Raw genomic sequence first — 71690 nt, forward strand, 5'->3', positions numbered from 1 at the left:
GGAGGTCACTTGATCTCTTTGTCTCCAACACCTTCAGCTGGCACCTTTGCAGGGGAGGGGCCCAGGACATCAGTTGCTAAGAGACAGAGTGTCAGGCATTTAGGTTGTGACGAACTGGGAATGTTCTTAATGTTTGCTCTGAATACTGTGTTGGTGTCTCAGTGTCCCCATGGCAGTTCTTAAGTATCTGGCAGAGCAAAGGGCCAGTGCACCTAAATGCCTGGCACTCTGTCTCCTAGCAACTGATGTCCTGGGCCCCTCCCCTGCAAAGGTGCCAGCTGAAGGTGTTGGAGACAAAGGGATCAGGTGACCTCCTGGCCCTGGAAAGGGGCTGAGCAGAGAGGAGGGGCTGGGAGGGGTGGTTAGTCTGGAGCTGGCTGAGGGCAGACGTGGGGGTCAGGCTCACTGACCCCCAGAATGAACCCGGCCGAGGGGTCCGGTTCGCTGTATCTACAAGCTCTGTTTTAGACCCTGTTCCTGCCATCGAATAAACCTCTGTTTTACTGGCTGGCTGAGAGTCACGTCTGACTGTGAAGTGGGGGTGCAGGACCCGGTGGCTTCCCCAGGACCCCGCTGGGGTGGACTCGCTGTGGGAAGCGCACGGAGGGGCAGAGGATGCTGAATGCTCCAAGGAGAGACCCAGGAGGTGAAGCTGTGTGAGCTTCTTGCCCTGAACAAGTCTGCTCCAAGGGAGAGGAGGCTCCCCAAAGTCCTGCCTGGCTTGGTGGGGAGCAGTTCCAGAGCATCGCCCGGTGACTCTGTGACAACTGGTGGCAGCGGTGGAATGTACGGCACCCCGTGAATGGTGCTGCTTGCAGTAAGTGACTGGGGAGCAGTAAAACAAAGGGGGGATAATGAGGACCAGGCGTGCTGAAGGCTCAGAGAGGGACAGTTTCAGGGGGCGGTTAACCTCTGGGAGTGTGTGACCAGCGAGAAGGACTGTTGGAGTAACGGGGTCCCCCTGAGGACTGCAGCGAGCAGTCTCAGGGGCGGAGGAGCTTGCCGCTGGACCCTGGGAGAGAGAAGGATTTTTGCAGTAGCAGGGTTCCCCTGGGGATTGCAGGAGCAGTCCCAAGGGCGGAGGAGTCTGCAGCTCGACCCTGGCAAAGAGGTGGTGATCACGAGAAGGGCTGGCACACCAGGGGTTCTTCCTGGAAACCATGGGAGAGCCAAGAGCACACAGGCCTGTGAGTCCAGAGCCACTTGGGAACGGTGAAGTGATGGCCTATCACCATCTCCTTGAGAAGGACGTTGTGATCCTGTGCACAAAGAGAGGGTTACGCATGGGGACGTTCACCAAGGCACAGTTAATCGTGCAGTTGGAGGAGGAGGACCACTCTGAGGAGCAGATTCCTGACCCCGATGGGGCTACAAGTGAATCTGGGAGCAGCTGGAGCAGCAGCCAGGCATTCCCAAGAATCTGGTCCCCAATCAGACGAGGGTCTTCACGATTGGGTTCCCCATCAGGAGATTGGAGACGGATGGGATGGGAGCAGAGCCTGAGAGAGTGAGAGGACCGTGAGAGAGAGCAAGAGCCCGAGGAAAAGCTGCAGGAGAAGCAGCAGCAGCGTGGACTGGTGATGGTGGAGCAGAGACATAGGGGGCTGCCCAGGGGTCAGTGGGGAAACACGCCTGCAGGGGCGAGACCCTGGGACAGAGAGAACTGTGATGGTGCAGCCCCAGATGCTGAGGGACTGTGGGACCTGGGTGAAGTTCCCTGGGGTGAAGCCCCTTGCCCTGCCTATGGCCCAGATCCCTGTGCAGACCCAGGAGGGGTCGGGCTGGCTGGTCTTTGGGGTTCTCCAGGATATCGGCTGGGAGGCCCTTTTGGGGGGTGACTGTCTCCCCATGGGACAGGATCCAGGCCCCGCTCCTGTAACGGCCGAGGGTTTGAATTCAAATCCAGGGAACCAATTGGCTAGGATGGAAATGGTCAGTGAAAATGCAAATGACCTGGCTGGCAGGGGGGAAGGCTGCAGGGCTCAGGATACCTGCCTACCTGTAACCAGCCCCCTGGGCCTGAGTGGGAGGGAGAGATGCTCCCCGCCCCCCTGCACACCGGAGAGGGGGCTCACACTGGCTCTGATGCTGTGATCAGAGCAGAGAGCTCGCTGCCTGTCCCCACTGGGACAGCAAGGGCAGCGCTGAGCACGGTGGGAGCTCAGACCCCAGCTGAGTGGGGGGACACCCAGGCAGGGCAGGTCAGCTGCCAAACAGGTTTGCCTGGTCCAGACGTGCTGCTGGGAAGTGATTACACAGCAGGGAGGGAGCTACCAGGGACGGGGCTCAGGGGGGCTGTGACCCCAGGCCCAGCCAACGATAGGGAGCAGGTTCCACTCCCTGCCCCAGCTGCTGAATCCCAGACCGAGCTGCAGAGGGATCCCTCCTTGGAGAAGCTGAGGGAACTTGCTGGCCACAGCGCTGCAAACCTCCTTGGGGAAGGCTGCAGGGACAGAGTCCTGCAGGAGAAGGGATTCCTGTACTGGGAATGGGCTCCCCAAGGGTAAGTAGAACTGGGGGGAATCGGGAGGCAGCTGGTGGTGCTCCAGGAATCCACAGGACTCTTCCCATTTGAGCTGCTGGATGGGAGGAGAGTGAGGGGACCCCTGGACCCGGAAAGGAAGGATTGGGAGAAGGGGGAAGACCCCCTGGGGGATCTCTTCCCTGAGGTGGGAGCCAATCTCCCCATCAGGTGTTCCCCATTCAGAGTCATTGGGAAAGCAACCCAGATCCTGGAGAGAGAGGTCAGGAACATGCTTGCTTTAGATGGGATCCAGCCGTTTTACAGCCCATGGGCCTCACCCATGGGGCTGATCCCCAAGGGAGACAGGATGATCTGGTTTTATGGGGGCTATCAGAAGCTTAAAGCCATCACAAGTGTCTGGTGCCGACCCCATGCCTAGGTCTGGGGAGATTCTAGACAAGCAGAGGGTGATGGAGAACTTGGCCCTGGCAGACACTGATAACATGTGCACCTTTAGCCAGACCTGGGAGGAACAGGTGTCCCAGGTGAAGAGGGGGCTGGGCTGCCTCAAGAAGGTGGGACTGACATTAAAAGCTGGAAAGTGCAAGGGGGGACGGCAGAGGTGTTGTGTCTGGGCTACAAAGTGGGAAGCGGCTGCCCAAGCCCAGAGCTGGCAAAGGCCAAGATGGGGGCTCTTAACCAAGAGAGCCCGAATCACAGACCGGAGGGCTGGGGAAAGACCCAATCCCAGCTTGAACCCCAGGGTTATTGGGGTGGCAAAGGGTGTGGGCTGCATAAACCTTCCCACCTGCGGCCTGCAAGTGCCATCAAGCACACCCGACCTAAGGGAGGGCGTGAGACTGGACCGTCCTTGTGTAACTCACACCAAGGAATGGGAGAGATGCTGGGGCATCCATGGGAACCTTGGTGGGTTCGAACTTCCCCAGGTCACTGGCTGGAGTGACCTCGCTCTGTTCGGTCTCGAAGGGGGGAGAGATGTGACGAACTGGGAAAGTTCTTAATGTTTTCTCTGAGTACTGTGTTGGTGCCTCAGTGTCCCCATGGCAGTTCTTAAGTATCTGGCAGAGCAAAGTGCCAGTGCACCTAAATGCCTGACACTCTGTCTCCTAGCAACTGATGGCCTGGGCCCCTCCTCTGCAAAGTTGCCAGCTGAAGGTGTTGGAGACAAAGGGATCAGGTGACCTCCTGGCCCGGGAAAGGAGCTGAGCAGAGAGGAGGGGCTGGGAGGGGTTGTTAGTCTAGAGCTGGCTGGGGTCAAGGGTGGAGGGCAGACCTGAGGGTCTGGCTCACTGCCCCCCAGAATGGACCCAGCCGAGGGGTCCGGTTCGCTCTATCTACAAGCTCTGTTTTAGACCCTGTTCCTGTCATCGAATAAACCTCTGTTTTACTGGCTGGCTAAGAGTCACGTCTGACTGCAAAGTGGGGGTGCAGGACCCGGTGGCTTCCCCAGGACCCCGCTGGGGTGGACTCGCTGTGGGAAGCGCACGGAGGGGCAGAGGATGCTGAATGCTCCAAGGAGAGACCCAGGAGGTGAAGACGTGTGAGCTTCTTGCCCTGAACAAGTCTGCTCCAAGGGAGAGGAGGCTCCCCAAAGTCCTGTCTGGCTTGGTGGGGAGCAGTTCCAGAGCATCGCCCGGGGACTCTGTGACAACAGGGAAGAAACCTGGTAGGACTTATTGGGATCATGCAGAGAGAAGCAGCAGCCCCCACAGGGGAGGTTTCAGGGATCTTTAGGGTCAGAGAGTGCAGGGCTGGTGGTCTTGACTGGTGGCTGCTTGTTTGGGATCCTCATTCCCCTTTCGATACATCTCCTCTCGTGCTGATGCGCCCCAGCCCTGGCACGCAAGAACGGAGCACTGAGCACACAGCAAAACTCTGAAACCCGTTTTTTTCAAAAACGCAGAAAGGGATGTCTGGGGGGGTGAGGAGCTGAGGGTTCTCACCTTTCTCTTCTGAGAACTGGACACTAATACACTCCTGTCAGGTATCGGTTCTTGCCTGTCCCTGGAAATGTGGGAGGTGAGAGCGCAGAAAGCCTGGCAGAGCGGGGCTTCTTCCAGGCCCCGCGGGCAAACCCCAGCAGCGAGTAAAGAAACTTCCCTGAGTGCGAAGAGGAGAGTCATGTCCGCTCAGGGATGTCAGGGTTGGGCCTGTAGACAGAGCATACACCATTCAGCTGCTGGGGCAACACCAAAGGGTGAGAGTCTGTTAAACCCTTGAGGAATTAAAAGCTTTTCCACTCTTTTCTTTTCTAGGAAAGAGTCTTGGGTCCCCAGACCAAGATGTGAGAACAAAAGAACAGAAGAAGCACCAGACTGGATCAGACCAAAGGTCCATCTAGCCCAGTGTCCTCTCTTCCCACCCTGGCCAGTGCCAGGTGCCCCAGAGGGAATGACCAGACCAGGGCACTCATCCAGTGAGTGACTGGGAAGGAGTTTTATCTGTTATAAGGAGGGGGATATGCAAATAAGGGTGAGAGTTTCCTGTTTAAATCTCTCTCTGCCGAGTCTGCACCATGAGACAATCTGCAGCCCACTGGGTCTGTGCAGTTACCAACCGACCCACCGGAGACCTCCCCTCCCACACCAGGGAAAATGCCTCTTTTGCTCCATTTCGTGTTCGTTGCAGCAGCTTTGGGAGGTATTTTCTCCCCTTGTATGGGTAGGGGAGTCAGCGGAATGTTGTGTTGTTGGCAATTCACACGGACATGATTTTAACACGGGTTTATTCCAGGTGTCCGGTCACAAGTCCAGCTGCTGGAGTCCGGCGGGGATGTGAAAAAGCCTGGAGACTCCCTCAGACTGACCTGTACCACCTCAGGGTTCAACATAGACAGCTACTGGATGAGCTGGGTCCGCCAGGCTTCTGGGCAGGGGCTGGAGTGGGTATCAGCAATTAGTGGAGCAACTACGCATTATGGAGATTCCGTGAAAGGGCGATTCACCACCTCTACAGACAGCTCCAAGAAGCTGATCTACCTGCAAATGACCGGCCTGAAGCCCGAGGACACCGCCCGGTATCGCTGTGCGAGAGACACAGTGAGGCGAAGCCGGGCTGAGCTCAGACACAAACCTCCCGTTGCGGTCAGCAGGGGAAGTCCCAGCTGGTTTGACACTGACAGTCCGGGCGCTGGGCGCTCACAGGAGACAACAGTGTGTTCCCTTCCTTGAAACGGTTAAAATGTTCTCGGCTCTGCAGCCAAATCTAGTGCCACACACGGCAGAGATCCAGAGGCCGGTACCTCGTGATTGCGATGGGGAGACTGACACGCTGGGTCCCATAAACTGTTCTACGCCTCACAATACAGTCTATACAGCCCAGAAAATACCAAACACTCCCCATGTGACCCTCATGTTCTGTGTGCTGGGAAAACCGGGATAAGGAAAAACACGGACCAGGACAACTATCACCGAGCAGAGGATACTCCCCCCAAACACTCCTAACCAGCCATAGAGCTGTGCGATGTTCGCTTAGAAGGCTATTAAATAGCTTCTGTACTTATCTGACTCCCTGCCTGATTTGCTGTCTCATCTCCCCTGGCCTCAGGCTGCACCTGTGCCAAAGCGCAGGGGCTGGAGTGAATGACCTCTCCCTTCCAGCCCTGCAGTTCTGTGATTCTATGATCGATCGATCCATCATCCATGGATACTACACCCCTCCCCTCCCTCAGCCTTTGCTCACAGAGCTGGGATCACACACTGCGGATAGAGTCTCTTATGTTTACAGGTGTCCAGGGAAATTAATAACCCAGTGCCCTCTTTAAAATCCTGCCATGCCTCTGTCCCTGCATCTCCCCCGGTTCAGAGCCTCCGGCTTCTCCACGGTTTGCCATTGACTCCCCATCCTTGGACATGCTCATTTCTCCACGTCCAGGAAGGCGAGATTCTGTTTCCACTAACTTGTCGTTTTATCAGTTTCCCAAGGTAAACTTTTGCCTCCTTAAAGGTCACAGGATGTCACCTGTGTTACCACAGCCTCCAAATTATTACTTCTCTGCTTTATTTCCCTCGGGTCTTTTATCAGAAATTCCAGACAACGGTTTGCAGTTTATTCAAAAATAAAACTTCTCTGAAGCGCCTCCGCCCTCCCCTTTCCCACCCATCACACTCTCGTTGCCCCTCGAAGGGTGGTAGAAGAATGACTGAGATATTTAGTTGATTTTTTATCATTTCATTGCATCTTAGGCCAAACCCTTTACATAAACCACCATGAAACTGGGAATGTAGGTAGAAGAGGTGCGAATCTATAGCAGGCTAACCCCACACACGCACACACTATAACAATCCCACGTTATTACAACTCAACTACCCGCTGCATTTGCCATTGAGCAGCCCCAGATCCGAGTGCACCGCTCTGCATTACTGTGCCAGATATGGACACCACGGGGATCCAACCTATGATAAACATACAGGAAGAGATTTCTGCTTGTAACCCTGCCTCAGTGGGTCACAACACAGCCCGGAATTGGTGGTTATTCTTTTATAAGATATACCGAACCAGCCACAAAATTAAACTCCTGTTTCACCCCAGGGGCTAACAAGAAAACATAAAGGCAGTTTCCTCAGGCATCTCAGTTCTGATGTCACCACCAAAAATCCTGGATTGAGAGACAAGTGGTTCTTTACAACCTGTCTCAGCAAATCATAAGTTCTCCTGATCCCAAAGGACCACCCGGGGTGGGGGGGCAGGTTTGTAGAAATTTTGGTGGTGCCCAAAATGCCCAGAGCTTGCCATCCCCAACTCTGCTCCCCACCTGCCTAAGGCCCTGGGAGGCAGTGTGGGTGGGGAGAGGGGGTCTGGGGGCAGGCTCTGGGCTGGGGCAGGGCATTGGGGTGCAGGCTCTGGGATGGAGCTTGGGTGCTGTGTGTAGGCTATGGGCTGGAGCAGGGGATTGGGGTACAGGAGGGCAGGGCCAGTGCAACCATTTAGGTGACCTAGACGGTCCCCTAGAGCACTGGGATTTGGGGGGCACCATTTTCTTCAGCAGCGACTGCGGTGACCAGATCTTCGGCCGCCCCGGTCACCACCGGCATTTAAGCGGAGAGAGCTGGGGCAGGGGAGAGCGGGGAGGGCCGCCTGCAGCAGGTAAGAGGGGGAGTGGCGGCACGCAGAGGAACTCCCCGTCCCAGCTCACCCCTGCCCCGCCTCCTCCCCGAGCACGCTGTGGCTGCTTCACTTCTCCTGCCTTCCAGGCTTGCGGCACCAATCAGCTTAGGAGCCGCAAGCCTGGGAGGCAGGAGAAGGGAAGCAGCCATGGTGTGCTCAATGTGCTCGTGCACAGAGCAGGGGTGAGCTGAGCCGGGGTCGGGGGGGTGCCTCAGAGCAGAGGATGGGGAGCTGCCACAAGGGGGCGCCTCAGGGCGGAGAGTGGGGAGCTGCTGTGGAGTGGGGGGTGCGTAAGGTGGAAGTTTCACCTAGGGTGCAAAACATCCTTGCACTGGCCCTGCAGGAGGGGGCGAGGGGTGCAAGCTCTGGAAGGGAGTCCGGGGGCAGGAGAGGTGTGTGGGAAGGGGCAGAGGTGCAGGCTCTGGAATGGGAGTGGAGGAGTGTAGTTCTTACCTTGGGCTCCTAGGCAGGGCAGCAGGGCCGTCTCTAGCCACTTAGGTGCCCTATGCAGCCTCTTCCCCCCACCCCCGGTGGGGAGGCATTGTCGGGCCCCAGGACTCTGTGGGGGCGGGAGGAAGAACCTGCTCCCCCACCACCACCAGGATCTGGGCTGCACTCAAGGCCTGCGAGGCCCGGGAGGCAGGAGCTGTGAGTGGGTCACTTTGGGGGGCCCCACAGGCAAGGCTGGCTCTACTGTTTTCACTGCCCCAAGCAGCACACCGAATTGCCGCCCTGAACAGCGGAGGCAGTCCATGTGTGCTGTTAGGACAGAACGCGCTTTTCCGCGGTGGCAGCAATTTGGTGACAGCTTCTGTCTTCGGCCAGAAGACAGAAGCTGCGCTGCTGCAGACAGCTGAACATAGAAGCTGCCGCCAAATTGCCGCCACTGGGGAAATGCACGTGCCACGCTAAAGGCACACCAACTGCCCCCACCGACAATCTGGCATGCTGCTTGGGGGCAGAAACACAGGGACTGCTATCCTTTGCAGATTGCCGCCCCAAGCACCTGTTTGGGATGCTGGTGCCTGGAGCCGGCCCTGCCCACAGGCCTACAGTGGCTTGGGGCATTGGCAGGAGGCCAGGAGCAGCCGGCTGTGCTTCTCTCACCCCAGCCCCAGCCCCAGCCGTGTCGCTCAGGAGGAGAGTTTTGGGAGGAGGGGTCCCACTCACTCCATACTCACCAGTGGCGGGAAGCAGAGCGCCATGGCTGGGAGCTGGAGGAGAAGAGAGGGCTGGGTCTGGGCTGCTCCGCTTTCCACTGCTGCCAGTGAGTGCAGGGTCGCTGGGAATAGAGGTGGAATCAGGAGCGGCGCCTGGGTTTTTTGCGCCCTAGGCAGGGGTCCTTCCGCACCCCGGGTCGTTGGTGGCAATTCTGTGGCAGGGGGGTCCTTCCACGCTCCCAGTCTTTGGGGCACTTCAGCGGTGGGTCCCGGAGCGAGTGAAGGACCCCTCGCTGCCGAATTGCTGCTGAGGATGGCAAAATGTCCCCCCCCCCAAATCCTGGTGCCTAGGCAACCACCTAGGTCTCCTAAATGGAAGCGCTGGCCCTGAGTGGAATGAGGTTGAGGCGGGGGGAGCAGGGAAGAAGGCTAAGTGGTGGGGCAGAGGGAGTAGTCTGGGATCCTACACACCCCTAGGGATGGCTTTGGTCCTTGCAGTGAGTGCAGCCCAGGGAGAGGGGGAGGTGGCAGCTGGGGATAGGGCTGGTTGAAGGAGCTGGTGCTGCCACGTACGCAGCATGCAGCTGCCTAGGGCACCATGAAATTTGGGGCAATTTGGCAATAATCTGTCCCTTTCTTAATGATTCCCAACATTCAGTTTGCTTTTCTGACTGCTGCTGCACATTGAGTGGATATTTTCAGAGAACTATCCACAATGACTCCAACATCACTTTCTTGAGTGTTAACAACTAATTTAGACCCCATCATTTTATATATATAGTAGAGATTGTTTTCCAACGTTTATTACTTTGCATTGATTAATGTTGAATTTTGTTGCCCAGTCACTGAGTTTTGCAAGATTCCTTTGTAAGTCATTGCAGTCTGCCTCGAACTTAACTATCTTGAATAGTTTTGTATCATCTGCAAATTTTGCCATCCCACTGTTTACCCATTTTTCCAGATCATTTACGAATATGTTGAACAGTAATGGTCCCAGTACAGACCCCTCAGGGATACCACTATTTATCTCTTTCCTTTTTGAAAACTGACAATATATTCCCACCCTTTGTTTCCCATCTTTTAACTGGATACGGATCCATGACAGGACTGCCCTCTTATCCAGTGATGGCTTACTTTTCAAAAGTCAATTTAAATCAAATAAATTTTAAAAATATATATTTGTTTTAGAAATCTAGCACTGCTATGTGTTTTGGATTAAATTTGCATTATCCTAACAAAGCATTTAATTTATTTATTCTCTTTTACATGTCACAGGTCAAAGTGAAAATGAAAAGATAGAAAACAATGCAACAATTTTTCCACTCAAAGTCCTCAAAAACCAACCAAGGTGAAGAACATACTGAGAACCAAGAATATATCAACATGTCATCTGAAGGTTCAAGTGGTATATCTACATCCAACCAGCCCGAAGCACAAATACAGCTACCTACTGAAGAAACAGTGTCTCCAAAACCTAAAGGCAGTTCCTGATGTTCGTCTGTCAAAGTGTTCCCATTTATTGAAGTTACAAAAGATGGCTACTGTTGCACCTCTTGCAAAAAAAGCGCATCAACATGCAGAAAACCTTATAAGCCCAATTTTAAAGCCAAATTTAGAAATACTTAATAAGGTTGTTAAGAATGTGGGAGACTTTACACAGTTTATATGAACAAACATAGCTGTGGCATCATACTTTCTATTTAAGCAAGACATACCACACTCTAAAACTGGAGGTCAATGTTAAGTGCATTGTCACTTGTTCATCCTGAAGTTGAACACTGGTTCTGAAGAAGACCGGAAAATGCTCACTATCTTTCTGCAACAAACTCAACTGATTGGTTAGAAGCATGCGGTGCAACAGTGAAAGACTCAGCACATTCAAAAAAATTGCATACATGGCTGATGAATGCATCAGTGCAGATGGGCATCAAGTATTAATCACTGTGTATGTTATTTTGATGTTAGGGATAGGTCAGTAGATGCATTTCCAGATGTTCAGATTATAGAAGACACATGGGCTGCATCTGTGACAACCCACGTCTTAGAAGAGTTAAATGCTTGTCAATTGGACCCCAAACACATGGCTGCTTGTGCATTTGATGGAGCTGCAAACTTCTCTGGAAGACATATAGTACAAGCTTTGCTCAGAGAAAGGTGTAACCCTAATCTCTCCTATACACACTGCAGAGGCCATCTACTCCAACTAGCACTAGTACGAGCTGCAGACTTTTCAAAAGAGATTTAAAAAGCTATAAATGTAATGTCTTCATTATATTCTTTTTTCAGAAAGAGTCCAAAAAGACTGAATATTTTGTAAGATATAGAAGATACTCTGGGACTGAAGTTCAAACCAGTCCAACTTGGGAAAACCCACTGGCTTTCTCTTGAACGATCCTTGGCTGTTGTCTTAAAATTCCAAAGCTAGTAATAACAGCTGGAGTAAAGTATCTATTGAGGTGGGATGGATTTAAGTAGTGAGGCTGGTGGTTTACTTTTGCTACTATGTTCAGAAAAGACTATTGCCATTCTCTCTCTTGTAAGTCTGCTGACAAAATCATTTGAGTCATTAAACAATGCCATTCAGATATCTGCTACAACAGTAGTAGATCTTTGTCCAGCAAGAGAAGCTACATTTGGATCAATCACAGAGCTATCCATTGAAAAAGTACTGGAAGAAGCAAAGATATCAGTCCAGAAGTTGACTAACGAAGGCATTTATATTGGATCCTTAAGTAAAGAGGGCAAGAAATGTTTGTTAAGTCTGCTGAAAAAGTACACAGACTTGATTCTTACAAATCTACAACATCTTCTAGATTCTATTCAACCTCTACATAGCTTTTTACAGATCCCTGTCCTATAAAACACTGACAACGGAGTGGAGTAAGACACTACCAGCAAAGGGGCTGCCATATGATCAGAACAGAATAGAGAATTTGAACAGAGAGTGGAATATCATATAACAAATGAATGAAGATTTGACTTCATCTTTTTTTTTATCATTATTAGTGACTTGACCCGACCTTTGTGCTATGTTTCCTGGGATAAAAGAAGTAGGAATTTGTGACTGGTTGGATCTCAGAAACCCCCTTGGGACCAGGTGTGGCAGGTTTGTAGAAATTTTGGTGGTGCCTAGAACTTGTCCCCCCTCCCCGCAAACTCCATCCTCCACCTGCCTAAGGCTCTGGGAGGGAGCTTTTGGGGGAGGTCGGGGGTGCAGGTCCTGCACCGGGGATTAGGGGGCAGGAGGGGTGTGGGCTCTGGGAGTGAGTTTGGGTGCAAATTCCAGGCTCGGGCAGGGGGTGGGTATGCAGGAGAGGGTGAGGGGCACAGGCTTTGTGAGGGAATGTGGAGGGCTGGGGTGCAGGCTCTAGGAGGAAGTTTGGGGGCAGGAGGGGGGTGTGGGAAGTGGTGTGGGGTGCAGGCTCCAGGCTGGGACAGGGGTGGGCGTGCAGGATGGGGTAAAGGGGTGCAGGCTCTGGGAGGGAGTTTGGGGATGGAGGTGCGGAGGGAGGGTGTGAAAGCTCTGGGAGGGAGGTGGGGGTGGGAGAGGGTATGGAAGGAGGGGGTTCAGGGGTGAGGACTGTGGGGTGTGGCTGGGGATGAGGGGTTTGAGAGTGGGTTCAGAGCTAGGGCAAAGGGTTAGTATGAGGGCTGGGGCGTGGGGATAAGGGTTCATGATGCAGGAGGGGACCCAGGGCTGGGGGAGTGGGTTAGGGTGCCAGAGGATGAGGGCTCTGTCTGGGGCCAGGGATGAGGGGTTTGGGGTGTGGGACGGGCTCAGGCAGAGGGTTTGTGTGGCGGGTGTGAGGACTCTGGCTGGGGGTGCAGGCTCTGGGGTGGGGCAGGGCTGGGGATGAGGAGTTTGGGGTGTGGGATGGGCTCAGGGCTGGGGCAGAGGGTTTGTGTGTGGGTGTGAGGTCTCTGGCTGGGGGCTCTGGGGTGGGACAGGGCTGAGGATGAGGAGTTTGGGGTGCAGAGAGGCTGCCCTGGGGCTGGAGTCAGAGAGTAGGACTCCCCCCACCCTCTGCCCGCTGGCAGCAGTGAGCTTTGGGGGAATGACCCCTTTCTCCCCCCCAGCAGCACACTCACTCCACACCACTGTCACTGCATGTGCTCCTAGGGCCCCTCTCACATCCAGGAAGCCCCCTTGTCTCCCCTGCAGTGGGTTCTGGAGCGGTGTGCCATTACATGTGGACCTCCTCCCCAGCTGCTGCGCCTCGCTGTAGCCTCACTGGGTGTGGGACAGTGGAGGCTGACCCTTGTCCAGCGTTGGGCAGTAGCGGTGACTGTGGGAAGGGGGGCCCTGTGCTGGTGGAGAGTCCTGCTAGAAAACAGAAGGGTCTGAGGTGGAAGGGCAGGGTAAGGGCAGCCTGTCCTGCCACTAGTGAGGGGGGCAACTAGGACCCTGTGGTGGCAGTTCATGCTGGGAGCCAGCAGAGCGGAGTCAGGGTGAAGCTGCAGGGGAGAGGCAGGGGCACTCTGCGTCTGGGGGAGATGCACAGGGACAGCAAGTGGGTCTGGGGGACAGTTGAGGGTAGGTGTGTGGGGGCAGTAGGTGGGACCGGGGGAGAGTACCAGCCCCAAACATTGGTGGAGCCCAGGCACCTTGGGCCCATACAACTCGCTGCCCCTGCTTGGGACTGCCACCTGAGCCCATTTTCCCTGCCAGCCTGGGACTTCTGAATCTTGCCTTGTTTGAGCCAGACACACTTGCCTCTCTACAGCTACACTATGGAGTTTTGACAAGTTTCAGAGTAGCAGCCGTGTTAATCTGTATCCACAAAAAGAACAGGAGTACTTGTGGCACCTTAGAGACTATCACATTTATTTGAGCATAAGCTTTCGTGGGCTACAGCCGATTTCTTCGGATGCATAGAATGGAACATATAGTGAGGAGATATATATTCACAGACAGAGAGCAGAACAACAGACTGTCTATGGAACCTAATCAGCTGTGTCTTTAAACACTGGAGAGGGGCAGATCAAATAGTACTTGTCAGGATCTGCTCTAGGCACCAGAAAAACAAGCACGTGCTTGGGACGGCATATTTCCAGGAGCGGCATTCTGGCCAACAGCTTCAAAAATTCCAGCATCAAGCCCCAGCTCTCATCAGGCAACAAAGTGCCACCAACTGCCTGGATGTGTCGGGCAGCGGCCCTCCAAGCTACAGCTACAAAGTCTGCCTGACCCCGGAGTCTGCCAAGAGCCACTTCATGTTCCTACAGCCTGAGACCCCCAAGGAACAGCGAGAGCTGCCTAGAATTCACCAGGGTGGGGCAGGAAGCCCCAAGCGGCCATAACACCGTCAGTGCCACCAGCCAGGTAACCCAGCGCTGCAGTACAGCCGGTGGGGCTCAGGGAGACACACCAGGAGAGAGAGCCATGAAACACCCCTCCAAGGATTAGTCCCACTTTCCCCTTCTTCTCTCCCTCCCCCGCCCCCTTGGAAGTGAATCTGAGCTGGGAGAAATCCTTTCATTCAGCCACAACTTTTTAAAGATAATGACCGGACCCTTTGATGCAGTGGCAGTGTGGGAATTAGCACCCATCGGACAGCGGGCAATTCTCCAGCGTGCTCCTTACCCATGTCAGTTAATGATTTGGGGAACGTCAGGCTCATTTTAAATGTCTTGCCAGAGCTAAAGGCAGTGGAGGCTGGGGAGACCAGGAAGGTGCCTTGCCAAAGCACTTAGACCTGATAATCAGTGATTTCAGCTGTAGTGGTCACTCTGTGGAGCCTAATCAGCTCTGTCTTTAAACACTGGAGAAGGGCAGGTCAAATAGTACTTGTCAGGACCGGGTCTATGCACCAGAAAAACAAACACATGCTTGGGGCAGCACATTTCCAGGAGTGGCATTCCGGCCAACAGCTTCAAAAATTCCAGCATCAACCCCCAACTCTCCTCAGGCAACAAAGTGCCACCAACTGCCTGGAGGTGTCAGGCAGCAGCCCTCCAGCCTACAGCTACAAAGTCTGCCTGACCCCAGAGTTCACCAAGAGCGACTTCATGTTCCTAAAGCTGGAGTCCCCCAAGGAACAGTGAGAAAGCCACCGAGAACTTACCAGGGTCAGGAAGGAAGCCCCGAGCGGCCAGTAACACCGTCAGTGCCACGAGCCAGGTAACCCTGCCCCTTAGAACAGCCGATGGGGCTCAGCGAGGTGCACCGGGACAGAGTGCCATGAAATACTCCCCCCCCCAAGGGTTAACCCGGCTTTCCCCCTTCTTCTCTCCCACCCCTGCCCCTTGGAAATTAATCTGAGCTGGGAGAAATCCTTTCATTCAGGCACAACTTTTTAAAGGTAATGGCCCGACACGTTGATCAAGTGGCAGCAGGATCAGCTCCAGGCACCAGCTCCTCAAGCAGGTGCTTGAGGCGGTCAAGGGGAAGGGGCAGCACATCGGGCTCTTTGGGGGTGGGTCTCTCGGTCCCTCTCAGAGGGAAGGACCTGCCGCAGAATTGCAGCCAAAGTGCCAATCGCAGCTTTTTTTTTCTCCCTCCCCTTGGGGTGGCAAAACCCCCGGAGCTGGCCCTGAGTGGCAGTGTCGGAATTAGCACCCGTCCGACAGCAGGCAATTCTCCAGCGCTCCTTACCCAGGTCAGTTAATGATTTGGGGAACATCGGGCTCATTTTAAATGGGCGAAAGGAGCAGAACGCTCAGAAGCAGCAGCCCAGCTCCTAGTAAGACTGAAATACGGAGCATGCCCAGGAAAGCCAGGGGCTGTCTCAGGAGAGAACTGTCCCCTTTGGAGGGCTGTCGCTCAGCCTCCGATCGCGGCGGCACAAACCTGGAGCCTCCTTTCAAGAGACCCCGGCGTGACGCCCGGGCCGCAAAGCACGCGGTGATTTAAGCCTCTCGAAATGCCACTCTCTGGTCTGTATTTCCCCCCCGCACATATCACAGGGGCACGAGTTACTCGGGTGCTCTGGTGGCCCACGGGGCTTTTCAGCTCCTCTGTCTCAATAAGAAATTCAGGCAGATACACCCGGCTCAGGCAGATTCAGGTACAGTCGTTGCCCAATGCTGCATCAGTACCGCACCCAGTCAAACAAAACACAACAACAACATTGCAAAGTGCAAACGTGTAAAAGCCACACACACAATGAGCTGGGTGAGAGCTGGGCTTTTTTTTCTTGGGGCAGCAAAAAATCTACAGCCGGCCCTGCTCCCAGGGGTCTGAAAATGTCAGGAGGCGCCCAGTTCCCTGTGCCCGGCGCTGCACAGACACACAAGACGGGACAGTCTGACTCCCGCACTCGGAGCCCTGGGGCGAGTCACTCAGATCACGGGCAGCAGGAGTGTGTGTCTCTTATAAAGCAGGGACATGCAAATGAGGGAGACACTTTCCTGTTTAAATCTGTGCATCTCTCTGCACAGGCTGCACCCAGAGACACAATCCGCAGCCCCTGGGTCTGTGCAGTGATCAACCAGGCCGTGAGAAATTTCCTCTCCAGCACCAGGGAAAATGGGATTTTTACTCCTCGTAATTTTCATTGTAACCACTTTGGAAGGTATTTTCCTCCTCTGAATAACTGGCAGAGTTAGAAGAATATTGTGTTACCGCTGTTTTTATACCGATATTTATGACCTGTCTTTATTCTCAGGTGCCCAGTCTCAGGTGCAGCTGGTGGAGTCCGGAGGGGATGTGAAAAAGCCCGGAGACTCTCTCCGCCTCTCCTGCAAAGCCTCCGGTTTCACCTTCAGCAGCTACAGTATGGACTGGGTCCGTCAGGCTCCTGGCAAGGGACTGGAATGGGTCGCTTTTATAAGGCACGATGGGAGTGATATATACTACCTTGATTCAGTGAAAGGCCGATTCACCATCTCCAGGGATGATCCCAAGAGTGAGCTGTATCTGCAAATGACCGGCCTGAAGCCCGAGGACACCGCCCGCTATTACTGTGCGAGAGACACAGTGACACGAAACCGGTTTGTGATCCGACAAAAACCCAGGCTGCGGAACCGCCCTTCTCCCGGCAGCCGCGCGGGGGCAGCAGTGACACACACACCGCTCCGGGCTCACACAGGAGACCCGGCACCCGGGTGAATGTAACACAAACCTCCCGGCAGTTTTAACCCTTCCGTTCCCGGGCAACGTGTCTCCCCTTCCTGCCCAGAGCCCCGCTGGGTGCAGAGATCCCCTCGCTTCACCTGTGAACCCCAATCCGGAGTGAGTCCTGTTCTAAGTCGCTCTCCCCTCGTTGAGCTGGCATGTTGGCTCCCCCAGGGCCCGTCTCTATGTCAGAAATTCAGTGGCATTTTGGCGGAGGCTCAACCGCCACCATGGTCCTTCATCTGGCGCGTGACAGACAAAAAGGTTGGGGACCACTGCTCTAGATCAAGCGGTGTCATCCAGAGGTGTCATCACCAAAATGCCTCTGAATTTCAACAGCATTTCCGTGTGTGCTTGACCACCGTCCAGGACGCAGGCACATTTTGGGGCACCATTTTGAGAACCCCTGCAATAAATCAATCTCTGCTAGATCGATCCCTATCTGGCAATCCAGCAGATAGTGAAGACCTGCCCTGAGAGGGAAAGCCACTGATCTGTCTCAGGAATGTTATGCCATTGTGTACGCTCTGGATAAGTTATGCCCATACATTTGGGGACACAGATTCCATCTGCAGACTGACCATGCTGAGCTAAAATGGCTTCACACAGTCAAAGAGACTAAGGGCACGTCTATATTACCCGCCAGATTGGCAGGTAGTGTTCAATGTATCAGAGATCAATTTATCGCATCTCATCTGGATACAATAAATGGATCTGCTAATTGATGCCAGGGCCACCCAGAGGATTCAGGGGGCCTGGGGAAAAGCAATTTCAGGGTCCTCTTCCATAAAAAAAGTTGCAATACTATAAATACTATATACTCATGGGGGCCCCTGTGGGGCCTGGGGCAAATTGCCCCACTCGCCCCCTCCCAGAAAAATAAAGGTTTAAAAAGGTATCATTGGCTCTCAGCATCAGCTAGTGCTAAAAGGCACCAAAGCTCATTAAAAGGGTTGGACATATATTTTCTATCAAAACCTTTTTTGGATCAAAAACTAGGGTTTTTTTAAAAGCAGAAAAAAATCACAAACAATGTCTGCTTTCCTTCAAAATGTGTTGTGGGATTTTTAATTGAAAAGCTGGAATTAGTCTGCCAAAACCTGAACATGGTTTGGGGTTTCAGAAGTGTGTGGCCAAATGTTTGCTACTTGCTGTGTTTGTTTAAAAAAACAATTAAAAAATTCTGCTTAAAAAGAATCTAAATCTTTTGAACCACCTCAGCTTGTGACCAAATGCCTGAGCCCCTCCAGTCAGAGATTTTCCCAGGTCTCTGATACTCTGCTGGCTTCTTGGACTCATATCTGTCTCCATAACTTTGGGTTCATTTAGGTTAGAACATAAGAACATAAGAACAGCCATACTGGGTCAGACGAAAGGTCCCTCCAGCCCAGTAACCTGTCTGCCAACAGTGGTCAATGCCATGTGCCCCAGAGGGAGTAAACCTAACAGATGATGATCAAGTGATCTTTCTCCTGCTGTTCATCTCCACCCTCTGACAAACAGAGGCTAGGGACACCATTCTTCACCTATCCTGGCTAATAGCCATTAATGGACTTAAACTCCATGAATGTATCTGTTTCCTAGAGACTGTCTCTGTCATAAACAGATAAGAAAAGTTAATAGAACAGAAGTACTTTATATCTCTTTGCCTGGAAAGGGTTAACAAGTTCAGTAAACCTGGCTGTCACTTGACCAGAGGACCAATCAGAGGACAGGAGACTTTCAAATCTTGAGGGAGGGAAGTTTTTGTGCTGTGCTGTTAGTTTTGGTTGTTGTTCACTCTGGGGGCTCAGAGGGATCAGACGTGCAACCAGGTTTCTCTCCAGTCTCTCCAATACAGGTTCTTATAAGTTCAGACTAGTGAGTACTAGGTAGATAAGGCGAGTTAGGCTTATGGTTGTTTTCTTTATTTGCAAATGTGTATTTGGTTGGAAGAAGTTCAAATTGGTATTTTGCTGAAAGGATTTTAATTTGTACTTGTATACTTAGGCTGGGAGGATGTTCCCAGTGTCTATAGCTAAAAAACCCTGTACCTGTTCCATTTTTTTTAATTTACAAAGATAATTTTTATTGTTTTTTCTTTTTTTAATTAAAAGCTTTTCTTGTTTAAGAATCTAATTGTTTTTTTATTGTGTTGAGACCCCAGGGGACGGGGTCTGGATTCACCAGGGAACTGGTGGGGAGAAAGGAGGGAAGGGGGAGAGAGAGGCTGATTTCTCACTGTGTTAGGATTACTTTCTCTCTCAGGAATAATTTGGGAGGGGAAGAGAGAAGGAGGGGGGAAGGTGCATTTTCCTCTCTGTTTAAGATTCAAGGAGTTTGAATCACAGTGATCTTCCAGGGTAACCCAGAGAGGGGAAGCCTGGGAGAGGCAATGGTGAGGGAAAGGGTTTACTTTCCTTGTGTTGAGATCCAGAGAGACTGGGTCTTGGGGGTCCCTGGGCAAGGTTTTGTGGGGACCAGAGTGTACCAGGCACTTAAATTCCTGGTTGGTGGCAGCGCTACAGGTTCTAAGCTGGTAACTGAGGTTAGAGGAATTCATGCTGGTACCCCATCTTTTGGACACTACAGTTCAGAGTGGGGATTATACCATGACAATCTCCATGGGGTACTTCACAAACTGGAGATGGTTACTGTGGGTTTGTTGTAGTAGAACTTATGTACATACTCCACAAACTGAACATTTGAGCTTGTTCCAAAATCTGGGATGAGCCTATGTTATGAAAACTGAAATGCTCAAAATAGCACATGGGTGTGAATGGACACAGGGTGCTAAAATTCAATTAACCCAGGGGTTCTCAAACTGGGGGTCAGGACCCCTCAGGGGGTCACGAGGTTATTACTGAAGGTCCCAAGCTGTCATTCTCACCTCAAACCCCGCTTTGCCTCCAGCATTTATAATAATGTTAAATATATTAAAAAGTGTTTTAATTTATAAAGGGGGTAGAGTCACACTCAGAGGTTTGCTGTGTGAAGGGGGTCACCAGTGCAAAAGTTTGAGAACCACTGAATTAACCCCTCTGGAGCCTCGGGGAATGCAGGGGAGGGGGGTCTCCCTTGGTAGGGTTGGGAAGGAGGTAGGTGGTGTAGGATATTGCTCTTCCCGTGTGATCCCTCCCCCATGGCTCTATCACTGTTAAGCTAAAGTGGCTAATTTTCAATGAAGCTACCCTCCCCTGACATGACTCTCCCTATGGCACTGAAATTAAATGTAGACTATAATTTGACATTTGAGAAGTGAAAGGGATGGGAGCCCTAAGAGAAAAGATAACAGCTTGGTTCTTCGTGTTAAATAGCTGTCTGAAAGCTTCAAATTGCCGAATGAGCTTTAGGGTAGGGAAGGCAGTGCCTCCCCAAACAGCCTGGCCCTGCTCCCTATCTGATCCCCACCCACTTCCTGCCCCCTGACTGCCCCTCTCAGAATCTCTGACCCATCCTGCTCCTTGTCCTCTGACCGCCCCCTGAAGACCCTCCCCAAACGCCCGCCCCAGGACCCCACGCTCCATGTACCGGCCCGGTCCCTGTCCATTGACTGCCCCGATCCCCCGCCCCTGCTGAGTCCGGACAGACCTCCTGAATACCCACAATCCAACCCCCCATTCTCCACCCCCTGACCGCCCCCCTGACCTCTGCTCCCTCCCTGTCCCCTGACTGTCCCCAGGACTCCCTACCCTTTATCTAGGCCCCCCATTTGTGGCCCCCTTACCATGCCATTTACCCCCACTTCCCCGCTCTTCTGGAGCCTCAGCGTGCGGCATCCAGGAGCGACCCTGGACAGCGCTGCAGCGCCGTGGCTCCAGCGGGACCTGAGCTTCGGCAGCAGCTCACAGGCCCACCCCCTTACCACAGACCCCACCCAAGCCTCGCTGCTTTAGCTCTGTCCAGGGCCGCTCCTAGTGTGCTGAGGCATTGGGGAATGGGTGGAAGGGGGGGAGCCTTTGACATTCTCGTGGGGGCCCCTGCAGGGCGTGGGGAAAATTGCCTCACTCCCCTCCACCCCTCCGTGGCCCTGTCACCCTCATCACTTCCTCTTAGATCTCAAAGCACTTTACAGGGAGGTCAGCACCATTATCCAGGTCTCTGGTTGCTCATTGATTCATGGATTCCAAGGCCAGAATGGACTATTTGAACATCTAATCGAACCTCCACAAGCCAGAGAACTTCCCCGAAAATAATCCCTCAGGCAGATCTCCCAGGGAAAAAACGTACAGTCTTGCTTAAAAAATGGTCAGTGATGGAGAACACACCAGGATCATTGGTGAGTTGGTCCAATGGCCAATTATTCTCACTTAGATATTTGCACCCTATTTCCAATCTGAATGTGTCAAGCCTCAGCCTCCAGCCTTTGATTCCTGTTATACCTTTTGTCTGTTAGATTAAAGAGCCCAGGATTAAATATTTGCTCCCCATGTAGGAGCTGATCCGATGTCAATGGCAGTCAAAGCCACGTTCCTTCTCAGTTCAGGGGGGGTTTGGGTCTGAAAGTTACACAAATTCTTCGCCCACCCCTCCGAATCAGAGGATAAGAAATTTGATCATTCAGGGAAGAAGTTTGTGTGTCTTATAAGGAGCAGGATATGCAGATAGGGGTGACACTTCCTGTTTAAATCTCTCTCTCTCTGCCCAGGCTGCACCCAGAGACACAATCCACAGACCCCTGTGTCTGTGCAGTTATCAGCTAATCCCTTCTGAGCCTTTCTCTCCAACTCCAGGGAAAATGAGACTTTGGCTCCATTTACTGTTCCTTGTAGCAGTTCTGGAAGATATCTTCGCCCCTGAAAAACACTGGTGGGGCAAGGGAGCAGTCTATTATCGCTATTAATATTAATATGATTTATAATATCTTTCTATTCCCAGTTGCCCGTTCGCAGATCCAGCCCCTGGACCCCCAAGTTTATGTGAAAAAGCCTGGAGACTCTGTCCGTCTTTTCTGCAAACCCACCCTCAGCAGCTACTGGATGAGCTGAGTCCGCCAGGCCCCTGGGCAGCGACTGGAGTGGATCGGGGAAATACACCCAACTTCAACTACCATCACCTACGCCCAACCCTTCAAGGGACGCTTCACCGTCTCCAGGGACAACCCCAACAACCTGCTGTATCTGCAAATGACCATCCTGAAACCTGAGGACACCGCCCGGTATCACTGTGCTAGGCACACAGTGAGCAGATTAAAGCTATTAAACAAGGAACAAAAACTGAGCTGAAATGCCACTTTACCAACACACTGCAGAGGGCAACAGTGAACTACAATTAAATACTGATTTATTAAATTATTTAAGGCATAAGTATTAAAGAGCAAGTTTGTGCACATATCAGCATGTAAATATTTAGGGATTTCTATGTGTTTTAGTGATATGAGACAAATATTCTTTCTGATCTTGAATAGCTACTGGCATTACCGAGAATTAAGTGTAAAGTTAAATCCAGGGCACCACGAATTGTGCTGAACTGGAAGTGGTGTCCTGCACAGGGATGGGGTTACGCAAATGCTTAAGTGCTTTCCTGAATCATGGCTTAAGAAATTATTCTAGGATCTAGATGAAATCACGAATTAACTTGAATCTTTGAAAATCATCTCCTGACCTACTATCTCCCTTAAACTGTTTGGAATAGCTCAACCCCAGACTGCTGTGGGATTTTACATAATATTTACAAGAGATTGCCCCCACTGAAATGTTGCTGAGCTGTGCCTCTGATCGCACTGTATCTCATCTGAGAAACAACATGCCCTCAACCCATTAGAGAGTTTCCTCCCTATTTTCAAAGGAACCCACCGTTGTGAGGTTTCCAACTCTCATGGGATATGAGAAGTTACATTGCTTATTTAAGACCCTTTAAAAGCTCCCCTGTATCAGAATGCATCAACACAGGGACATGGCTCAGATTCTAAGGTCTATGTATTACTGTTATTTTTTATTATTTTATCCAGCGTTCCCACAGAGACTTTCATTTAGTTTTTTGACTTTTTTATCTGTATCATTCCCTATATACAGTGGGTGTTGAAAATAATATTGACACTAATACTAAGAAGGAGAAAAGTGAAATAACTTCTGTGCAACAGATTTTTTTACAATTAGTCCCACTCAAAGCAACTGGAGTTCTCTGTCACTTACAGGTACAAATACGTGCCCGGTTATAATCCAAGGCTGGAGATTCTTTCAGATACTGACTGTCCATTTTCACTGTATGATTTAGCAGAGTTTAGCTCTTTAGGGCTTCTGGGCTACAACATTCAAAGCGGGCTGGGGGTACCCACACCTAACTCCCATTCATTTTAAGGTGCTAAACTAATAACAATTCTGTCTAGTTGTCCAGCATTGCAAGGAAGAGTTTCAAACATAGGTGGTGGAACTAGGGGTGCTGCTCCAACCCTGGCTTGAAGTGGTTTCCCTCATATTCAGGGTTTCCAGTTGGGTTCAATGTCTCTCAGCACCCGCACTACACAAATTGTTCCAGAACACCTGCTTTCCAATGCCTGCCTCCTCCTTCTCATAGAAGAAGAAAAAAATGTTTTCAGGTAGTAGTAATAGCACTAAACCCTAGCGTTTATATAGCGATTTCCAGCAGGAGATCTCAGAGCACAGTCACAAAGGAGGGCCGGGGTCTCTATCTCCATTTTATAGAGCGAAGAGACATATCTAGAGCAACCCAGCAGACCAAGGAATGAACAGCCAGTGTCCCATGGCCCAGCCTAGCGCTCTGTGCACTGGGACACACAGTGGCAAGGACTCACAGACAAAGAACAGACAGAGCTCAGCGGCAGCTGAACAATCGATGGTGCATTTTGCCTGTCAGGCAGCGAGCAACCCTAGAGATCACTGCAGAAATGAGCCTATCATAGTGACTCTAACTCTCCTTCTCCCCCCCCCCCCAATATCTTCTTCCTCCGAACCCGTCTCCGGGAGGGAGGGCAGAGTTTAATGAGGGCTGCGGTCTGGGGTGTGATTTTTAAAGAGAGGGAGATGCAAATTCAGTGTCTCAGGGACCTGCATAAATCTAGTATCCTCCTGGACGGCAGAGTATGAACGGGAGCAGGCCAAGATCTTGCAGTTACCATCGGAAACCCCTCCAGCGTCAGCAGCATGATATTGTGGCTGAATCTTCTCTTTGCTCTAGCGGCCCTTCCAGGTAATTCTCCCCTCCCTCGCCCCCAATACCGGTGAGAGACTCCAGGGAAGTTTGTACATTCCTGCCCCAACCCAAAGCGCAGTGAAATGAATGGGCAGCTTCCCAACAGCTCCTGTGAGCTTTGGCTCAGGTCGTGTGTTAACGCGATTCTTAAGAGCTTTTTTCCTTCTTCCTCCCCCCGCCCCAATGTCTAGTCCCAGGTTCTTCTAGTGGAGTCCGGAGGTGGAATTCAGAAGCCTGGGGGATCTCTCCGCCTCTCCTGCAAAGCCTCCAGGTTCGCCTTCAGCAGCTACCATGTGAGCTGGGTCCGGCAGGTGCCGGGAAGGGCCTGGAGTGGGTCTCACGGATATATAACGCTGCTAATAGCCACAGCACATTTTACAGTGATGCGGTTAAAGGGCGATTCACCATCTCCAGAGACGACTCCAACAGCTTGGTGTACCTGCAAATGAACAGCCTGAAAGCGGAAGACACCGGCCACTATTACTGTGCGAGAGACACAGCGATCAGAAACCACCAGCAGTGAATACAAAAACCTCCTCCTCCTCCTCGAAACATTCTGAGCGCCAGCAGAGAGCAGCTGGCACTGGCACTGCAGAGCAGCTGAGACACTGGGAAATGGAATAAGAAACAGCCAGTAATGTACCTGGGCTTCAGTCATCTCAAAATGCACATTGGCAGTTAAAGACTCGCTATGTTGAGAGAATAGCGAGGACTTTACTTGGTGGCTAGCAATGGAGAACTTGAATCCGCCTCAGTAGCTGTTGATCATTAGCTTTCTGCCCTTCAACCTGCCTCGTGAACATGAACGAAAAGAAAGAAATGCCAGATACATTATTTTAAGAGTCTATTTGCTAGAAGCTGGGAATGGGCGACAGGGGATGGATCACTGGGTGATTCACTGTTCTGTTCGTTCCCTCTGGGGCACCTGGTATTGGTCACTGTCAGTAGACAGGACACTGGGCTAGATGGACCGTTGATCTGACCCAGTCTGGCCCTTCTTATTTTATAAAAGCTCGTAGTGGAACCTCCCTAGAATTTTGCACACCATAATTTTATCACTACTTGCACAGACCTGCAGAACGCTGAATGGTGCATCTGAAGCGCATTGTCTGTCCTGAACAATTAAAGACTGCACTGCAATGCATAAGCGCAAGAGCTGAGGGACTAGTTAAAGGTTTGTCTTTGCTTCCCCAGTAATTTCATGATTCTTCCTACACACCTGGTGGGTCAGCCTGAATTCAGCTCTTTAGGATACTGCCCAAAGAAAAGACCAAACCACAAGAATATCTGGCATACCCACAAGTCTTTGCGGTGAAGGGGAAAAAGGCGAAATAGCTGAAACAGGGACAGCTGCCTATTAATAGCCTCTGTTCTCCACTTGGTTAATTCTATCTGGGTATTTTAAGGCCTCATCAATGCTGCATTTAGGATTCATTAGTGAATCTTAAAGTAGAGAAATAATTCCCATTATGCAAATCAGGAACAGCTTAAGTGAGCTAGGAACCCAAATCCAACTCTTGATAATGACTTAAATTTAGGAGCCTAAATCCCAGAGAAAATGATTAGGATTTAGGTTCCCAAATCATTTAGTTATTGTGATGAAGTGGGGGGGGTTTTCTTGGGGTTTTCTGTCTTTTCCAGGGTTTGCATGCACAGGGGGTGGGACTCAATGTACCTAGGTGTTACTGGTTTAACAAGGTGAGTGGAGAGGGAGTTTGTTGTTACAGAGGATCAGAGAGGGACTTGGGACCCCAGCCCAGGAGACACAACCGGTTCTGGCCAGTGGGAGGACAATGGGCTGCAGAGAGAGGACCCCGGTGACCTGACCAGCCAGTTCCAGCCAGAGGGGAGCTGCGAGGAGAGGGGACTCAGGCCTTCTTATTTATGACCCTGTTTACCTGGAGAGAAGACAATGGACAGAGGCGGGGCTTGAGGCCGGGGATATCAGAGACCCAGCTGGAAAGCAGGGGGGCTGGGGCTGGCGAGGGGAAGCAGGCAGAGCCCACCTGGATGCAGGGAGACTGGGATGTGCTGTTATTTTGAGAGGCCAGGCCTGAGGGCCCTGAGAGTTTCCTGTGCTGTGTTCAACTCTCAATAAACCCTCCTGTTTTATGCTGGCTGAGAGTCACTCTGGTCTACAGAACAGGGTTGCATCAGCCCCTTCCGGGGGTGAAGAGGCCCAGAGTGCGTGGACTCCCAGTATTTTCTCTCCTTGCACCCACTGACGGGGGGTGGTGGGTGGGTTTCAGCAACTAGGATATGAGCTGGGTCCGGCGGGCTCCCGGGAAGGGGCTGGAGTGGGTTTCACGCATTTACACTGATGGGAGTCAACAGTTTTACGCAGACTCCGTGAAAGGCCGATTCACCATCTCCAGGGACAACCCCAACAACCTGCTGTATCTGCAACTGACCGGCCTGAAGCCCGAGGACACCGCCCGGGATCGCTGTGCGGGACACACAGTGCGGGACGCCGGGCTGAGCTCAGACAGAAACCCGCCCTCGCTGGCTAAGCACAAACTCTCCGCTCGGGGGCGCTGCAGTTCTACAGCTCGCAGCGCAGAGACCGTGAGCGAGAAAACTCCTGTCCGCAGCTGCCCGCCTGTGACCCCCCCCACACACACACACACAGATACAGACACGGACTGACCGCGCTGTTAGCAGAGACCAGCCCCAACTCCCCCTTTCCCCAGGACACTCTGTGCCCCTCACTCCGCTCCTCCCCGCCTTTCCTCCCCTCCCCCCACCCCATTCCTCTTAGAATCCTTCAGGGGCTGCAGAAAACCGCAGCCTCTGGGATTCAGGAGAAACAAGTCCCTGCTCTAATGAGTCTTTAATTATTTATAGCAAGTGCAATAGCCTTGCAATGCCCATGTCCCCTTGGGAGCTTAGCCCTTAATGTGTACATTTCTTCACACGCCCCTAAAAATTCATCTTAAATAACGACATTCACATGACAGAAAACATACACGAGGGAAAAGGAATAGAGAGAGCAGAACACAAGGACAAAAATAAAGCTGAGCTTGCTAATGTCTCTAGCAGTGACCATTCCAGACAGGAGTAGGGAACAGACCGTGACACCCTTATGCTGACTGGCACCTTACACTGTGTATAACCCGCCTGCTGGACACAAATATTAGCGGGTGTTCAGGTATTTCTATATGATTCAGTAACATGGGACAAATTTTCACCCATCCTTATATAGCCCACAGACCCAGTGAGCTACTATCTCCCTGAAGGACCCTTCACTCTCCCAACTCCACCTCTCAAATTTTACAAAGCAGTCTCTGAAAAGCTTCTCCCACCCCCGAAGGAAGCTGAGACTGGCATCTGAGCGCACTGCCTCTCACCTAGGAGATAATATTCACAGCCTGACTGAGCAGGATTCTGCATCACGGAGTCTCTTCACCTAGGACTCTCATAACAACATAGGGGACCCTAACCCCCAAATTGCCACTAATTTAAGGTGCTGGTAGAATAATAATACATATTAATTTTGTCTTCTAGTCCAGCATTGCTAGAAAGAGTTTGATAGATTGTCTTCAGTTCTTCTAGAACAGTGGTTCTCAAACTGGGGCCATTGCTTGTGTAGGGAAAGCCCCTGGCAGGCTGGGCCGGTTTGTTTACCTGCCCCATCCACAGGTCCATCCGATCACAGCTCCCACTGGCTGCGGTTCACTGCTCCAGGCCAATAGGGGCTGCGGACAGTGGCGTGGGCTGAGGGATGTGCTGGCCACTGATTACTGCAGCCCCCATTGGCCTGGAGCAGTGATCCATGGCTAGTGGGAGCTGCGATCGGCCTGACCTGCAGACGGCAGGGCAGACAAGAGAGGGGGGCAAGAGAGGCAATTTGCCCCAGGCCCCCACAAAAGTTTCAGGGCCCCTGGAGCGGGGTCCTTCACTCACTCCAGGGGCCCCGGAAAACTCTTGTGGGGCCCGGGCCCCCGGAGCTCCTTCCGCTCCCGGTCTTTGCAGGCGGGGGATCCTTCTGCTCCAGGGCAGAAGGACCCTGCCGGCAAATTACCGCTGAAGCAGGACCCGTCGCTGAAGTGCAGCCGGGTCTTCGGTGGTAATTCGGTGGCAGGGGTCTTTCCATTCCAGGACTTGACACCGAAGTGCCCCAAAGACCTGCGGAGGGGGCCCACCACCACCGAATTACTACCGAAGACCCGGCTGCACTTCAGTGGCAGGGGGCCCCCACCATGGGTCTTCGGGGCCCTTTGGCGGCGGGTCCTGGAATGGAAAGACCCCCGCCACCAAATTACTTCTGAAATGGGGCACCCTGCCACCGAAGACCCCAGGCCCCCAGAATTCTCTGGGAGGCACTGGAAGACAGGGCAGGTAAACAAACCGGCCCAGCACACCAGGGGCTCTCTCTACACAAGCAGCATCCCCAGTTTGAGAACCACAGACCTAGCTATTCTGTAATGGCTTTTGTCATGGTATAAACCCCCACTCTGAACTTTAGTGTCCAAAAGATGGGGTACCAGCATGAATTCCTCTAAACTCAATTACCAGCTTGGAACCTGTAGTGCTGCCACCAACCAGGAATTCCAGTGCCTGGTACACTCTGGTCCCCACAAAACCTTGCCCGGGGACCCCCAAGACCCAGACCCTCTGGATTTAAACACAAGGAAAGTAAACCCTTTCCCTCACCGTTGCCTCTCCCAGGCTTCCCCTCCCTGGGTTACCCTGGAAGATCACTGTGTGATTCAAACTCCTTGAATCACAAAACAGAGAGGACAATTCACCTTCCTCCCTCCTTCTCTTTCCCCCTCCCAGACTCTTCCTGAGAGAAGGTAATCCAGGCACAGAGAGAAATCAGCCTCTCTCTCCCTCTTCCCTCCTTTCTCCCCACCAATTCCCTGGTGAATCCAGACCCAGTCCCCTGGGGTTTCACCAGAATAAAAGAACAATCAGGTTCTTAAACAAGAAAAGCTTTTAATTAAAGAGAGAAAAAACAGTAAAAATGATCTTGTAAATTTAAGATGGAATAGGTACAGGGTTTTTTAGCTATAGACACTGGGAACACCCTCCCAGCCTAAGTATACAAGTACAAACTAAAATCCTTTCAGCAAAATACCAATTTGAACTTCTTCCAACCAAATACACATTTGCAAATAAAGAAAACAAACATAAGCCTAACTCGCTTTATCTACCTAGTACTCACTAGTCTGAACTTATAAGAACCTGTATTAGAGAGACTGGAGAGAAACCTGGTTGCACGTCTGATCCCTCTGAGCCCCCAGAGTGAACAACAACCAAAACTAACAGCACAGCACAAAAACTTCCCTCCCTCCAGATTTGAAAGTATCCTGTCTCCTGATTGGTCCTCTGGTCAGGTGACAGCCAGGCTTACTGAACCTGTTAACCCTTTCCAGGCAAAGAGATATAAAGTACTTCTGTGCTATTAACTTTTCTTATCTGTTTATGACAGCTTTCCTACATAGATCTCAATGCACTGACAAAGGAGGTTCAATATAATTTCCCCCACTTTTCAAGGACATGCACATTGAGGCACTGGGAGTGTTATTTCTTGCCCAAGATCACCCATCATACTAGTAGCAGAGCCAGGAATAAACTGCTGGATTCTCAAGTACCAGGCTAATGTGCCTCCACAAGATCACACTGCTCCAAGGATCTCACAAGAGCAGAGGGACAAGCAGACAGAACTTAGTGGAAGCTTTAAGCTGTCATGGGGTAAGAGGGAAGATACTCTCCTGGACTGGTAACTGGTTAAAAAATGGGAAACAAAGGGCAGGAATGAATGGACAGTTTTCAGAATGGAGAGAGGTAAATAGTGGTGTCCCCTAGGGTCTGTACTTGGCCCAGTCCTATTCAACATATTCATCAGTGATCTGGGGAAACGGCTAAACAGTGAGCAGGCAAAACTGGTAGATGATACAAAACTGCTCAAGATAGTTAAGTCCCAGGCAGACTAGGAAGAGCTTCAGAAGGATCTCTCAGAACTGGGTGACTGGGCAACAAAATGGCAGATGAAATTCAATATTGATAAAATGCAGGGTAATGCACATTGGAAAACATCATCCCACCTATAGAATGGTGGGGTCTAAGTTAACTGTTACTGCTCAAGAAAGAGATCTTGGAGTCATCATGGACAGTTCTTTGAAAACATCAACTCCGTGTGGAGTGGCAGTGAAAAAACACAAACAGAATGCTGGGAATCATTAAGAAAGGGATAGATGATAAGACAGAAAATACCATATTGCCTCTATGTAAATCCATGGTATGCCGACACCTTCAATACTGTGTGCAGATGTGGTCACCCCTGTAGTAAAAGGAGGCCCTGAGATATAAACCTTGGTATCAGAGGCCCGGTATGAGGCCTAAGACATGAACTAAGGTAATGATCAAGACCTTGCTAACGTAAAGCAAAGTGAAGCTGTGAGCCAGAGGCAGGCCCTGCTCACAGAAGCTGGCAAGGAAAGGGCTGATGCTGCAGAAAGAGACACACCTAAAAGGTGCTGAACACCAGAGATCCAAACATTCACATACTTTTACAGTCCACACAGATAACAAGGAACAGACTGACCCATCCCAATGACAGGGCCAAAAGGGTAATACGATAGATAGAGTTGTTTTGTTCAAACCAAAATGTACAAGGTGAGAGGCAGCACCTTGCTACGTAAAAGCAGCAAAGAATCCTGTGGCACCTTATAGACTAACAGACGTTTTGGAGCATGAGCTTTCGTGGGTGAATACCCACTTCCTCAGATGCATGTCATGCATCTGAGGAAGTGGGTATTCACCCACGAAAGCTCATGCTCCAAAACGTCTGTTAGTCTATAAGGTGCCACAGGATTCTTTGCTGCTTCTACAGATCCAGACTAACACAGCTACCCTCTGATACTTGCTATGTAGAGGGGTTGCACCTCAATACGTCAGGAGTGATGTACAACTTGTGTGACATAGTTCCTCCTCTACCTTGGTGGGTCCTGCACTTCTTGGCAGATTTGCTCACCTCAGTGATCTTCCCCACAGTCTGGGTCAACTCCTCCTGTGTCTGATCAGGAGTTGGGAGGTTTGGGGGGAACCCAGGCCCACCCTCTACTCCAGATTCAAGGCCAGGGCCCTGTGGATTGCAGCTGTCTATAGTACCTCCTGTAACAGCTGCATGACAGCTACACCTCCCTGGGCTACTTCCCCATGGCCTCCTCCAAACACCTTCTTTATCCTCACCACAGGACCTTCCTCCTGGTGTCTGATAACGCTTGTACTCCTTAGTCCTCCAGCAACACAGCATCTCACTCTCAGCTCCTTCTGCCTCTTGCTCCCAGCTCCTCACACACACTTCCTCTCCTCTGACTCCCCCCTGCCTGACTGGAATGAGCTCCTTTTTAAACCCAGGTGCCCTGATTAGCCTGCCTTGATTGGCTGCAGGGGTTCTAATTAAAATAGCTATCTCCATTGCCTTCTAGAAAGATCTTAATTGGCCCCAGGTGCCTTAATTAACCTGGAGCAAGTGTCATTTGGTTACCAGGGTCCTAGGGATTTGTTTAGCCTGGGGCTAACATACCTGTTTCTCAGGACTTTACTGTAACCATCTGGCCTTGCCCCATCACACTTGTTTGTACCTGTGTATAAGAATGTATCCTTGGGGCAGTGTCTTTGTCCAGCCTAGGAGGCAGTGGAAAGTCCCGCCACTGACTGAGCTGAGTCCATTTTCAGGGAGCACATAAGTACTAGCTAGCCACACCTCAGCAGCACCTTTGACTTCTATGCTGAGGAGCTGGAGACTGTGTTTCTCTTCGACAATAATCCTGGCCAACATGCCTTCGTACCTTACTAGAGTTTGTGGTCATTGGGGGTTCTCTCGGGGTCTGCTGTGTCAGCTATCTGTGCAGAGCTGGGATAGCACACAGAGGGATCACACATGCAGCCAATTATATCAACATTGAACCGAGCAGAGCACCACACCAGTAGCATCTGATGACAGCCCCATCTCAGGAAATATATTGGAATTGGAAAAGGTTCAGAAAAGGGCAACAAAAATGATGAGGGATATGAAGCAGCTGGCATATGATGAGAGATTAATAAGACTGGGACTTTTCATCTTGGAAAAGAGACAACCAGGGGGGATATAATAGAGGTCTATAGAATCATGACTGGTTTGGGGAAAGTAAATAAGGAAGTGTTATGTACTCTTTATCATAACACAAGAACTAGGCGTCACAAAATGAAATTAATGGCCTGTAGGTTTAAAAAAAATAAAAGGAAGCATTTTTCACACAATGCACAGTCAACTTGTGGGACTCCTTGCCCAAGGATGTGATGAAGGCCAAAGAACTAGATACATTCATGGAGGATAGGTCCATCAATGGCTATTAGCCAGGATGGGTAGGGATGGTGTCTGTAGCCTCTCTTTGCCAGAAGCTGAGAAGGAGTGACAACAAGGAATAGATCACTTGATGATTCCCTGTTGTGTTCATTCCCTCTGGGGCACCTGGCATTGGCCACTGTCGGCAGTCAGGATACTGGGCTAGATGAACCTTTGATGTGACCCAGTGTGGCCATTTTTATGTTCTTGAGGTGAGCAATGAATAAGGAATTTTGTCTCTAAAAATTGTAGAGAACCCTGCAGAAATTATTCTTTGAGTGAAGTTCTACTCTTCTCCTTTGTTCACGTAACACTTTCCCACCACACCCACCTCCGGGCTCCTGAGTTTGCTGAGGGCTGAGGTCCAAGATATGTGTTGTAAAGAGGAGGAGATGCAAATTCAGTGGTTAATGTGACTCATTTTCCCCCTTTGATTAAAATTCCCTGCTTCAATGTACCGTTGCCTTGTTTTCTCCCTTCTCCCCCAGGGCCCACTCACAGGTGGTTCTGACCCAGTCGGGGCCAGTGCTGAAGAAGGCTGGAGAGACCCATACGCTGCAATGTGCCACCTGCAGGTTCACTCTGAGCAGCACCTGGATGTGTTGGTTCAGACGGGAGCTCGGGAAGGAGCTGGGGTGGCTGGCCAGGTACTATGATCCCTCCATCCACAGTTACGCCTCCTGCATCCAGGGGAGATCTGCAGCCTCCAAAGACAGCACCACTTTCTGCTTGCACATGAACAGCCTGAAAGCCGAGGACACCGCTGTGTAGAGACACTGACACCGTGAGGGGAAGCCAGTCTGGGCTCAGACAAAAACCTTCCTGGCAGCTGCAGCAGAAGCCCAGAATAGTCCCATGTTCACCTCTCAGTTCCCATGTGTGGATAGAAAGCAGGAGAAGTGAAAACACAAATCCTGGCAGCTACGTAAGGGAACAAGGCTATTCCCCAAATCCCTGTTGGTCAATGCCAGAGAGCTGGGTCGTGTCTGTTTATAGATTTATTTAACTCCCTGCCCTGTACATAGTCTCGCCTCTATTAGCCTCATCAGTGAGCTGGTCTTCACCCAATCTGAGAGCCTACGACCATGGCACATTATGGAGCCACTCACCCACCCACCCTCATCGTCTGAGCATCATTCAGTGTAACTGTCTCTGGGACATTCCCTGAGAACATTCTCTCTCTCTCTCTCCAGTGTGTGTGAATGAGTGTTGGGATATGAAAGGGAACATGAGTAGTCATGGGAATGGAGATCTGTGTCTCAGCGTGAATGCTGATACTTGTCTGAAAGTCAGTGGGAATGGAAATATTTCTGGGTTGTTTGTTTGTTTTTTGTTATCCCTCAATATTACATCCCGGGGATGGTTTAGAAACACGTAGCCTTCATGTCACACAACTTCGTTAAACACAACAAGGAGAAAGCTTCTGTCTACACGTCATTGCTTATTAATAATTAATTAACTAAATGATCTTGGTGATGATGGTCAGCAGTGATAGATTTGGTGCAGGTTGTGGTCCTGGTGCCCAGGGTCCCCAGAAGCTGGAAATGGGCGACAGGGGATAGGTCACTCAGTGATTCTCTCTCATGTTCATTCCCTCTGGAGCACCTGGCTCTGGCTACTGGTCAGGAGACAGGGCACTGGGCTAGATGGACCTTTGGTCTGACCCGGTCTGGCCCCTCTTATGCTCTTAATTATAGTTTAGGCTCCCATAGTCCTAGGCACGGTGCAAACACAGAGCATAAAACATCCCTCAGTCCTACCGAGTTTACAACCCAGTGTAAATGGAAAGTGGCGTGTGACTGGGAACAGGAATAGAAACATGAATATAAATATCAGCCGCGCAGAATCATCTTCCTTCTCTGCATCCTGAATCCTCCCTTGACTTCCCTGTAAAGAAAATCTCCCAGACACACCGCTCTCGGCCCACTAATGTCTGGGAGGCTCCACCGCAAAACCTTAACTCTGCCCTCAGACTCTCCCCCGCCAGCTTCTCCCACCCGCACGCACATGCGGGCCCCAGACCCGACCCGAAGCACGAGCCAGGCTTGCTCAGATCACGTCCCTAGTGTCACAGATCATTTCAATGGAGCCGGTCACTGCCGGGAAGGGAAAGGGGCCTCCATCCCTAATCCCTCCCAGAGCCACGGGGAATCTTCCCTCTCCAGCAAGTGGCCCAGCCCAGTGGATCCCTGCGACTCGACCCCTCCCCGGACACTGACCCCCCTGACTCGACGTTGCATGGCCCTTGTGCTCCTGGAACAGGGCTCCAGAGCTGAGTCCCCCCCAGCCCCAATATCACCTCACAATAGCCAGGCCCTCAGTTCCCGGGTGAGGAAACACTGTCACTGCAGGGAGCTGGTCATTCCTCCCAGGGGTCCGAAAGTGTCAGGAGGAGCCCAGCGCCCTGTGCTCGGCGCTGCACAAACACAGGACGGGACACTCTGACTCCTGCACCCAGAGCCCTAGGGCGAGTCACTCAGATCACTGGCAGCAGGAGTGTGTGTCTCTTATAAAGCGGTGACATGCAAATGAGGGAGACACTTCCCTGTTTAAATCTGTGCCTCTCTCTGCCCAAGCTGCACCCGGAGACACAATCCGCACCCCTGGGTCTGAGCAGTGACCAGCCAGTCCCTGAGAACTTTCCCCTCCAGCACCAGGGAAAATGGGATTTTTGCTCCTTGTGATTTTCGCTGTAGCAGCTTTGGAAGGTATTTTCCTCCTCTGAATAAGTGGCAGAGTGAGAAGGATATTGTGTTACCGCTGTTTTTATACCGATATTAATGGTCTGTCTGTATTCCCAGGTGTCCGGTCCCAGGTGCAGCTTGTGGAGTCCGGAGGGGATGTTAAAAAGCCTGGAGACTCTCTCCGCCTCTCCTGCAAAGCCTCCGGGTTCACCTTCAGCAGCTACGGCATGAGCTGGGTCCGCCAGGCTCCAGGGAAGGGGCTGGAGTGGGTCGCCTACATTTACAGCACCAGCATATACTACAGTGACTCGGTAAAAGGGCGATTCACCGTGTCCAGAGATGACCCCAACAGCCTGTTGTACCTGCAAATGACCGGCCTGAAGCCCGAGGACACCGCCCGCTATTACTGTGCGAGAGACACAGTGACACGAAACCGGTTTGTGATCAGACAAAAACCCAGGCTGCGGAACCGCCCTTCTCCCGGCAGCCGCGCGGGGGCAGCAGTGACACACACACGGCTCCGGGCTCACACAGGAGACCCGGCACCCGGGTGAATGTAACACAAACCTCCCGGCAGTTTTAACCCTTCCGTTCCCGGGCAACGTGTCTCCCCTTCCTGCCCAGAGCTCCGCTGGGTGCAGAGATCCCCTCGCTTCACCTGTGAATCCCAATCCGGAGTGAGTCCTGTTTTGAGTCTTTCTCCCCTCGCTGACCTGGCACGTTGGCTCCCCCGGGGCAAGTCTCGGTGTCAGACTCACAGGACAGCGTCTGTCGGTGTAAAGGGGACAAGCGCTTTGCGGTTCGCATCAGACCCAACAGATGGAGCGAATTCCTCCTGGGGCCAAAGCCTCCGCTGGTGTAAAGTCACAGCAGCTGCTTTCACTAGACTCGAGTAACTCCGGATTTACACCAGGGAGGCTCTGGCCCTTTCAGCAAACTGGGATGTTTAGAGGATTAACGCAGCGGAAGGTGATTAGTTCATTATAACCGATGTGAGGTCCCTCACTGTGGCATCTCGGCCCTTCACAAGCGGTTTCGCCTTTCTCCCCACAGCGCCGCCGGGAGGCCGGGAACTATCCCAGCCCCTGGTTCAGAGAGGGGAGACTGAGGCACGGAGAGATGGAGGCTGGATATGGAAATGGGCTATTCAGAGTCCGGGCCGGGCTGTGGGCAGAGATCACCCAGCTCCTGAGCAAACCCCGCTCCGCTGAGCCTGGGAATGTGGCACCGCCGGGACTTTCCCAAGTGGCTCGTGGATTGTTTTCACCCCACTGACATGTGGAAATCACCACCCGGACTCTCCGCGGGTGTCAGGGGGTGGAGCTGAGACATCCTGACCCACAGTAAAGTTCCACAATGTCACAGAGTCACCATGGAGATAACAGACCCCGCCCCTCGAACCGTGATGACATCACTCAGCGCAGTGCTGGCACTGAGGGCATTGGGGACAGTCACGTGACTAAGGGTTGTAGACAGGAACACGCTTGGATTTAATGGGGTAGCTCAGGAAGAGGCGGCTGCTGAGGGAGAAGCAGTGGCCCATTGGAGAGGGGTCAGGGGGACTAGGGTCACAGAACGCAGCTCCCACTGAATGAGAATTTGGCCCAGGACTTCTCAAAGGCTTGTGTGACATTCCCACCCTGCATTAGCTACCAGCCAATTGTCACTGTCAGGTCTCCCAGGTTACAAAAAGTTGAACCTGTTTCTCCTTGTATTCAAAGAGTTTCTGAGGCCTGATCTACACTATGCGTTTAAACCGATTTTAGCAGCGTTAAAACGATTTAACACTGCACCCGTCCACACTACGAGGCCCTTTATATCGATATAAAGAGCTATTTACATTGATTTCTGCAGTCCTCCCCTACGAGAGGAGTAGCGCTAAAAAAGGTATTACCATATCGGATTAGGATTAGTGTGGCCACAAATCGATGGTATTAGCCTCTGGGCGGTATCCCACAGTGCAACATTGTGACCGCTCTGGATAGCAATCTGAACTCGGATGCACTGGCCAGGTGGACAGGAAAAGTCCCGCAAACTTTTGAATTGCATTTCCTGTTTCGCCAGTGTGGAGAGCTGATCAGCACAGGTGACCACGCAGAGCTCATCAGCACAGGTCACAATGCAACCTCCTGAGAATCGAAAAAGAGCTCCAGCATGGACCGCATGGGAGGTACTGGATCTGATTGCTATATGGGGAGAGGATTCAGTGCTAACAGAACTCCATTCCAAAAGACGAAATGAAAAAATATTTGAAAAAATTTCCAAGGCTATGATGGAAAAAGGCCACACCAGGGACTCAGTGCAGTGCAGAGTGAAAGTTAAGGAGCTCAGACAAGCCAACCAGAAAACCAAAGCAGCAAACGGAAGGTCCGGGGCAGGGCTGAAAACATGCCACTTCTACGCTGAGCTGCATGCAATTTTAGGGGGCTGCACCACCACTACCCCACCCCGTCCGTGGACTCCGAGGTGGGGGTTGTAATCTCAACCATGGCTGAGGATTCTGCAGAGGGGGAAGATGAGGAGGAGGAGGAGGAAGAGGAGGACGACCTTGCAGCGAGCACACAGCACTCCTTTAGCCCCAACAGCCAGGATCTTTTTGTGACCCAGACGGAATAACCCTCCCAGCCCTCCCAAGCCACTAGCCCAGACAGAGAAGCCATGGAAGCGACCTCTGGTGAATGTACCTTTTGTAAATATAAAACATGGTTTAAAAGCAAGTGTTTTTTAATGATTGATTTGCCATGAGGGCTTGGGATGCATTTGCGGCCAGTAAAGTTACTGGAAAAGTTTGTTAACATGTCTGGGGATGGAGCGGAAATCCTCCAGGGACATCTCCATGAAGCACTCCTGGAGGTATTCCAAAAGCCTTTGCAGAAGGTTTCTGGGCAAGGCAGTCTTGTTCCGTCCACCATGGCAGGACATTTTACCACGCCATGCATGTAGCAAGTAACCGGGTATCATTGCATGACAAAGCCTAGCTGCATATGGTCCCAGTGATTGCTGGCATTCAAGAAACATCTGTTCTTTATCTCGCTCTGTTATCCTCAGCAGAGTGATATTGTTCACGGTAACCTGGTTGAAAATCAGGAATTTAATTAAGGGGACAGAAATGGCCATTTTCCTACTGGGCTGTTGCTTAAAAGAAATCCTTCCTTGCACATAGCCAAGTGGGAGGAGGGGAGGAAGGATAGCGTTGAGCTTTTTTGCATTTGGCTAGCAGGAATCTTCTCCAGAAACCCAATAGTACCAGCCACGTGGTGGGGGGGGGAAAGGGAGGTGATTAGCAGTGATCTTCCATGATACCAGCCATGCGGTGGGGGGAAGGGTTAAGCAATCATCCTAGAGAATTGGATGGGGGAGTGTTGGCTTCTGCTGCTGCATGTTAACAGGAAAGAAGCATCAGAGGGCACTGTGTATATGAAGGCTGGAGAAGCCGAAAAACAATGGCTTACCATGGCCGCATGCAAGCTGAATTCTGATGCCCGAACCTGCATCCGTGAGATCTGTAACACCTGTCAGGAAAATCTACCCCCTCCCTTTTTATAACAGATCTAATCCGTTATATAAATCATATAAATTAATTATAGGCCTAATGTACTAACACAGAAGAAATAAGTTGCCAACATAATCATTGCGGAACTACCCTCCCAAAAGGCAGTTTCATTATACACAAACCATAATTATGCTGCTAGCATAAAAAAAAAATTCCCCTAAAAACCAGCTCACCACTGCCCTATAGTAACACATAAAAAGGCCTACGTTAGCATAAATAATCTAAGTATCAGCATAGCAACAGCTGGCCAAAATTGGAAACTGAACACTGGATACTAAGTCCCAAGGGGCCTTACAAGGCAGGTCAGCTAGACCGCAAGTAGGGTAACTGCTGTCAGGGTCTTCTGGCAGTCACAAAAACATCCTTAAAAAAGTAAAAAATAAAAGCTTGCAATTTTTCACCTACCATATAAAAAATAATGTTAATTGCTTTACGAAAATGTATGTCATATAATTGCCAAATAAGGTTATGATTTATGTGTAAGCACATATGCTAATTTGTGGTTTTACGCTTTATAAGCTGTGGCAAAATTAAGTTCGGGAGAGCGGCTTAATCCTTACTAGGGGACACGCTGTCTCTCCATGTGTGCACGCATGTATTAATAATTTCTCAATAAAAGGAGCCTCAGGCTGTCTGATCAATTAACAAGGTGGTGGTCTTTTCCCCGACATTCTGGTGCCGTGACTCGGATGCCACAAGGGGGCTTTCCTGGACCAGAAGACCCTCGGGCAGCCCGTCCCAACCCCGGGCCCACCAGGTAAGAGACCTTTTGAAATCTCTGTGGGGTTTGGTGATGGACTGGGCCGTGGGCTCTGGTTTGGGGTAAGTCACAAGCTGGCTCAGAACTGTTAATCATCAGACAGACCTGACATCCTTTCTCAGGTTCCCGTCCCGATTCGCAAGTCCCGACGATACTCTAGAGTCTCCCGTCCCGTCCCAAGAACCGGCTCTGCAAGGAAAGACCCATAGAAGCCAGTAACGGCCAATGAATAACATCACTAACTTTACTAACTCCACTAGTGCATGGGCTGTTCTCAACAGTTATTGGAATTTGGACCAACCCCAGGGTTTGCTCTTGTTCTTGGGAGGGGTAATTTTGTTTGTCCTTTTAATGTTGTGTTGGAAACCGAAGTTCTAAGTGCTGTGTGCTAAAAAAGGCCAGACAGCCGGAGTGAACGATAACTGTGGGAAGACGCCCCGAGCCTCTCGCGAAGTGCAAGCTCATGACCGGGAGTGCCTCAAAAGCAAGCCCCACAGTTAAGTGAAACGGACTAAAAAGTTTCCCCGGCTGACAGGCCTTGATGAGTGGCTCTACAGCCGGGGTGCAAGGTGTGAGAGTGTAAACCCTGTCTCCGTCTCTCTCTCTTTCTTGTTGTGTGTTGTGGAGGGTGGAAGATGGGGGCAGGTCAATCCAAAGGGATTCCTAGCCTGCCAAAAGGTACTCCTGCTGCTTATATGTATGTACACCGTGGCCCGTCAACATGCAAATATTTGCAGAAATGGATTTGGTATACCAGAAACGACCCAAAATTGCAATTCCCCTTGAAGGGAAGTTTTGATCTTGACAGGATCGTGCACCTCTGTGGTGCCCTCCTGGTCAACAAAGTGGGTCAGGGACAATTTGATGCGTATTTTAAGTGGCATAATAAAATGGGAAAGCGCCGTCAGGAATCTCAGGTCAAAGGTCTTAAAGATACCCAAGATAAGTTAAAAACACAGCTTAAAAAGGCACAGGAGAAATTGGCTAATGTTCACAGTACATTGAGCCACTCTTTAGTTCCCCTCTGTCCTTCTAAAGATTGCCCAACCACCCCGAACCCAAAACCAGGGAAGCCAGTCTCTGCCCCCTCCTCAAATAAATTAATTAATCCGTTCGTAAAGAGTCGACAGTGGCCAATTCCTCCTCCATACAACCCAGATAAAGAGGTCCCTTCTACAACATCGGGATCTGGATCCGGGTTCTCTGGAACTAGTTCCGAACATTATCCAACTTCTGGTTCTAGTAAATCAACACCCTTAACCTCCACCTCACCAGCCTCCTCCCTGGCAGATAGATCTATCCCCAGATTAGAACTCAATGCCAAACTAAAGGCAGGATTTGATAACATAGTGTCTAGGGCTGAGAAACTGTTGGCAGAGTGGCAGGCAACAGTGAAAGACAAAAAAGTTGATTGGGCTAGTAAATCCTCCTCACCCCAATCACCACTGCGTGACTTATCACGTAGCATCGCTAAGCTGAAAAATCTCATAACATCACCCAAGTATCAAGCCATCCTAGACGAGGCCAATAACACCGATACCGATCCTGTATCTTCCCGTACCCGTAGGCGTCTTAAAAGTTTATTAGAACTAGCTGAGAAATGCAAGCCAGACAAAAGTGTAAGCACCTTTCCCCTGTGAAAGTAGAATGAATTATATAGTAAAAATAGAAAGGATTAAAGAAATGTTGTCTGTACCTTTAAGCAAAATTGTTGGAATGCTGCAATCCAGGTGTCAGGAATATAGACATTAACATAGAACAATTGCACCGTTTAAGGGCAATTGGTGAAGTATTAGCCTTAGATCGATAACAGTTAGTAAGGAAATAGGATATGCATGCTGTGCCCCAGGTGAATTTTACTGTTTTGATATCTTTGTCCCTTTGTCTAATTCCCGCTCTTTTATCTGTATAAATAAGACTGTTTGGGCCTTGCATGGCCACTCACATATTCTGAATGTTATTGGCGGAGCGCTGCACTAATAAACAGAGTGGTCTGACAAATTGTGAGTCCTGATTCAAACTTTGACACCCCTCAGGCAATTGCCAGGGCCAACGGGGTTAGTAACTGTACACGCCCCTTGGTCACCAGGCGATTTATATAACCTAATAGAAAAATTTCCAAAGATCCGGGAAGATCCTGTTAAATTCCAGGAACAACTAGGCATAATAGTGCGATGCTATAACCCTTCATGGGCGGATATGAACCAACTTCTAACAGCGATAGTGCCCAGGGAAACTCTTATACGCCTCTACCAGGAGGCCCGCTGGCCTGAAGATCCCCGTCAGCGTCCAGAGGACGAATTAGCAGCAAGAAGGGATGCCCTGGTCAGAGCGGTTCTTACCGTCTGCCCCAGGAAAACAGATTGGGCAAAAATAAATGCTTGCAAGCAAAATAAGGGAAAAAAATCCGGCTGATATTATGGAGCGTATTGAAAAAGTGTTTGAAAGGTATTCGGGAATTAAGGACGCAGAGGCTACTGCTAAACAAGCAGTAGTAGCTGCTTTCATGCAGGGACTCTTGCCCAAGGTGGGAGAACCGTTAAGGATCAGTGTAGTAGACTGGGAAGAAAAAAATTTAGAAGAAATCTTGGCTACGGCTCAGCATTTTTATCGACAACTAGAAAGGAAAAAGGACAAGACAGAATCTAAGCTTATGGCTCTGCAAATACAGACTATGCAAGACTCTAGTGCAAAAGAACCTAGGCGAAAGCAACCGCCACCAGTGGCTGGGGTTCAGCCCCCAACTAGCACTAACCCTTCAACCGGCCCTAACCCAACAGCTTGTTTTCTATGCGGTCAGGAGGGGCATTGAAGAGCTAATTGCCTGCAATTAAGCAATGTTTATTGCAAATATTGCAAAAAAGAGGGACATCTAATTAAGGATTGCCCTACGCGCCCCCCGAGACCCAACCCAAGAATGGGGGGAGCCGCAGGACAACCTTATGCCGTTCCATTCTTTCCCGTGCCACCCCCTCCACCCCTCAACTGTTAGGAATGCCAGGAGACTGATAACGTCATCGTTGCCCCGCTCATTTCAGTGGACCAAACTGGTCCGACAGTTTCTTGTTTAATTAATGGTGTTCCCACTCCCTGCCTGATAGATACGGGAGCTTCTAGGTCTACTCTTAGAGCACAGGAATTTCCCGCTGTGCCCCTCTCTTCCGATGTCATTACCGCTATAGGAGTGGGGAACACTCCTATCCCCCACCCTATTTCTTCCCCTCTGTCAATCTCCATTGGCCCCCTCTCCGCTGACCATGCTTTCCTTCTCAGTCCTTGCTCTCCCGTTAATCTCTTAGGGAAGGATTTGTTATGCAAACTAAATTGTACTACCTTTTGCTCCCCTGATGGGGTATTCTTGGAAGTGCTCGATCCGGCCCGCAATGAAGTGCTTGCCCTCTTACAAACAGACCATGCCCTGGACGGGGAGACCCACCCCAGCCCTTCCTCGTTGCAACAGGAACTGCTGGCTGTTTCCCCCACACTGTGGGCGGAACATGCCAACCAAGTAGGGCGCATTAGCTCTGCTCTACCCATTAAAATTCAGCTGAATCCAGAAAAATCCCTTCCCCAAATTCATCAATATCCCCTTTCCCGACAAGCGGAAAAGGGAATTCTTCTGGTGATCTCTGCCTTACTCGACCAAGGAGTTATTATACCGACAGTGAGTGAATGTAATTCGCCGATATTACCTGTGTGAAAACCTGGAAAGAATGCCTGGCGATTCGTACAGGATCTGCGTGCCATTAATGCTGCTGTCCTTCCAACTTTCCCGGTGGTCCCCAATCCCGCTACCATCCTCTCTTGCATACCCCCGACTGCACAGTATTTCTCTGTCATAGATTTATGTTCAGCCTTTTTCTCTATCCCGATCCACGTAGATAGCCAGTTTCTCTTCGCCTTCACTTATCAGGGCACCACGTATACCTGGACCAGATTGCCCCAGGGATATACTGAGTCACCCACTATTTTTTCTCAAATCCTAAAAAAGGATCTGGATGATATCCGGTTCCCTCAGGGGTCTGTTTTAATCCAATATGTCGATGATTTATTGCTAGCATCTGATTCTTTAGAAGCCTCTAAGACCGATACACTTGCGCTGCTTCAGGCTTTGGCTCAGAAAGGTCACAAAGTTTCTAAATCAAAACTGCAGCTCTGTCTCCCAACGGTTCACTATCTCGGTCATGATATTTCCGCTGGAAAGCATGGCCTGTCTTCCTCACGGATCCACGCTATTCAACAGATTCCAAAGCCAATCACTAAGAAGCAACTTAGAGGGTTCCTAGGGATGGCAGGCTATTGCAGGCAATGGATTCCTGGATATGCTTCCCTTGTACGGCCCTTGCAAGATCTAACCCTCAATAAGGTCACTGACCCCATTCCGTGGCCTGAGGAAGCAGAAACAGCATTCCAACAAGTCAAAAGTGCCCTGGCTAAGGCTCCTGCCTTAGGCCTCCCAAATTATAAAAAACCTTTTACCCTGTTCTGCCACGAAAAGGAGGGTTCCGCCCAAGGTGTCCTTACACAATCACACGGGGAGAAAAATAGACCCATTGCTTATTTCAGCTCTTCCTTAGATCCGGTGGCTGCAGCATTACCCCCGTGCCTTCGGTCGGCAGCTGCTGCCGCCAGGTTAGTTGAAGCTTCTGCTTCCCTTGTCTTAGGCAGTCCTTTAGCTGTGGCAGTTCCCCATGCTGTTACAGCCCTTCTTACTAAAAGTAAAACTCAGCACCTTTCTAACTCTCAGCTCACAAATATGAAATGCTTCTTTTAAATGCTGCAAATGTTACTTTGATTAGGTGTCCAGTACTTAATCCTGCTTCCCTTCTCCCTACGGCAACCAATGAAGAACCCCATAATTGCTTATCTGTAACTGCTGAATTGTCTGCTCCTAGACCTGATCTGCAAGATATTCCCCTACAAAACCCAGAGCTGATTTATTTTTTAAATGGTTCCTGTTTAAGGAATGCAGAAGGCCAGCTGGTAGCAGGCTATGCTATGTGCGATCAACAAAGCGTTATAGAAGCTTTTTCCCTTCCCTCAGTGAGGTCAGCCCAAGTTGCTAAACTGTTCGCCCTTACCAGAGCTTGTTGCTTGGCAACCGGTGTGTCTGTCACCATTTATACTGATTCTAGATATGCCTTTGGAGTAGTGCATAATTACAGCCAGCTGTGGAAATGTAGGGGTTTTCTCACCTCTACCGGAGCTCCCATCAGTCATGGCTCCTATGTCAATGCTCTCTTGTCTGCTCTGCAGTTGCCTTCTGCCATTGCTGTGGTTAAGTGTCCTGCTCATCAGAAACCCCAAAACAACGTTACTCGAGAAAATGCCCTGGCGGATGCTGCTGCTAGGCAGGTGGCCCTTTCCGGGTCTCCGGCTCCTACTAAAATAATTACTCTTTGTCTGTCCTAATCTTCTTCTCCTATCGATTCCCTGCAAGTTCTATCGCTTGCACAGGAATCGGCGCCGGAGAAGGAAAAGAACCACTGGAGACAGTCTGGTTGCTCTAAGCATCCGGAAGACGCCTTGTGGCGTGCACCAGACGGCTGCATGGTAGCGCCCCTGGCCTTACTCCCTCACCTTGCCCGTTTAGCCCATGGGCTGGCACAAGTAGAAAAGAAAGAAATGATGGCATCTGTAGCCAAATATTGGTATGCTCCGAATTTTACAAGCATAGCCCAGCAGTGTTGTCGTTCTTGTCCTATTTGTCTAGCATACAACAGTGGACAACCAATTCGTACCACCCAGGCAGCGCATCCGCCGCCATAGGGACCTTTCGTAAATATCCAAGTAAACTTTATAAACTTGCCTAAATGTTGTTCATATTAATACGTGTTAGTATGTGTCTGTATGTACTCAGGGTGGGTAGAAGCATATCCTTGTGCTAAGGCAGATTCAATAACTGTTGCTAAGAAACTACTGAAAGATTTCATACCCCGCTTTGGACTTCCTGCCTCCATAAATAGTGACAAAGGTACCCATTTTACTGGCCAGGTTACAAAACATATCTGTAAAACCCTTCAGATTAAACAACATCTGCACTGTGCACACCACCAACAGAGTGCTGGGGCAGTGAAACGTAAGAATGGGGATCTAAAAAATAAACTGGCAAAATTATGTGCAAAAACGGGCCTCAAATGGCTAGATGCATTACCCTTGGTATTAATGCAAATGAGAAACACCCCTATGCGCAAACATGGATTGTCTCCCCACAAGATTCTCATGGCTAGGCCAATGAGAATGCCTGTGACCCCGCCTATAAACCCTAAGGCAATGGACTTGCAATTATGTGATGAAACAGTATTAGAATATTGCAAGGCACTAATTCGCCATGTTAGATCTGTTCACTCACAGGTTCAAAGTGCCCTACCGGACCCAGCAGAGGCTGCGTGTCATCCCCTGGAGCCTGGAGATTGGGTTTGCTACAAAGCCTTCCAGTGTAAGTCTTCTCTGGAGCCCAGTTGGAAAGGCCCTTACCAGGTTCTGCTGACTACGCATACTGCAGTGAAGTGCCGGGGACTGCCGAATTGGATCCACGCATCCCACTGCAAAAAGGTGACTCTGCCTCTAGATCCGACCATGGCTCCCTTTGTTCCACGAACTCAACCATCATCTGCAGCGTGTACGCCCGGACCCCAGCCTAAGTATCACCTCAGGGGCCGGCAGGTTGTATAGGGTCACAATAAGTGACCCGAGAGCCAAGATCAAAGAAACCACCGTAATACGAAAATGGTTGCTGCCCTCCCTATGGCTAATCTCTGCCTTAGTGTTCTTTTTGTTCCTTTTAAATCTTTATGACTCTTTTATACTCCCAGGAACTCTTTGCAAAACTGGTTCAGCACCTTCCTCACCAATACCAATACCAGAGACTAAGCCCAGATCGAGTCCTTCCCTGTGTGACGTACAAACTGCCGTAGTCACAAAAAGGGAAAGAACCAAGAAGTCCCGAAAAATAGAAACAAAGAAGCCAAAAAAACTCACTGTTAAAAAATGTCAAAAACTGGCCATGGTATAAAAGGCGTAGTATTGTGTGGTGGAAAGGAGCGAGGTGTGGGGAAAGTGGGGAGTATCACTGTGAAATTAATTGAAGTTATATTCTTCCCCTTCCGGCCATTTGCCCAACACCTTATGTTCCCTCTGCATGTTCAACCATTCCCGAATTGCTTAATGTTTATATTACACACCCTCCCCCCATACCCCCTATGCCAACACCCCCTGTTCCTGCACCAACCCCACAATCCCCCACAATTCACCCTCACCAAACTCCCGACCCCATCTCCTTATTACCAACTATCTCCACCATGATACAGTGGCCCAGACCATCCCCCTCAAGCGACCTATTCTCGTATTGTGTGACTAAATTGTTTTTCTGGATGCAAGGTCACGTATACAAACGTACAATCAAATGGAATACGTTCGGAAGGGTCTTCCTTACTTATACAGACATAACTACGGCCGTCAATTACACCGGCCCCCCTTATACAACCATGAAAATCGTAGCCCAGTGGGCAACCACTTTGATCTTACATTAGTTCCTGGTCTGTGCCATGCCCCTGACGCCCAAGGACCAGAGTGCTTTCTAGTTACCCAAGTTACAAAATCTGATATTCTCACAAAAAAAGTATGCCCTGCCCCACTCTTCTTTGCTTGTATAAAAACTGTTCCCATAACCATCAAAAATATAACGTGCACTCTAATTCAACATACCCCCTCCCACTCAGTTAACATCTCAATGGCCAAACAGGGAATCATAGTACATGACCAACAATTATGGTATGAGTCTCCAGAAAAACCTAAACTCTCTGGATTTAAATGAACTGTGTTAAATGCCACTCTAGGCACCATTCAGTTTTCTCTCCCTCTGACCCATTTTCAAATTACAGCCACATATCCAAATTGTTCCAAAGGAGCTGCCATTCGCCTAATGCAGCAGCATTTGTGGATCCAAAAGGGTGGAAAAAGTAGAAAAAAAAAAGATCTAACTGATACCCTAATACTATGGGCCTCGGCCTGGACTATCTATAAAACCCAGCTACATAAGGGTCGACTAGAAAAATTGAAACAGGAGGCAGGTTTCATGTCTGGGGCCCAAATAACTCAGCAAAAGGCAGCAATAGGCGAGTTACATATTATCTCTACCTTGAGTGCTGTTACCCAGGATCTGCTAAAGCAAATGATCCAACACGCCGCTATGGCGGGAAAGGCATTGCAGTGGGACCAGGTATGTTCAGAGATACAGGATTACCTAAACACCATTCTCACCTCCATTCAAAAAGACCTAGAACTGCAAAACTGGCCCACTGCCCTTACTAACACATCAGGCGTCCCACCCGATTTGTGGCCATGGATGCACACGTGGAAATTCTCCAGATGAAAGTGTTGGTGCTCACAATGTTCCTTCCAGGCGTATGGACCTATGAATGAAGAGTGGGCTCCTGCGTACCATATCCTCCCAGGCCCGTGGGGTGGTTGCTTGTGGGATTGGGTAATCCACCGAGATGTATGGAAAATTAAGCCTCCCGGCGGCCCCAACCGGTTTTTGGTCAGTGCCCCAGCCATTACTCCTGACCTTTGAATAGGCCTTGGTAACCTTTGGACCTATTGGCCTTTAGAACCTCCCCAGCTTCAATGCATTCAAATATTAAATCCTGAAGAAGTAGTCACTGTTCACCACCGAGTATGTTGAAAAGGTGTTGAACACCTACAAGATTTGGCCTCCCACACCCTCTTTATAGCCAACAACAGCTGTGTCTATGTTAATTCTTCTGTGTTACACGATGTGGCGTTTAACTTGCATACCAACTCAGGTACCCATGCTATCTATTGGCGCACAGACAAAACTTACCGGATTCCCTTACAGTTCAAAGTGCCTTTTAATTGGACATCAGTAGTACCTAATCGTTTTGACACCCTCTTGTCCCTCTTGCCCAAAGTACAATCTATATCGCAATTGCAAACACAAATCCATTACCTTAAAACCATGTATCAAAATAATTTGCAGGCATTGCAGACCGCCCATTTAGTCACCTCACTGTGAGTAAAAAGTAATGTTCTCTGTCAAGTCACCAAGGTATTACGCCCTTCACAGCACCCTTGGTATGTATGGGCCCTTTTAGAAGTCGGTATACTCATTACCTTATGTCTTTGTTGCTGGTGTTGCTGTTGTTGTTGTTGTGATGCAGTAGGGACTGTCTGTGTGGGGAGTGGGAGAGCAGAGGAGGACTTTAGGGGATGGATGATGCCAGGGCCTGTAACCTGAGCTAGGTAAGGGAGGGGAAAGGTCAACACCTTTGCCCGGGAAGGGGACAAAGGAAGGGAGTGGCAGGAGGGAAGCAGTTGGAGTTTGGGCTTGGGGCTGTGTGGGTGGAATTCAGGGTATCCTAGCTAGGATCCAAGCACCCTGAAAGCCCAGAAGGACTCGGTGGAGGGGTCCTGACTGTGCCTGCAAGCTCTGCTGTAACCTGTGTTCCTGTTGTCCAATAAACCTTCTGTTTTACTGGCTGGCTAAGAGTCACTGTGGGTCCCAGGAAGAGGGGTGCAGGGCCGGACTCCCCCACACTCCGTGACAGTTGTAATAAACGTTGTTGTTGTAAAACACGTTCCAAATGCCTAAGTTCTAGCCCCACATCATATACCCCACCACCAATACCTCTAAACTCGTTAACAAAAACCTCCCCTACCGCTAACCATCACCTGCTCTATGCCACGTTAAACGTATCCTTCAACAAAGGCACTTATAAAAGTATCCCAAATCTGGAAAACCCACCCCCAAAAAACCAATCAAAAGTCCAAAACTATGAACATCCGTAGTAAGGAGGTTGTTTGATGCCTTGTAAGTTAAAGGCATCAAAAAGGAGGGAATGTCAGGAAAATCTACCCACTCCCTTCTTATTACAGATCTAATCCGCTTATATAAATCATATAAATCAATCATAGGCCTAAAGTACTAACACAGAAGAAATAAGTTGCCAACATAATCACTGCGGAACTACCCTCCCAAAAGGCAGTTTCGTTATACACAAACCATAATCATGCTGCTAGCATAAAAAAAAATTCCTCTAAAAACCAGCTCACCACTGCCCTATAGTAACATATAAAAAGGCCTACGTTAGCAAAAATAATCTAAGTATCAGCATAGCAACAGCTGGCCAAAATTGGAAACTGAACACAGGACACTAAGTCCCAAGGGGCCTTACGAGGCAGGTCAGCTAGACCGCAAGTAGAGTAACTGCTGTCAGGGTCTTCTGGCAGTCACAAAAACATCCTTAAAAAAGTAAAAAATAAAAGCTTGCAATTTTTCACCTACCATATAAAAAATAATGTTAATTGCTTTACGAAAATGTATGTCATATAATTGCCAAATAAGGTTATGATTTATGTGTAAGCACATATGCTAATTTGTGGTTTTACGCTTTATAAGCTGTGGCAAAATTAAGTTCGGGAAAGCGGCTTAACCCTTGCTAGGGGACACGCTGTCTCTCCATGTGTGCACGCATGTATTAATAATTTCTCAATAAAAGAAGCCTCAGGGTGTCTGATCAATTAACAAGGTGTTGGTCTTTTCCCTGACACACCAGAGCCACAGGCACTCAATATTAAGATGCAAAATGCCACCTTGTAGTGAAATCACATGTGCTATGTAAGGTGAATAGTGTTGTTCACTGTGAGAGAGTATAACCATTGTTCTGTAAAATGTATCTTTTTAAATACTTCTCTCCCTTTTTTCCCTCCCTCATGCAGCTGCAAATTTTTCAAGCCTCCCTACTCTATCCCGAAGGCTAGCTCAGATAAGGCGGAGGAAAAAGAAGACATTAGATAAAATATTCTTGGAAATCATGGAAGTAACCTGTAATGAAAGAGCTCATCTGAATGAGTTGAAGGATGTGGTAGCAAAGTACAGGAAAGATGCCAATGAACATGAGGACAAGAGGGACCAACGTGAGGATAGGAGAGACGCTCAAGATGAGAGGCGGCGGCAGGAAGATCAGAGGTGTAGGTAGGAAGATCAGCGGTGGCGGGATGCAACGCTGGAGCTGCTGTGTGATCAAACTGACATCCTCCAACGTCTGGTGGATCTTCAGGAAGAGCAGCGGAGTCACAGAGTGCTGCTGCAGCCCTTGTGTAACCACCCTCACCGCTCACCATGTTCCATATCTTCCTCACCCAGACATGTAAGATCGCGTTGGGGAAGGCTTTGTGCACCCACCCACCCCACCCCCATGGACAGTCCAACCAAAAGACTGTCATTACATTGAAATGTGTTTTAGTGGCCTTTTTCTTCCCTCCTATCCTCCTCCCAAACCACACCTGGGATATCTTGTCAGTTCTCTGCCTCTTTCTTTAATGACTTTTTAATAATGAATACATGATTTTTAAATGATAGTGACTTTATTTCCTTAAGCAAGCTGTAATCGAAGGGGGAGGGTGGGTTGCTTACAGGGAAGGAGTCAATAAAGGGGTTGGGTTCATGAAGGGGAAACAAACACAGCAGTCATATCGTACCCTGGCCCGTGATGAAACTTGTTTTCAAAGCTTCTCTGATGCTCACCGCTTCCTGGTGTGCTCTTCTAATCGCCCTGGTGTCTGGCTGCGCGTAATCAGTGGCCAGGTGATTTGCCTCAGCCTCCCCCACCGCCATAAAGGTCTCCCCCTTACTCTCACAGAGATTGTGCAGCACACAGCAAGCAGCAATAACAAAGGGGACATTGGTTTGGCTGAGGTCTGAGAGAGTGAGTAATGTGTGCCAGCGCGCCTTTAAACGGCTAAATGCACATTCCATCACCATCCTGCACTTGCTCAGCCTGTAGTTGAACAGCTCCTGACCACTGTCCAGGCTGCCTGTGTATGGCTTCGTGAGCCATGGCATCAGGGGGTAGGCTGGGTCACCCAGGATAACTACAGGGATTTCAACAACCCCAACTGTTATGTTCTGGTCTGGGAAGTAATTCCCTTGCTGCAGCCGTTTAAACTGAGTAGTGTTCCTGAAGACGCGAGCATCATGAACCCTTCCTGGCCATCCCACGTGGATGTTGGTGAAATGTCCCTTGTGATCCACCAGTGCTTGCAGCACCATTGAAAAGTACCCCTTGCGGTTTATGTACTGGGTGCCCTGGTGCTCCGGTGCCAAGATAGGGATATGGGTTCCATCTATCGCCCCCTCACAGTTAGGGAATCCCATTGAAGCAAAGCCATCCACTATGACCTGCACATTTCCCAGAGTCACAACATTTCGTAGCAGAAGCTTAATGATTGCTTTGGCTACTTGCATCACAGAAGCCTCCACAGTAGATTTTCCCACTCCAAATTGATTCCCGACTGACCGGTAGCTGTCTGGTGTTGCAAGCTTCCAGAGGGCTATTGCCACTCGTGTCTCCACTGTGAGGGCTGCTCTCATCTTGGTATTCTGTTGTTTCAGGGCAGGGGAAAGCAAGTCACAAAGTTCCATGAAAGTGCCCTTACGCATGCAAAAGTTTCGCAGCCATTGCAAATCGTCCCACACCTTCAAAACTATGCGGTCCCACCAGTCTGTGCTTATTTCCCGGGCCCAAAATCGGTGTTCAATGGCTAGAACCTGCCCCATTACCAGCAGGATCTCCAAAGCGCAGGGGCCCGCAGTTTGAGATAATTCTATGTCCATGTCCTCTTCACTCTCGTCGCCGCACTGCCGTAGCCGCCGCCTCTTCCTTGCCTGGCTTTGCAGGTCCCGGTTCAGCACAGACTGCACGAGAATGCGCAAGGTGTTTACAACATCCACTATTGCGGTCTTGATCTGAGCAGGGTCCATGCTTGCTGTGCTATGGCATTTGCACAGTTCACCCAGGAAAAAAGGCGAGAAATGGTTGTCTGCTGCTTTCACGAAGGGAGGGGTGAGGCTGTACCCAGAACCACCCGCGACAATGATTTTTGCCCCATCAGACACTGGGGTCTCAAACCAGAATTCCAAGGGGCAGGGGAGACTGCGGGAACTATGGGATAGCTACGGGATAGCTACCCACAGTGCAATGCTCCAGAAATCGACTCTAGCCTCGGACCATGGATGCACACCACCGAATTAATGTGGTTAGTGTGGCCGCGTGCACTCGACTTTATGCAATCAGTTTTTGCAAAACCGGTTTATGTAAAATAGGAATAATCCCATAGTGTAGACGTACCCTGACATTGCGGATTAACTCTTTGATGTCATGACTACGTCCTCCACCCCAGTGCATAGCAAAGCGTGGCTCGCCTCACACTGGAGTTAACGGGGAATCTCCAGGGAGCGAAGCAGCGAGCAGTTGGCCCCTTCTCCATATGGCTAAACCTGCCAGGGAACATTCCCCTCTGGTCACCACACAGTTCAGTGCAGCCGGTCACTGCTGGGAAGGGGATTCAGTCCCAACTCTCTGCCAACGCCAGGGGTGTCCCAGCCCCACGGGACCCCGTGAGCCGGCCCTTTCCCACTCGCAGTCCCGCTGCTCGTGGGCCGGAGCTGCAGAGCTGAGATTCACCCTATCTCATGAATATTTATATTTCCATATGGTTACCCCATTTGTTCATTTCTCTTACCTAAAACAAGCAAGCAAAACTCGGTTAGGATCTGAGCATCTTCCATCACCAAGTCATGCCAATACAAACAGGCCCTGAAGTCGAGTCTCTGGAATTGTGTTATTTCAGGGAAACTTCTTGTGTTAATTACTATTATTGTTTCCCTTATCCAAAATACACACAGGATCCCACCACACTCAGAACGGCCCAGCACACACCCTCAGTAAGGGACAGTCTGACTCTCTGGCCTAGATTCCTAAGAGAAATAATAAATCACAAGAGAATTTGTGTGTTCTATAATGAGGTGGCTAGGCAAACAGGACCACCACCACTCACTGTTTAGATTTGTGTCTCTCTCTGCCCAGGCTGCACTCGGAGACATAATCCACAGCTCCCTGGATCTGTGCAGTTACCAGCCAATCCCTTGAGAACTTTCCCCTCCAATGCCAGGAGTGAATAAGAGCCTGCCCTCAGTTTGTAACCCTATAATTCAGGGGCTTTGTCACCCATTTCTGTGGCAAGTCCCGGTGGGCCTGTGCTGCAGAGACTGCTCAGTTCCTGAAGAAACCCCGCTCAGCTGATACTAGAAATATGGCACAGGGTTGGGATTTTCAAAGAGGCTTCATGGATTAAGGAACCCATCTCACGTTTGAGAATCACAGTGCAGAATTTCTGCAGCTCTTCGAGGGCGGAGCTAAAGATCCAGCCCGCAATACAGTTCCAGCAATTTAATAGAATAACCACGGAGATAAAAGACTGAACCTGCAGCCCTTAATTACAAGGAACTCCCAAAGGTTGGCGCTGAGGGCAATGGGGTAGTAGGGGCAGCTACTTTCTTTGTTCTCTATGTTCTTTGCCACCCCAAGCACGGCGGTCGGGCCGCCTTCTGCAGCGTTTCTGCGGACGATTTGCAGGTCACAGTCTTTGTCTTCGGGGGGCCGTGGGACTGGCAGATTCTCCCAGGCACGCAGCCGAAGGCAGCCTGACTCTCGCCCTCACAGCGACCGGCAGCCCGCCCCGCGGCTTGCCACCCCAGACACCTGCTTGCTGCGCTGGTGCCTGGATCTGCCCCTGAGTAAGAGTACAGAGAAGAAGCCTGGTAGGACTTATTGGGATCATGCAAAGAGAAGCAGCAGCCCCACAGGGGACGTGTCAGTGATCTTTAGGGTCAGAGAGTACAGGGCTGGTGGCCTTGTCTGATGGCTGTTTGTTTGAGGTCCTCATTTCCCTTTCAATACATCTCCTCTTGTGCTGATGTGCCCCAGCCCTGGCACACAAGAACAGAACACTGAGAAAGCAGCAAAATTCTGAAACCCGGGCTTTTCAAAAACAGTATCAGAAACACAGAAAGGGATGTTTGGGGGTGCGGGGTGTGATGGAGTAGAGGCTGTCTGTGTGGGGAATGGGAGAGCAGGGGAGGACTTTAGGGGATGGACGATACTGGAGCCGTAACCTGAGCTAGGTAAGGGAGGGGAAAGGTCAACACCTTTGCCTGGGAAGGGGACAAAGGAACTGGGTGGCAGAAGGGATGCAGTTTGAGTTTGGGCTTGGGGCTGGGATCCAAGCACCCTGAAAGCCCAGAAGGACTCGATGGAGGGGTCCTGACTGTGCCTGCAAGCTCTGCTGTAACCTGAGTTCCTGTTGTCCAATAAACCTTCTGTTTACTGGCTGGCTAAAAGTCACTGTGGGTCCCAGGAAGAAGGGTGCAGGACCGGACTCCCCCACACTCCATGACACCTGGTGGCAGCAGCGGGAGATACTGCACCCCGTGGACGGCGCTTCCTGTAGTAAGTGACTGGGGAGCAGTAAAACGAAGGGGAGAGTCGTGTCCGCTTCAGGGGTGTCCGGGTTGGGCCTGTAGACCGAACATACGCCACTTAGCTGCTGGGGCAACACCAAAGGGTGAGACTCTGTTAAACCCTTGAGGAGTTCAAAGCTTTTCCCACTCCTTTTTTTTCTCTAGGAAAGAGTCTTGGGTCTCCAGACCAGGATGTGAGCTCATAAGAACAGAAGAACCACCAGACTGGGTCAGATCAAAGGTCCTTCTGGCCCAGTGTACTGTCTGACAGTGGCAATGCCAGGCGGTTCAGAGGGAATGACCAGACCAGGGCAGTCATCCAGTGAGACACTGGGAAGGAGTTTTATCTGTTATAAGGAGGGGGATATGCAAATAAGGGTGAGAGTTTCCTGTTTAAATCTCTCTCTGCCGAGTCTGCACCCTGAGACACTCTGCAGCCCACTGGGTCTGTGCAGTTAGTAACCGACCCACCAGAGACCTTTCCCCTCCCACACTGGGGAAAATGCCTTTTTTGCTCACTTTCGTGTTCGTTGCAGCAGCTTTGGAAGGTATTTTCTCCCTCTGTATGGGTAGGGGAGTCAGCGGAATGTTGTGTTGTTGGCAATTCACACGGACATGATTTTAACACGGGTTTATTCCAGGAGTCCGGTCACAAGTCCAGCTGCTGGAGTCCGGCGGGGATGTGAAAAAGACCGGAGACTTTCCTCAGACTGACCTGTACCACCTCAGGGTTCAACATAAACAGCTACTGGATGAGCTGGGTCCACCAGGCTCCCGGGCAGGGGCTGGAGTGGATAATTAATGGAGCAACTACGCATTATGGAGATTTCGTGAAAGAGCAATTCACCACCTCTGTATGGGGCTGGCTCTACTTTTTTTGCAGCCCTAAGCAAAAAAATTTTGGCTGCCCCCCCGCAGACATGAGCTCCCCCTCCTGCTCACCAATGCCCCCCCAACTCACACCCCTTGCTGCCCCAACACTGGGCTCCCCCTAAACGTGGGATCCGCTACCAGCACATGGCAGCCAAGCCCTGGCCCAGCTGTGTCTCTGGCCCCATGCAGGTGGAGCTGCTCTACGGTGCAGAGTGGGAGTACTTCCAGGTGGCGGCATGGCTGTGGGGTGGGGCAAAGAACACAGCCCCCTTCCTGGGCTTCATGGCACTGCTGGTGGCCATGGTGGATCAGTTGGTGCTCACCACCCTCACCCCGGACATGCTGGCAGCCAAGGACCTGGAGAGCCCCCCGGACTCACTGCTCTTCTGCCTCACGGTGCCCTGGCCCAGCCCCGGTGGGAGGGAAGGCGAGAATCTCCAGCTGCGGGGCTACCAGCTCAGCACCCATGAGCCCAGCCGGCAGCGCACCTCCTCACACACTCCGGGAGCCCCTCTCACCACCACCGCAGCCGGGGCTCGGCTCCAGAGGACCCCGTTTCCCTTCCTCCCTGGTTCCTCACACACTCTGGGCAGGGCCACCCAGAGAATGCAGAAGGCCTGGGGCAAAGCAACTTTGTGTCCCCTTCCATAAAAAAAGTTGCAATACTACAGTAACACATATTTGGAAATGTAAAAAATAACTAGTGAAATACATTCAAAAAATAACTTGTAATAATTTGAAAATACACCAAATACATGATTTTAAAACATTAAATGCTTTACTGGTCTGTCTACATTTGCAATTACATAATGGGCTGTTGCTGAGTGATGGTGAAGGTTGGTGCCAATGGGCTATCACTGCCCGGGGTGGTGCTGCTGTTGCCCAGGGCTGGGTGGGGAGCTGGGCTCTGGGTTGGGAGGTGTGTGGCTCACAGAGACTGGGCTCAGGATTGTGGGTAGATGGGGTCGGGGGTTGTCCAGCTCAGAGGGGCTCGGCTCAGAGCTGGGATTATGGGGTGCGTGGGATGGGGTCCAGGGGTGCCCAGCTCAGAGGGACTGGGCTTGGAGCTAGGGGTCAGGGCTGGGTGAGGAGGATGGGTTTGGGAGGGTGCCCACCTCAGAGGGGCTGGGCTTGGAGCTGGGGGTCAGGGCTGGGGGGATGGGGTAGGGGGATGCCTGGCTCCTGCCTGGCCCCTTACCATTCCGATTACCCCCTCTCCCCGACAGCGCTGCAGCGGCACGGTGTCTCCAGTGGGGCCTGAGTTCCAGCCGCTCAGGCTGCAGCTCGCAGCCCCGCCCCCTCACCAGCTGAGACACCGGGGGATGGGGGAAGACGGAGGTTGGGGGAGCCTCCGACATACCCTGTGGGGCCCGGAGCCTGGGGAAAATTGCCCCACTTGCCCCCCCTGCCCGGTCGGCCCTGACTCTGGGAGCCCCTCTCGCCACCGCAGCCCGGGCTCGGCTGTGTGAGGAGCTCCCGGAGCCTGTGATTAGCCGGGGATGGAGGAGGAGCCAAGCCCAGGCTGTGGCGGAGGTGAGAGGGGCTCCCAGAGCGTGTGAGGAGCCGGGGACAGAGGGAGGAGGGGTCCTGCTGCCGCTGCCACTCCCGGCAGTGCCATGTGTCCGAGTGGGCTCTGCAAGGCGCCACTGGGCGGGGCAGTGGGCGCGGATGCCAGCTGAGGAGAGTGTCTGTGCCAGGGCCGGCTCCCGGCAATGAGGTCCCAAGCAAAAATAAAAAATAAAAAAAGGGGGTCGGAGTGCCACCCCCTAGAAAGTGCCGCCCCAAGCACATGCTTGGAGGGCGGGTGCCTAGAGCCGACCCTGCCTCTGAGCCAGTGTGTTAGTAGTTTACATCTCTGAGGAGAGGAGTCTGTGTCCCTTATGAGCGGGATATGCAAAGTCACCATTTCCCAGGACAGCTCCGTCAACACGGTGTATCTGCAAACGACCGGCCTGAAGTCCGAGGACACTGCCCGATATCACTGTGCCAGACACATAGTGAGGGAAAATGAACTTGTATTCAGGCAAAAACCTATCGCTGCAGACTGAAAACAACATATTCAGCCCTTGGAGGCGGTCGAGGACTATAAACCACAATTACTTGAACAACGACTAACGAGAAACCAGATAAAGGAAGAAATCAATTACACTGATGTTGTTTTCTTTCTGTCCGTTAACTTTGCAGAAAACTGAACAATATTTAGATATTTACATCCAGAGAATGATACATTTTTCAGGGGCGCTCCACCTCTGTTTCGTCTCCCGCAAACAGCCTGCTCTGCGAAAACATTGTGAAAGTAGAATGAATTATATTGTGAAAATAGAAAGGATTAAAGAAATGCTGTCTGTACCTTTAAGCAAAACTGTTGGAATGCTGCAATCCAGGTGACAGGAATACAGACATTCACATAGAGCAATTGCACCATTTAAGGGCAATTGGTGAAGTATTAGCCTCAAATCCATAAGAGTTAGTAAGGAAGTAGGATATGCATGCTGTGCCCCAGGTGAATTTTACAGTTTTGCTTTCTTTGTCCCTTTGTCTAATTCCCGCTCTTTTATCTGTATAAATAAGATAGTTTGTGCCTTGCATGGTACTCGCATATTCTGAATGCTATTGGCAGAGCGCTGTGCTAATAAAACAGAGTGGTCTGACAAATTGTGAGTCCTGATTCTAACTTTGACATTTTGGAGGTTCCACCGAGATGGCAACCGTCTTCACTGGGGCTGTGTGATTCCTGACTGTTTTTGTGGGATGACCGTGGCAGCCGGCACCTGGGCGTTTGTCCCAAGCGGTCCCCCACTAGAGCGGAAAGGAGCACAGCCACAGTGAGGTCTACGCCATCGAACCTGTTGGTTCCCACTCTGTTCTGGTAGGGATCCCGGGATCTGACATCAGGAATCTGGTCAGGTAATTATTTCTGTATTTTGTCCGGACTGAGGACTGTCCTGTCTCTGTGTCTATCTGTCCTCTTGTGGAGTGTTTGAGTCTGGGTGCCGTCTCTGTCTGGGGATCGGCTGACCAAGGGGTTCCTGTCCCCGCGGTCTGAGTGAGTGGAATCTGCACAATTGCAGCTGCACCGCACTTTGGGTAAAACCCCTGGTGTGAAAGCAAGGGCAATTGAGGCAGTAGCCTGTGGGCTCCTTTTGTGTGTTGCAGCAGGCATCGCTCTGATGAACCTGAATTTCCTTCTTGTGTGATTGGTGTGTGAAGTCCTCCTGTACTGGTAACCAGACATCTAAGTCGGGACAGTTCCCTAAATGAATGCCCGCTCATTTTATGTATTTAGGATGGGTCCAGACTCCTGTAAAAAGGGTCCAGACTCCTGTAAATTTCTGGGAAAATGGTCTAGGCTAACTCAGGGGGATCCCAAAACTCAGTGGCCACTGTTAAAATCTTGGAACAAAGACTGAGTGGACGTCTTAAAGGACAAACTCGGCCAACCTAAAACTAAATTTGCTAAAGGAGAGGTTAATTGTTTCATGCAGTGGTGGCAAGATGCAAATCATAGGTGGACAAAATGAAAACTGGCCTCTCTCACTTATTCAAATAATAAGTTAAAAGCTTTATTAAAAGCCTCCTCTCCCACCACTAGACCGAGCGCTCCCCTTTACCCCGTTCTCCAAACCCCGGATCGATCCAAACCCCTTAATACTCCCATCTCATTGTAAAAAGGACAAAAAGTCCCTTGTTCTGTTCCCCTTTGTTATCTGCCTCAGAAACTGATTCTTTATAGTGTCCCACTGCCAATTCAGCAAGGCTGGGGGCGGGGGGAGCTCCTCAACTAGCCCCCACCCTTCCTGGTCCCTTTCCTTGAACATTTCTTTCAAAATTGTGAAATGACCACAATATCATTCACAAATGGTTCAATGAAAAAAAAGCAGGATCGGGCCCAGACAAGCAGGCAAGCAACAGATAAAGAAACTGAAAAACAGGTTGGAAGCCCTAAGGGCATAGTGTCAGAAGTAAAAAAAAAAAAAAAAAAAAAAAAAAAAAAGCAGTAAGTGCAGGCATAAATCCCTGGAACAATACTTAAAATGGTGAAATCTGAGGTGATAAAGGTGTCATTTTGGGACATAAACAAGTGATTTAAGAAAAGAGAGTAAAAGTTAACTCTATAGAGGCTGGAGAGAATTAAGCAGTTAAATTTTGTGGAAAATGTTAAAAAGGACCATGTTAAAGAGAGAGAATTCTTTGTTTCTTTGCAGCCATTCTGAAGGGAAAATGTGCCCTTTTCCAGAAGAGTGCCTGTAAATAATCCATATATATATATACAGCTATGCAAAAACAAAGCAGTGTAAAAAAAATGTTAAGGAAAAGAAAATGTGTATGTATCTATTGTCTGTGAAAATATGTAAAGTTCTAAGAATCTAAACCAACACATCTGGTTTGTAAAACTACTGTTTTGTAGGTGTAAGATAAATTGATTTTGTTTTTGTTTTTAATGCCACTAGTGTAAGATAAATTGATTTTGTTTTTGTTTTTAATGCCACTAAAAATTCATTTGACTCTTTAATTCAAAGTTGCAAAACTGACAGACCTGTTTGCAAGACACAGGTAATTAGTGCTGTTTGGCTTTGGGCTTTAGCATTTAACCCTTAAGGGGTAACTTGATTCTTTACAAAAATTAAAATGTTTTGAAATAAAGACCAAGCCATGGCTGCAATAGGGCAGTCAGAATCAGGAGAATAGGTAGAGATTCTGGAGTCTTTTTGTTTGTTTGGTTTGTTTTTTTTTTTGTAACAATAGCAGATAAGAGCTGTAATGACAGAATAAGAAATTAACAGTGACCCTCTGAAGCAACAGCAGAGGTGAGGTGCACAAAACAAAAAGAAGCAATATTAAAAACACTGAGCCTTAAAATGACTCTGTGTAATCAGACTGTCACTTTAATAAAAGTACATGAAAACTCTGTAAAAACAAAACAAACAGTTATACCTTATGTAAAAATTAATATGGCTACTGTTTTTGAAAAGTTATAGTATAGAAAGAATGTGCATTTTCCCTAGGACATGTGCAGTGTATATTGTAGAAAGGGGTAAAAGAAATGCAAATGAAATGTGCTGCTGAATTAAAATCCTATTAGGGCTCCAAAAAGAGCCGCAGTAGGCTGTGTTTTCTTTTTCAGATCCCTGTGTGTTAAGACAGAGGGCTTGTCTACATCAGAAAGTTGCAGCGCTGGTGAGGGAGTTACAGCGCTGCAACTTAGGAGGTGTACACATCTGCAGGGCACCACCAGCGCTGCAACTCCCTGTTTGCAGCGCTGGCCGTACTCCCGTTTTGTCTCGGGTGTAGAGGATCCAGCGCTGGTGATCCAGCGCTGGTAATCAAGTATAGACACTTACCAGCGCTTTTCTTGACCTCCGTGGAATAAGCAGGTATCTCAGCATACCTGAGGAAGCCTCTGGTAATCAAGCTGGTCTCCTTCCCCGGCTTGCTCTCGCGTTCCCCGAACCCCGAGCAAGCAGGTCTCCTTCCCTGAGGTTTGCAGGGTGGTTCGGGGAACGCGAGAGCAAACCGGGAAAGGAGACCAGCTTCGCCGCGGTTTGCTCTCGCGTTCCCCGAACCCCCGAGCAAGCAGGTCTCCTTCCCTGCGGTTTGCAGGGGGGTTCGGGGAACGCGAGAGCAAACAGCGGGCAAGCTGGTCTCCTTCCCCGGTTTGCTCTCGCGTTCCCCGAACCCCCCTTGAAGCCGCCCAACAGCGCTGCAGTGTGGCCACATCTAACACCACTTGCAGCGCTGGTTGCTGTAAGTGTGGCCACTCTGCAGCGCTGGCCCTATACAGCTGTACTAATACAGCTGTAACAACCAGCGCTGCAAAATTTTAGATGTAGACATGGCCTGAGTCTCTGAGCTCTGCTGATGGCTTTGAATCCAAAAGCCTGGCCTGTGTTGATGCAAATTACCTAACTGATAAAGAAAGGTGAGAACTGCCAGCACAAACGAAGCTGCAAATAAAGAACATACCTGGTCAGCACACAAACTGCCTACATAAAAGGCATGGTATAACAAGATACCTTTTATAAATTTAATGCTAATGTTACTGTTAATATTAAACATTAAAATAACTTTAATGTTAGTAAGTACCCCTGTAACAACTTGTAGTATGTATCATTTTTGAAAAAAATCCTTTAAAGTAATATGGTACTGATGCTTCTCAGCTATTACCTGTAAATAAACTTAAAGCTTAACGCAGCAGGAAAAACATTACAAACTTGGTCTGCTATATAAAAGGCAAAACTTAAGGTACACCACCTCATGAATTTAATAACTAAACAGTGGAATAATTTTTGCATAACCCTTAAAATGTAGAAGCCATTAAAACCTGGCCTGCCTATAGAAAAAAAAAAAAACAGGAAAATATGGGGTAATTCCTCTGTTTTGCCTGCAGTCAGGAAGGGTATTTGTAAAAGAATGGAATCTTTAAGCAATAATCAATGCCACCCCAAAAGGGGTAGAAAAATGTTCTTTTTGTCTTTCAGATAATCCAAAGTACTGTATAATAGACTATGTGTATGTGTTAATTCTTGGGGAAAAGTGTTTAAAAAGTGTTAGCAACCCACCAGAAGACAAATGTAAATGTAATGTAAGTACTGTGTTTACCAATAATCACATTTACTATTTGCCACAACAACAACAACAAAAGAGTCTCAGCTTACTGTAAGCACTGATTTACCTGAGTTCTCTATCAATCTTGGCATTGAATGGCAAACAATTACCAATCATCTGTTAAAAGGTAAAAAGGTGACATGGGTCCTAAATAAATAAATAAATAAATCAATGTGGAAAACTGGGCTATTCATATTATACACGCCAATGGGGACATGTTAAGAATTGCTACTACAGAAAAGCATAACAGCTTACCATTGGTATAACATTTTCTGGATGGTCTTCCACAACTACTGGCATACTAATGTTACTACCCCTAATTGTTTTTGGTTTTACATTGTATGTGTTTAATTGAAATGTTTAAAATGTGCTGGTGGATAAAACAAATGTATGTAAAGCTAAAGCCACAGGCCCAAATCACCTCCCAGTATTTTCTATTACGTGGACTAAATAAGAAGTGACACTGGCGATTAATAATCTTAGTGTCAAAAGGGGGATATGTAGGAGCAGGATTTTATAATGTCCCATAAGAACTAAAGTATAATTGATTTCATCCCGCTAGCCACTTTTTTTTAAATTCAGAAAGAACTGACCCCCTGGGACTACAAGATTCTGTTTTCCCATATGCATTACAAATTGGGCCCCCTCTAACTCTTTGTTTTAAAATTTAAAATAGTATTTAAAATAGTAAGAGACAGGATTCTCTATTGTGTCTGTGTTAAGTAAATTAGAGAAACATTGAAGGCCTGGGTCTCAATGTAAATTGTCTTAGTTATCAATTGTAAAACTTAGCAAGGTTTAATTTGCAATGCCTTTTTTTGTTCTATATAAAATACTACTGTTTGTATTCTCAATCTATTTGTGTGAATGAGGAATGTATGCATCAGGAAAAGACAAGGTGTGAAGGCCATTGTTACAGCCAGAGTCAAGGGACAGCTGTTAAACTGTCTGGCATCTCAGAGTGGATACATGCTTCGTGGTGTAAGAATGCACCACCCCCAGTGAACCAACCACCACCACCTCAGGACCAGGCAGAGTCAATTTTTTTTTACTCCAGAAGAAGACGTAGAGGAACAGCCTGCAATAACTTACAATCTACGCTCTCGTAAGGGTTGCCAGAAGCAGATGACTACATAAAGCAAGGCCCAAGAAGAAGCAGTAGTGAGCTTAGCGCCTGCTGCCTGGTGGACATAAAACTGTAACTGCAGTTCCCTCAGTTGAGGTTGTCAGAACCAGAAGGGCCCTGTCTCCAACATGCGCCTCTGGTGGTGCCTGTTCTTCGGCTGCTGGTATCTTAAGGTCTGGGGAATCCACAATGACAATTCTTTTAGCTAGCAGCAAGTGTGGATAGCTCAGACCCTTATTATTTCTAAATGCTGGGTCTGCAGCCACATCCCAGCCCACTCTCAAACTGGTGTTCCTGTCCTGGCTATCCCACTCAATTCCCCAGACCTCACTGGAGGACCTTGTCCATTTAACACAATATGGAACAGTCATGACACGTGGGAAGAGGCTATTGGCAGTTCCTTTATCCCACTTGGGGGAGCAATACACCAGGCAAAAAAAGGCTCCTAAGTAGTTAAATAATGGCAAATAAAACCAGAGAAAGTTTAAGAGCCCTGAGCAAAGAAACAGGGGCGATCGGACAGGTGGCCCTCCAGAACCGTCAGGCATTGGACATAGTGCTGACGGCCAAAGGAGGGACCTGTGGTCTCACTGGAAAACAATGTTGTGTGTTTATACAATACCAATGAGGTAATAGATCGCTATAGCCACTTAGAACAAATTGCATATCTTCCTAATGAAGAGCTGAGTTCTTCATGGAAGTGGCTAAGTAACCTGTTCAATTTCTCTGGCATAGGAAACTGGTTGTTTCAGGGAGCCCTAACTATCCTGTTTGGAATCTTAGTGATTTTTGTATGCTTTCAGTTAATCTCCTATTGTATCTAGAATTGTGTCACCCAGATGGCTGCCCCAAAACAGAGTGATAATATGATGATTTTGAATATCGCTGATGAACTAAGAGATGAGGAATGGTTAATTTGTGGAACTCAGTAATTGTTGGTCATGGCATGCGCTTGACTCAAAGGACGGATTGTGAAAGTAGAATGAATTATATTGTGAAAATAGAAAGGATTAAAGAAATGCTGTCTGTACCTTTAAGCAAAACTGTTGGAATGCTGCAATCCAGGTGACAGGAATACAGACATTCACATAGAACAATTGCACCATTTAAGGGCAATTGGTGAAGTATTAGCCTCAAATCCATAAGAGTTAGTAAGGAAGTAGGATATGCATGCTGTGTCCCAGGTGAATTTTACAGTTTTGCTTTCTTTGTCCCTTTGTCTAATTCCCGCTCTTTTATCTGTATAAATAAGATAGTTTGTGCCTTGCATGGTGCTCGCATATTCTGAATGCTATTGGCAGAGCGCTGTGCTAATAAAACAGAGTGGTCTGACAAATCGTGAGTCCTGATTCTAACTTTGACAACATCATCCGCAGTAGTCTGGCCCAGGCACTGCCCCCTTTAACGATACCACCATTGGGCACACACTGAAGAGAAGTGACCAGACTTCCGCCGTACTTAACCCTTATTTCAGGGCCTGATGTACAGCTCCATGTTCCGAAAGAAAATCACAAGGAAGTGAGAAATGTGCGTTTCATTTTCATCCAACTAAACTTATTTAAACCAATAGGACCATTATACTTAAGCAAACAGTATTTTACATTAACAGTGTGTGACACTGTTCACTTTGAGATGCTACAAAATATCGCACGGCAGCCCATACACATAGTCTGTAATGGCCGAGCTACCTCATCTTTCTTCGTCTCTCTATTGACCACCTTCTGTCTGCTCCTCCTCCTCCTACTTCTTCTTGTATTATTATTAATTGTTATTATTCGACTCTCATTTGCACAATATCTGAACACCTCACACCCACGAATACATTTTATCCTCACAACACCCTCCTTGAGAGGTAGCGAAGTATCATTATCCACCATGTTGGAGGTGGTGAAACTGAGGCACGGACTGATTAAATGGTTTGCCCAAACAGGCAGCGTGCCAGAGTGAGGGCAGGAATTCTGCTTTCTCCATTTCCAGTTTAGTGGTTAAACCACAGTGTTATTGTTCATCTCTGGCTTTCATGGTATGAGAGGCAGGGCTCCTGCCAGAAACTGTGACCTGGAAAGACAGGTGTGTCACGGAGTCACTGGGCGATGCTCCGGAACTCCTCCCCACCAAGCCAGGCAGGACTATGGGGAGCCTCCTCTCCCTTGGAGCAGACTTGTTCAGGGCAAGAAGCTCACACAGCTTCACCTCCTGGGTCTCTCCTTGGAGCATTCAGCATCCTCTGCCCCTCCGTGTGCTTCCCACAGCGAGCCCACCCCAGCGGGGTCCTGGGGAAGCCACCGGGTCCTGCACCCCCACTTTGCAGTCAGACGTGACTCAGCCAGCCAGTAAAACAGAGGTTTATTCGATGACAGGAACAGGGTCTAAAACAGAGCTTGTAGGTACAGAGAACCGGACCCCTCGGCCGGACCCATTCTGGGGGTCAGTGAGCCAGATCCCCACGTCTGCCCTCAGCCAGCTCCAGACTAACAACCCCCCTCAGCCCCTCCTCTCTCCTCAGCCCCTTTCCCGGGCCAGGAGGTCACCTGATCCCTTTGTCTCCAACACCTTCAGCTGGCACCTTTGCAGAGGAGGGGCCCAGTCCATCAGTTGCTAGGAGACAGAGTGTCAGGCATTTAGGTGCACTGGCCCTTTGCTCTGCCAGATACTTAAGAACTGCCATGGGGACACTGAGGCACCAACACAGTACTCAGAGAAAACATTAAGAACTTTCCCAGTTCGTCACATCTCTCCCTCCTTCGAGACCGAACTGAGTGAGATCACTCCTGACAGTGACCTGGGGAAGTTCGAACCCACCAACGTTCCTACGGATGCCCCAGCATCTCTCCCATTCCTCGGTGTGAGTTACACCAGGACAGTCCAGTCTCACGCCCTCCCTTAGGTCGGGTGTGCTTGATGGCACTTGCAGCCCGCATGTGGGAAGGTTTATGCGGCTTGAACCCTTTTGCTACCCCAATACTCCTGGGGTTCAAACTGGGACGGCATCTTCTCCCAGCACTCTGGACTGCAATTCAGGCTCTCTTGGTTAAGAGCCCCCATCTTGGTCTTGGCCAGGTCTGGGCTTGGGAAGCCGCTTCCCACTTTGTGGCCCAGACACAACACCTCTGCAGTCCCCCATTGCAATTTTCAGCTTTTACCGTCAGCCCCACCTCCTTGAGGCAGCCCAGCTCCCTCTTCACCTGGGACACCTGTTCCTCCCAGGTCTGGCTAAAAATGCACATGTTATCAGTGTCTGCCAGGGCCAAGTTCTCCATTACCCTTTGCTTGCTTAGAATCTCCCCAGGCCTAGGCATGGGGTCGGCATCGGACACTGTGATGGCTTTAAGCTTCCGATAGCCCCCACATACCAGATCATCCTGTCTCCCTTGGGGATCAGCCCCACGGGTGAGGCCCATGGGCTGTAAAACGGCTGGATCCCATCTAAAGCCAGCAGGTCCTTGACCTCTCTCTCCAGGTTCTGGGCTGCTTTCCCAGTGACTCTGAATGGGGAACACCTGATGGGGAGATTGGCTCCCACCTCAGGGAAGAGATCCCCCCGGGAGTCTTCCCCCTTCTCCATCCAATCCTCCCTCTTCAGGTCCAGGGGTCCCCTCACTCTCCTCCCATCCAGCAGCTCGAACGGGAAGAACCCTGTGGATTCCTGGGGCACCACCAGCTGTCTCCCGATTCCCCCCAGTTCTACTTTCCCTTGGGGAGCCCATTCCCGGTACAGGAATCCCTTCTCCCGCAGGACTCTGTCCCTGCAGCCTTCCTCAAGGGGGTTTGCCGTGCTGTGGCCAGCAAGTTCCCTCAGCTTCTCCAAGGAGGGATCCCTCTGCAGCTCAGTCTGGAATTCAGCGGCTGGGGCACGGAGTGGGACCTGCTCCCTCTCGCTGGCTGGACCTGGAGTCACAGCCCCCCTGAGCCCTGTCCCTGGTAGCTCCCTTCCTCCTGTGTTATCAGTTCCCAGCAGCATGTCTGGACCAGGCAAACCTGGTTGGCAGCCGACCCGCCCTGCCTGGGTGTCCCTGCACTCAGCTGGGGTCTCAGCTCCCCCCGTGCTCAGCACTGCCCCTGCTGTCCCAGTGGGGCCAGGCAGCGAGCTCTCTGCTCTGGTCACAGCATCAGAGCCAGCGTGAGCCCCCTCTCCAGTGTGCAGGGGGGCGGGGAGCATCTCTCCCTCCCACTCAGCCCCAGGGGGCTGGTTACAGGTAGGCTGGTATCCTCAGCCCAGCAGCCCCTCTCCCCTGCCAGCCAGGTCATTTGCATTTTCACTGACCATTTCCATCCTAGCCAATTGGTTCCCTGGATTTGAATTAAAACCCTCGGCCATTACAGGAGCGGGGCCTGGATCCTGTCCCATGGGGAGACAGTCACCCCCCAACAGGGCCTCCGAGCTGATATCCTGGAGAACCCCAACTATCAGCCAGCCCGACCCTTTCTGGGTCTGCACAGGAATCTGGGCCATAGGCAGGGTGAGGGGCTTCACCCCAGGGATCTTCACCCAGGTCCCACAGTCCCTCAGCATCTGGGGCTGCACCACCACAGTTCTCTCTGTCCCAGGGTCTTGCCCCCGCAGGCTTGTTTCCCCACTGACCCCTGGGCAGCCCCCTATGTCTCTCTGCTCCGCCATCACCAGTCCACGCTGCTGCTGCTTCTCCTGCAGCTCTTCCTCGGGCTCTTGCTCTCTCTCACGGTCCTCTCGCTCTCTCAGGCTCTGCTCCCATCCCAAACATCTCCAATTTCCTGATCGGGAACCCAATCGTGAAGACCCTCGTCTGATTGGGGACCAGACTCCCGGGGATGCCTGGCTGATGCTCCAGCTGCTCTCAGATCCTCTTGTAGGCCCATCTGGGCCAGGAATCTGCTCCTCAGAGCGGTCCTTCTCCTCCAACTGCATGACTAACTGTGCCTTGTTGAATTTCCCCATGCGTAACTGTGATGCAGTAGGGACTGTCTGTGTGGGGAGTGGGAGAGCAGGGGAGGACTTTAGGAGATGGACGATGCCAGAGCCTGTAACCTGAGCTAGGTAAGGGAGGGGAAAGGTCAACACCTTTGCCCGGGAAGGGGACAAAGGAAGGGAGTGGCAGGAGGGAAGCAGTTGGAGTTTGGGCTTGGGGCTGTGTGGGTGGAATTCAGGGTATCCTAGCTAGGATCCAAGCACCCTGAAAGCCCAGAAGGACTCGGTGGAGGGGTCCTGACTGTGCCTGCAAGCTCTGCTGTAACCTGTGTTCCTGTTGTCCAATAAACCTTCTGTTTTACTGGCTGGCTAAGAGTCACTGTGGGTCCCAGGAAGAGGGGTGCAGGGCCGGACTCCCCCACACTCCGTGACAACTGGTGGCAGCGGTGGGATATACTGCACCCCGTGGACGGCGCTTCCTGCAGTAAGTGACTGGGGAGCAGTAAAACGAAGGGGTGGTTAACCCCTGGGAGTGTGTGCCCAGTGAGAAGGACTTTGCAGTAACAGGGTCCCCCGGGGGATTGCAGCGAGTGGTCCCAGGGGCGGAGGAGTCTGCAGCTCGACCCTGGCAGAGAGGTGGTGACCTCACGAAGGGCTGGTGCACTAGGGGTCCCCCTGGAAACCGTGGGGAGCGGCGAGCACCCCAGCCTGTGAGTGGCCAGCAGGAAGATGTATGCCAAGCGGCGCAAGTGTGACCTGGTGGAGCTGTGTAAGCAGAGGGGGCTGCACCCAGGGAGGCTCAGCAAGGACCAGCTGATTGCCCAGCTGGAGCAGGGAGACCGCATGAATGAACGGAGCCCTGTCTCTGAGGGAAGCAGCCGAGCAGATGCAGCGCAGGCACCAGTGACTGTCCCTGCTGGGAGTGGTCAGCCGGCAGACGAGGGCTTCCCGAGACCCCCCCTTCCTAGGCGTAGAGGAAGGGCGGGGAGGAGCCCAGTGTATACCGAGGGCACCGTGACACCCCCGGCCAGCAGGGGATACGCCCGGCGAAGCCCACCCCCCAGCGGGGGATCCTCCCGGCAACGCTCGGCATCCGTGGAGCGGATGCGGCTGGAATATGAAAGGGAGCTGAGACGGGAGGAGCTCGAGTTAAAGAGGCGAGAGCTGGAGGAGAAGGCGAAACAACGTGAACATGAGCGGGAGGAGAAGGAGAAACAGCGTAAACATGAGCTGGAGCTGGCCCGGCTGAGGAGAAGTGAGGCCCCGGCTGCGGTGAGTGAGGGGGGACCCAAGCCTACAAAGAGCTTTGATAAGCACTTGCTGCCCCGGCGTAAGGAGGGGGAGGACATAGATACCTTCCTGACGGCCTTTGAGAATGCCTGCGAGCTGCACAGGGTTGACCCTGCAGACAGGATCGCAGTTCTCACCCCCTTACTGGACTCCACAGCCGTGGAGGTATACAGCCGACTGAAAGGGGCGGAGGCAGGGGACTACGAACTGTTCAAACAGGCCCTGCTCCGCGAGTTTGGGCTGACTCCTGAGATGTACCGGAAAAAGTTCCGGAGCCAGCGTAAAACCCGTGAGGTTACATACCTACAACTGGTCAACCGGGCGCATGGGTATGCCCGCAAGTGGACAGCTGGGGCCCAAACTAAAGAGGACCTGCTTGACCTATTCATACTGGAGCACCTGTATGAGCAGTGCCCGTCCGACCTGAGGCTGTGGTTGATGGACCAGAAGCCGGAGAACCCGCAGCATGCAGGCCAGCTGGCCGACCAATTTGTGGACAGTCGGGCAGGGGATGGCAGGGAGGAGTCTCGAAGGAGCAAGCCTGCCTCAACGCAGAGAGAGAGTCATCATGGGACCTCCCAGCGGGGTCCTATGGAGAACCCCCCCAAAAGGGGAACATCCAGCGGCAGGTCCCTCCGACCCACTCAAGGGGACCCACGAGACATGGGCTGCTATCGCTGTGGCCAACAAGGTCACATACGGGCCCAGTGCCCCAAGCTCAGGGACAGACCAAGCAGACCCAACCCGCAGAGGGTGGACTGGGTAAAAACCCAATCGGAGGAGGGGCTACATTCCCAGGAAAGGGGGGTTGGCAACATACCACCTGTGGATGCTCCCGGTTCCGGGTTTTTGGTTTACCGGGTGGGCGCGGGGCTGCCCCTCCGGAAAGAGTGCATTGTTTCCCTGGAAGTGGATGGGAGGAAGGTCACTGGGTACTGGGACACGGGCACAGAGGTGACGCTGGCCCGGCCCGAGGTGGTGGCCTCAGATCGGATGGTGCCCGACACCTACCTGACCCTGATGGGCGTGGGCGGGACCCCATTCAAGGTACCCGTGGCAAGGATACACCTGAAATGGGGGGCCAAGGAGGGCCCCAAGGATGTGGGGGTGCACCAATATTTGCCCACTGACGTGTTAATGGGAGGGGACCTTGAGGACTGGCCTAGTAACACCCAGAGTGCCCTGGTCGTGACTCGTAGTCAGAGTCGGCAAATGGCACTGCACCCCGAAAACGGGGAAGGTACTCGACCTGAGGTGCAGGACCCTAACTCAGGGAGCGGGGAACGCCCAGGGGCACGGTGCAGAGAGGCTGCGGCCTCAGACCCAGCCAGCAAGAGAGAGCCGGTCCCCATTCCTGTCCCAGCTGCTGAGTTCCAGGCCGAGTTGCAGAAAGATCCCTCCTTGCGGAAGCACAGGGACCGGGCTGACCTTAGTGCGGTACAGACCATGAGGAGAGGTTGCAAGGAGAGGTTCCTGTGGGAGAAGGGGTTCCTGTACCGAGAATGGGCTCCCCCAGGGGAAGTAGAGTCATGGGGGATCAGGAGGCAGCTGGTGGCTCCCCAGAAGTTCCGTCACAAGCTGTTGTACCTGGCCCATGACATCCCTCTCGCAGGGCACCAGGGAATCCGGCGCACCAGGCAGAGGCTGCTACAGAACTTTTACTGGCCTGGGGTCTTTACCCATGTCCGACAGTACTGCCAATCCTGTGACCCCTGCCAGAGGGTGGGGAAGGCCCGGGACAAGGGGAAAGCGGCTTTGAGGCCTTTACCCATCATAGAAGAACCTTTCCAGAAGGTAGCCATGGACATAGTGGGACCTCTCAGCAAGACGACCCGGTCAGGGAAGAAATACATCCTGGTGGTGGTGGATTTTGCCACTCGCTACCCCGAGGCGGTGGCCTTGTCCTCTATCGAAGCAGACACAGTGGCAGATGCGCTGCTGACAATTTTCAGCCGGGTGGGGTTCCCCAAGGAGGTCTTAACGGACCAGGGGTCCAACTTCATGTCGGCCCTGCTCCGGTCCTTATGGCAGAAATGTGGGGTCCAGCACAACTGGGCCTCAGCGTATCACCCCCAGTCCAACGGGCAGGTAGAAAGGTTCAACGGGATGCTGAAGATGATGCTAAAAACATTTATGAACCAGCATCCGCAAGATTGGGACAAGTACTTACCTCACCTGCTGTTTGCGTACAGGGAGGTACCCCAGGAATCTACTGGGTTTTCACCTTTCGAACTGTTGTATGGAAGGCGGGTGAGGGGGCCCCTAGACCTGATGAGGGACGAATGGGAGGGGAAGGCCGCTCCCGAGGGAGAGTCAGT

The 71690-nt window shown here is 50.6% G+C and overlaps 2 gene segments (V, D, J or C); both read left to right on the forward strand.

The window, feature by feature from the left end:
* Positions 1-16165: 16165 nt before the first annotated feature.
* On the forward strand, positions 16166-16801 carry LOC127031731 (Ig heavy chain V region 3-like). The segment is given in 2 exon segments: positions 16166-16265; positions 16359-16801. Coding segments are annotated over 2 exon segments (489 nt in total).
* An 18134-nt stretch (positions 16802-34935) lies between these two features.
* On the forward strand, positions 34936-35511 carry LOC127031732 (Ig heavy chain V region 3-like). The segment is given in 2 exon segments: positions 34936-34981; positions 35075-35511. Coding segments are annotated over 2 exon segments (483 nt in total).
* Positions 35512-71690: the final 36179 nt, after the last annotated feature.

The sequence above is a fragment of the Gopherus flavomarginatus genome, chromosome 11 (genome assembly GCF_025201925.1).
Source record: "Gopherus flavomarginatus isolate rGopFla2 chromosome 11, rGopFla2.mat.asm, whole genome shotgun sequence".
Classification (NCBI taxonomy): domain Eukaryota; kingdom Metazoa; phylum Chordata; order Testudines; family Testudinidae; genus Gopherus; species Gopherus flavomarginatus.